Below are 72,089 nucleotides of genomic sequence, written 5' to 3'. Positions count from 1 at the left end.
TAAACTACAGGGATAAGCGTCGGGAGTATTATCTTGACATGAAAAGGGGCAAAGGTTATTGTCGGACTTCGCTCGAAGATACAAATATATTTTCCGTGTATGTAGTCTATGATATATACTCCCTGACGTTGGTTTTCTTTAAAAATTGGATTCTAAAATCCCTCCAAGAATTGCCTTTGCTTACAGTATTTCGACTAGACACTTCCATGGAGCTTTTGTTGTATTGTCCCTCTTGTACAATTCGTTCTTCCAGTGTAGATGCGCCAAATGGACACAACAAAGGAACCTTTTGGGTCCATTTATTCCACCAAACGGTGATTGGGACAAAAGCTGCCAGAAAAGACTGGAATAGCTTTAGCATGTGATTGTTACTGCCTGTGGTGGTAACGGTCTTACTGAATCTTCATGTCTCCAAAACATTCCCATTCGTTTAGCTGCATGTAAATAGAATCTCAGCTTCCCCGTACGAATAGCGACCACTGAGTGGATACACTTTCATTCCAAGTCCCATACGGATGTAGGCCGGTGCAAATGTGGAAACAATATACACAACAGAGCGGTATGGATCTAAAAATCTGTGATCTGTAAGTTGTTGTCACCTGAAATTTGTTCTTGTCATGTGTATTCACGGTGTGTACTTAACGATGAACGTAGTCATCTTCATAACACTGAGGCATGAAAATATATCGTAATCGATGCCAGTGCTTTCACTTTGATCTGAAGGAAGAATGTTTCTATGATTATTTTCTACCTATTTCACTTTTAATGACAGTGGACCATATGTTAAACGTCTCTGACGACGCTACCAGCTCATTTACATGGAAATTATTGCAACTAAAAGCGTACTTAGTTTCCTTAAAAATTTTGCGTTGTTGAGCATGTCATGGCTTAAAAGGTACCAATGTGATTCTGATGGTGATGATGGGATTTAGGGTGCTTTAACATCATGCTCCACGACATCCATACTATTTTTTTTTTAACGAGTGAGCTTAAAGGAATTAATACGTTGTGAATGTCAGGCATTAAGTAGCCGCACACTTTAACAGGAAAACTTGTGGTAGATTACTTCTAAAAAGATTTTGTAACGTAGAACCAAGATCACATAGGAGTCTGAACAGAAAAGTTGGAAATGTGACATATCACTTAGAAAAAAAATGGTTGATCCAGTCGCTCTATGAGGCACTAAAATATCAAAAGCTTAGATTTGAATCCAGAATGTGCATATAATTTTAAAAGTTTTACCACACTTTTACTTTATGGGCGGTCTGACGGCAACTGAATAAAACACAGTTTTAGTGCCATACGCGTTTCGCCTTTATTTTCTGCAAGGTATCTTCAGTGGCCTGGAATATGTACATATGTTTGCTATTTAATTTACATTTTGGTCACTGTACCTATGGGTTATAACAGTTCTGGTGGTTGGTATTTCCTATTAAGTGGTAATATTTTGAACTGTACTTACAGGTTGCGTGGACGATTTCCTACATATTACGCTCCTGTTGCATTTTTGGTGTTATTGTTCTTCTTCTAAATGTCAATCTGCGTTTTTCTCCCCACATTTCACAGCACCATTAACCTGACATTTGTTTCGATGCAATGTTTTGGTTTGTGTTGCCGACTATCAGATGTTATTGCCAAGTTCAGCAATAACATTCGATTTTGGCAATAACATCTGATAGTCGGCAACACAAACCAAAACATTGCATCGAAACAAATGTCAGGTTAATGGTGCTGTGAAATGTGGGGAGAAAAACGCAGATTGACATTTAGAAGAAGAACAATAACACCAAAAATGCAACAGGAGCGTAATATGTAGGAAATCGTCCACGCAACCTGTAAGTACAGTTCAAAATATTACCACTTAATAGGAAATACCAACCACCAGAACTGTTATAACCTATAGGAACCGTGACCAAAATGTAAATTAAACAGCAAACATATGTACATATTCCAGGCCACTGAAGATGCCTCGCAGAAAATAAAGGCGAAACGCGTATGGCACTAAAATTGTGTTTTATTCGGTTGCTGTCAGACGGTCCATAAAGTAAAAAATTATTAATATACCGTAATACTACACGCAACTGAGGAAGACAGGACTACAAAAGTTGAAGATGTTTTACCACACTCGTCACGTCGTTAGCCACAACTGAACAAAGGTCATAACTCAAATTTGTCTCCGTTGCTGAAATTTATTCATAATAAGAACCACAGATGGGACAGTAGGGCAAATATGTTCCTGTCAGAAGCCGTGCGTGGAGGTGGAATGCTTTATATGGGCCACAGCCGGATCGATGACTTCAATGTCTACAGCTTGTTTTCTTCTACTTCCAGTAGTTCTTGCCCCTACTGGTGCACGATCTTCTTGCTCAACAGCGAATTGGAGGGCCAGTGGGGAATAACACATTTATTAACAGCCTTATAGGCTATCAGCTGCTAAATCAGCTTCCTCATTTTTCATTTTTCCACGCAGGGGGGCCTACCCAAGCACCGAGAAGAATGGTACACCCTCCCTTTGCTGTTGTTGTAGCCGATGGGTGGCTGTCCAGAATCTTCTGGACCATTTCCTCTGCAGAATATATTTCTGGAGAACCTGAACAGCACTAAAGAAATTTTCACCAGTTTACTTAAACGGTAGAAGGGCCCACATTTTCATCCCAGTCACTCTTGTTCCTTGCTGTGGTTTCTTCAGTGAGTGAGCATTTTGCCAGTGTATCATAACAGCAACAAAATCAGAAGCTTCTTGGCTTTAATGAAGATGCTGTAGATATACTATCCACACATGGAACTTGGGGCGTCACCTGCGAATCCAGATTAACTGGCGGAACTGAAGCTGTGAGGACGGGCCGTAAGTCGTGCTTAGGTAGCTCAGTTGGTAGAGCACGTGCCCGCGAAAGACAAAGGTCCTTGAGTTCGAGTCTCGGTCCGGCACACAGTTTTAATCTTCGAGGGAGTTTCAGATTAACATAATTCTAACGCATTGGGTCACCTATTAGTACACAACTCAGTGAGCACGAGTGCCACATACATCTTGACAAAACACAAAAATGAGTGAGGAAGGTCGATATAATTCGAGAAACACCCGGTGCTCACTAGGCAGATATTTACTTTCAAAATAAAGGTACTAAATGACAACAAAACAGTTAAAGAAACAGTCAAGACTGAACGTTTCCTTTGTCTACGCTGTCAGCAGTAGTTGGCCTAAAGCGTGTCGAATGGAGTTCGCTTGACGCTGAGCGTGACTGTTGACCAACAGGCAGACGGGACGGCTAGCTCGCCCGCCGAAGCTCTCACGCGGTGCGGGATCTACAGAAAGTTGTGCGGTGGCAAAATGTCTGTTTCAAGTACAAATGTCTGTGTTTTTTCTCAACATGTAAGAAAGATTCTTCCCCGTGTGCATAAATTAAACCAATGGTGCTTTCTTGACTCCACAGCGGAGCCATCTGCTGTAATTAAAGGGTAATGTGAGGTTAAGTTCCAATCGAGAGCCTGTCTTCTAGCGGGGCCTCGCTTGTGTCGACATTCTCCTCCTCCCATGCTGACTGTGACGTTTGACACCTACAGTTCTGACTAACCATCGCAGATACGGTTTATCATAATTTACGAGGATAACATCACCGGAGCTCTCACCTGAAACCATGCAAAGCTCACTGCTGGAAAACAGTCCAGCAGATAACTGCTCCCGCTTGGGAGCCATCCCACAATCCATCGAAGCAATGTACGAGGGCAGTTCGGAAAGTAAGAAACGATAGGTCGCGAAATGGAAACCACAGTGAAAATCAAAACTGTTTTATTTGCAACAGTTAGCTACAACTTCCGTAGTCGCCGATCCGACTTAGACGTTTGTCGTAGCGGTGTACCAACTTTCCAATACCCTCGTTATAGAAGGCAGCCGCCAGTGCTTTCCGCCAATTCTCTATGCTGACCTACAGCTCGTTGTCTGTGCCAAAATGTTGTCTTTATAGCCAGCGGTTCATGCGAGCAGAGATGAAACTCAGAGGGAGACAATTACGGGCTGTATTGTGTGTAATCAAACATTTCCAATTGAAAACGATGCAGAAGCATCTTCATTGCCCCTGCAGAATGCGGCAGAGATTTGTCTTGAAGAAGAAAACGCACGGCAGTTATGTAATGTTGGCTACATAGCTTCAGGCGAAATTTCCCACCAGGCCCCCGTACTTGGCGGGAGACACTATTGTTCTAGGTATCTTTATGTGCTCCCTGTGTGCTCAGAAACTGCCCAACACACCTGTGCAAAACTTCATCGCATTTTCAGTGTGGTTTCCATTTCTCGACTTATCGTTCCTTACTTTCCGAATAACCCGTATACATTAGATTGTACTTCTCCAGAACGTATGGTGGTAATTGTTGGTACCGGAGATGCACAACGAACTCATTTGTCGTAACCGCAGTCGGGCATCCCGAGAGGGGGACCTCATCCTCATACTAGGTGTTCCAGAAGGAATGGTCAGTATTCAGGGATATGACAGGAACGATCACTAGAAGCAAAAATATGTAGTAAACACGGGCTCTAAAATGCATACCTTAAGAGCTATGAGCACTTCTTCATCGTCTGTGCTGTGAAAGAAATATCTTTTAATAAAAGCTCTTTGCTTTCCATATTTTGAGATGAGGTAGTAAACATGGACTCCGATATGCATAACTTAAGAGCTACCAGCACTTGCTCGTCTTCGCTATTGTGGAACACATTTCCTCTACTGAACAATTGCTCGTGGCTCTTAAGTTATCAGCCCATGTTTACTGGACAATTTTTTCTCGTTTTAACCCACACTGTTTCCTTCCAAAAAGTGGTAAGCAAAGAGCTTGCAGTAGAACAGATTTGTTTTACGGTATCGAAGATGAAGAAGTGCTCATAACTCTTAAGGTATGAATTTTAGAGGCCTTGTTTACTGCACATTTTTCCTTCCAATGATCGTTTCTGTCGTATCCCTAAATATTGACCATTCATCTTAGGACACCCTCTGTACAATACAAGTCTCAGTGGCACGAAAAACGTGACTTCCCGCCGAAACCGACACCGGCCGATCTTTTCAAATCAATCGCCAACACGTACACTGTCTCGGAGCAGCCGATCTCAACACGCGAACGTATGGACTTTGGACAGCGATCGCTGGAATTCAAATCAGTTTGTTTTCTTCGGTCGAATCGGACGGCGTTTCCACACGCAAGACATGGCTTGTGAGAAAGAAGGGTCTGTGACATTCTGAGAATGAGAAATACAATAACGGGAATACGACTCGCAGAATATGGTCTGAAATTGCTACTTTGTTGGGGACCACAAGTATCGAACAACTTAAGTATTTAATAATAATTAACTGAACGCTGGCTTATATTATATGATGCTTATTCTGTGGCTGTCTAGTCATTTCAGCCTCATGTGTACATTTATTGCACCATGTCATCTGCAACACAGGCAAAATCTGTACTGGAAATTTTAGACCTAGTTTATAACCTCAAAAAATTATTTGTTCTAGTGAGAAAGATGGCGTATATCAATTCTGAAGCTTTAAGTTACTGCAGTGGATATTTTTAGGTTGTGGTCGGTGGGCATTTGCCGATTATTATTTCCGCATACTGGTGTTTTTGTGCCTGTACGCTGGTGATTTTGTTGCATGAGGATGTTTACAAATGTTGTGTTTGTTTTCCACTTTTCATTGCTCTAGACCTTCAGAGTATCTTATTCTAGAACTCATGTTTGTGTCCATAGATATGCTGCAGATCAATAACGGAAGATGAACTGACATATTTCTGTTCTGTTGAATTTATTTGAAGTAGTACATAATGTTTGTAATCGTGCTTTTCAATGTTACCACGAATTATCTGTACTATGTAATAGAACAGTCCGCTCTTCATCTCATGTATTCGTAAAACTTGCCAGATATTCCGATAAGTGGGGAAAGAATATACGGTAGTTCTTTTCGAGACAGAAATGGCTCATTCACATGCAAGAAGAATATACCCTAACGTCCTTGATTCCCGCAAAACTAGCGAAGGAGATCGGACGCACTGCGTCTAAGCTGCCGGCCGATGTTTCTGGTGACCACTGGCGACGTTGTCTGACGACTGCAGTCAGTGTCACTGTGAAAGCAGCTTCAGAACTTTCAAGTGGAATTTGGGATTCCTGAAAACCTACACATAGTACACTAGCCTACGTTAAATCAGTAATTGGCTCGAAACAGCATACCCAGACACTCCGGGATGCTGATGGCATTGAAACAGAGGATGACACGCGTTAAGCTGAAATACTAAACACCTTTTTCCAAAGCTGTTTCACAGAGGAAGACCGCACTGCAGTTCCTTCTCTAAATCCTCGCAAAAACTAAAAAATGGCTGACATCGAAATAAGTGTCCAAGGAATAGAAAAACAACTGGAATCACTCAACAGAGGGAAATCCACTGGACCTGACGGGATACCAATTCGATTCTAAACAGAGTACGCGAAAGAACTTGCCCCCCTTCTAACAGCCGTGTACCGCAAGTCTCTAGAGGAACGGAAGGTTCCAAATGATTGGAAATGAGCACAGGTAGTCCCAGTCTTCAAGAAGGGTCGTCGAGCAGATGCGCAAAACTATAGACCTATATCTCTGACGTCGATCTGTTGTAGAATTTTAGAACATGTTTTTTGCTCGCGTATCATGTCGTTTTTGGAAACCCAGAATATACTCTGTAGGAATCAACATGGATTCCGGAAACAGCGATCGTGTGAGACCCAACTCGCTTTATTTGTTCATGAGACCCAGAAAATATTAGATACAGGCTCCCAGGTAGATGTTATTTTCCTTGACTTCCGGAAGGCGTTCGATACAGTTCCGCACTGTCGCCTGATAAACAAAGAGCCTACGGAATATCAGACCAGCTGTGTGACTGGATTGAAGAGTTTTTAGCAAACAGAACACAGCATGTTGTTATCAATGGAGAGACGTCTACAGACGTTAAAGTAACCTCTGGCGTGCCACAGGGGAGTGTTATGGGACCATTGCTTTTCACAACATATATAAATGACCTAGTAGATAGTGCCGGAAGTTCAATGCGGCTTTTCGCGGATGATGCTGTAGTATACAGAGAAGTTGCAGCATTAGAAAATTGTAGCGAAATGCAGAAAGATCTGCAGCGGATAGGCACTTGGCGCAGGGAGTGGCAACTGACCCTTAACATAGACAAATGTAATGTATTGCGAATACATAGAAAGGAGGATCTTTTATTGTATGATTATATGATAGCGGAACAAACACTGGTAGCAGTTACTTCTGTAAAATATCTGGGAGTATGCGTGCGGAACGATTTGAAGTGGAATGATCATATAAAATTAATTGTTGGTAAGGCGGGTACCAGGTTGAGATTCATTGGGAGAGTCCTTATAAAATGTAGTCCATCAACAAAGGAGGTGGCTTACAAAACACTCGTTCGACCTATACTTGAGTATTGGTCATCAGTGTGCGATCCGTACCAGATCGGATTGACGGAGGAGATAGAGAAGATCCAAAGAAGAGCGGCGCGTTTCGTCACAGGGTTATTTAGTAACCGTGATTGCGTTACGGAGATGTTTAGCAAACTCAAGTGGCAGACTCTGCAAGAGAGGTGCTCTGCATCGCGGTGTAGCTATCTCGCCAGGTTTCGAGAGGGTGCGTTTCCGGATGAGGTATCGAATATATTGCTTCCCCCTACTTATACCTCCCGAGGAGATCACGAATGTAAAATTTGAGAGATTCGAGCGCGCACGGAGGCTTTCAGACAGTCGTTCTTCCCGCGAACCATACGCAACTGGAACAGAAAAGGGAGGTAATGACAGTGGCACGTAAAGTGCCCTCCGCCACACACCGTCAGGTGGCTTGCGGAGTATAAATGTAGATGTAGATGTAGATGTAGATACCGCCCGAAGAGTTTGGTGAGACACAAGAACGCTGATAAATCTAGGCAGAGCTACGTTCCAAGCAGTCTTACATGCAACATCATACAGGGTATCTGGGTTAAACATATAATAATATAAAATGTAATAACTTAAAAAGTAATTGAGATATTTATTTCTGCAACTATGGTAACTCAAAATGTTGTTTACATCTAATACACCTCGCCAACGGCCTTGTGGCAGTGGTAACACCACTTCTCGTCAGATCACCCAAGTTAAGTGTTGTTGGACTTGGCTACTACCGCTTGGATGGGTCACCGTCAGGGTCTGCCGAGTGCCGTTGGCAGATGGGGTGCACTCACCGCTTGTGAGGCCAATTGAGAAGCTTCTTGGCTGAGCAGTAACGGCTCTGGTCACGACAACTGACAACGGCGGTGTACTGACCACATGTCCCTCTATATCCGCAACCAGTGGCACCTACCGGCAGAGGATGACATAGCGGTCAATCGGTACCGCCTTATGTGACCTGTTCACATGGAGAGGAGAGTTAATACGCATCGATACGCGCACCATTAGTGGTGCCACGGACATCTAATCTATAATCCATTTCTCTTCAAGTGTTTTGCAGCACTGTAGGCGTAACATTTGCAATAGCTGGACGAACGAGATAGCGCATATCTGGCAGATCACGAACTGGTGCCTGGTGCACTTTATTCTTGGTGAACCTCCACAGAAAAATGTCAAGTGGCATAATGTCTGGGCTCCTGGAGGGCCATGCAATCGACTGACTACCTCTCCCAGTCCAGCGATCTGGGAACTCATGATCCAAGAAATTCCGCAGAATATTCACAAAATGGCATAGTGTGCCATCTTGTTGAAAGATCATATCAGGAGGAACCTGTGGCTCTCTCCGCGAGAGAAAGTACACAGAGCGCCTTCTGCTGTGCTGTCCACATGGATACTGATGAGTGTTAACGAGAACAAAGCAGTTACACGCATGCGTACGTGGTACCAACTGTTGCAAACAAACTCAGAAAACATTTTGACTTACCATGGATGTAAAAGGAAATTACCAATAAATATCTCAAATACGTTTAAAGTTATTACATTTTACATTACGAGGGGCGTTCAAAAAGTAATGCAACACTTTTTTCTCTCTCTGAAAGCAGGTTGGTTTTTTTGGGATTCCAGTACACCATATTATTCTCCCCTCTTTTGGCTGCGTAGCTCTTTTTTTTTAATGTAATCAGTGCGACATCCTTACATCAACTTACTGGGAGGGCTTGTGTACCTTCATGGTACCATTCCATTGGTCGACGTCGGAGCCAACGTCTGCTGCATCAATACTCTTCCCATCATCCACGTACTGCTTCTCGCCGAGTGCATCCTTCATTGGGCCCAACAGATGGAACTGAGGCTGTAGGGTGGAGGAGGAATAACACTCCAATGAAGTTTTGTGAGTTCCTCTCGGGTGCGCAGACTTGTATGACGCCAGTTGTGTATCGAGGTGTTTGATTGTGATCCGTCGATCACCTCGAATGAGAGTGTCCGGATGTTCCCACCTTGATAGAGCCACAGCTGTGTGCGGCCGGCCGGCCCGTGTGAGATCGGATAGGTCTGCGAGACCTTCTCGCAATAATGACCGACGCCTCGTCCAACGACTCACCGTGCTTTTGTTCACTGCCAGGTCTCCGCAGATATTCTACAAGAGCTTATGAATATCTGTGATGCTCAGGTTTTCCGCCGAAAGAAACACAATGACGGCTCTCTGCTCCGTTACAGATGATATTTTGAAGACTACGTATAGCGCCGCCACCTATCGGAACTTCATGAAACTATGGGGGCTGAAGCGGGAATATTCCACGATGTCCCACGACAAATTCCGCATTTTTTTCAATCGAAATTGGCCAAGGAAAATGAGCGTTGCGTCACTTATTGAATGCCCGTCGTGTTATACATTATCAACCCCAACATTATAATCATCTACCTAAAAGCCGGTATGTCCACCTTTGGTACGGAAAACAAAATGATTCAAATGGCTCTGAACACTATGGGACTTAACTTCTAAGATCATCAGTCCCCTAGAACTTAGACCTACTTAAACCTAACTAACCTAAGGACACGACACACATCCATGCCCGAGGCAGGATTCGAACCTGCGACCGTAGCGGTCGCGCGGTTCCACACTGTAGCGCCTAGAACCGCTCGGTCATCCCGGCCGGCTACGGATAACAGCTGCGACGCGTCTTGGCGTGGAAGCAATGACGACTTGGTAGTTCGCTGCAGGGAGTTGGCACCACATCTGCCCATACAAGTCACGTAATTTCCGTAAATTCCGGCAAGGGGGCGCCGAGCTCTGACGCCACGTTCAATCACATCCCAGCTGTGTTCGATCGGGTTCATATCTGGGAAGTTGGGGGGGTCAGCACGTCATTTGGAACTCGTCAATGTGTTCCTCGAACTAATTCATCGCACTCCTGGCCTTATCATTATCTTGTTGAAAAATATAACTGCCATCGGTAAACATGATCTCATGAAGAGATGTATGTGCTCTACGATTCTGTAACTCTATTAGCTACTGCTCCATAATATACTGTAATGTATGAGTCACTGTACTATTTAAAAATCTGATTGAAGAATGAAGAAAACATAAAGGGCACCATTACGACAAGATACATCACATGCGATCAGGACAGAGAGCTGCTACTGCCTACTTTGTTGCCACTACGGAGCAGAGCGAATTATTTGCCGTCCTAGTGGCCATGACCTTTGGCTTTCGGGCTGAGGGTGAAACAATATCTGAATCGGCTAAGTTCGTAAACTGTTCGCGTGCTGCCGTGGTTGAAGTATACCGTGCGTGGCAAAATGGCGCTATCCAAAACCGGCGCCGATGCAGCTGTGGTGTACCACGGGTCATAGATGTCAGGGATGAACGACGGCTACAGAGATGTGTACATGTGAACAGACGTGCAGCTGTTGAGCACTGAAAGACGAATCAAGGGGCTACCAACAGTGTCTTCTCAACGACCGTTCAGTGAACGCTGCTGCATATGGGCCTCCGCAGCAGGCGCCTAGGTTGTGCACTCATACTGACTGCTATTCATCGGTGACGAAGGCTGGAATCTGAACGAAAACTCCGCAACTCGACGTACACTGTGTGGCTACAGGTGACCGGTTCAGATGAATCACATTTTATGCTCGACCAGACAGGTGGCCGTTGGCGTGCTTGGTGTGAAACACTGGAAAGCAAACACCGTACAACAATTATAGTCTGTGGAATGTTATCGTGCCGTTCCCTGGGATCTCGTCATTCTGGAAGGCACAGTGGATCAACAAAAGTATGCATCTATCCTTGGGGGCGCGGTCTACCCGTACACGGAGTTTGTTTTTCCTCTGCATGTTGGTATCTACCACCACAACACTGCAATGTGCCATGCAGCTCGCAGTGTATATGTGTGGTTCGGAGAGTACCAGGATAAGTTTACCATAGTCTCATGGCCACCAAACTTCCTGGATTTAAACCCAGTCGAAGATCTGTGGGACCACCTCAATCGGACTGTTCGAGCCATTGATGCTCAAACAAGAAATGCTGGTCATGGCATTGGAGTCGTCATGGTTCCAGAACCTCATTGACTCTCTTCCTGCACGCCTCGCAGCGGTCCGCACTGCAAGAGGTGGTATTCATGCTCTTGACAGGTGCTCACGTTAACGTGACTAGACACTGTATTTAAATTACATGAATCCTGAAAATAAATGTATTTACAGCCAACAGTGTTTTCACTGGCGCCCCCGGCATTTCACCAGATCACACTCCTGCCATTCCTGGTACTGTAGAGAGCAAAGCTTCTTGAGTCTCCACATCTTGAAACACTTATGAAATACAATGACTGTTATGACTATAAGATTCCCGGTGCATATGGACAGAGGAAGGCACATCACACGTGAGACAATCGCAAGGCATACAAAAGAATATCTCAAGAACAAATATAGATATCATACCTCTCTCCGTTTCAAATACAATTTCGATACGTTAGTCACATGCCATACGCAGTGAACCAAGTCTATACAATGTGTTTTTACTACTGAAAAATCTTAAAATTTCGCCCTTGAGTTACTATATTGTGGACGAATATGGAAATAATCCTGTTGGCTATGAAGTATCCTCGTGTTGAGGAGTGGCGAAAGACACATTGTAATAACATTATTTATAGTCGACGTAGAAAACAGAACTCAAATACAGTGTCTGTGGATGAATTTCCAGACAACTAAAGCTCAAACAGAAAGGTCTCTTGTACATATTGCCCGAGATGCACCTATATGATGAACCCACGAGTCACCTTAGGTTAGCCCGCCCGGTTGTTCAAAGTGTTCAAATGTGCGTGAAATCTCATGGGACTTAACTGCTAAGGTCATCAGTTCCTAAGCTTACATACTACTTAACCTGAATCATCCTAAGGACAAACACACACACCCATGCCCGAGAGAGGACTCGAACCTCCGCCGGGAACAGCCGCACAGTCCATGACTGCAGCGCCCTAGACCGCCGCCCGGTTGGCCGTGCGGTCTAACGCACGGCTTTCCGGGAGGGAAGGAGCGCCTGGTCCCCGGCACGAATCCTCCAGGCGGATTTGTGTCGAGGTCGGGTGAACCGACCAGTCTGTGGATGGTTTTTCGGCGGTTTTCCATCTTCCTCGGCGAATGCGGGCTGGTTCCCCTTATTCCGCCTCAGTTACACTATGTCGGCGATTGCTGCGCAAACAAGTTCTCCACGTACGCGTACACCACCATTGCTCTACCACGCAAACATAGGGGTTACACTCGTCTGGTGTGAGACGTTCGCTGAGGGGTCCACCGGGGGCCGAACCGCGCAATAACCCTGGAGAAGCAGAAGGGTGGACTGCGGTAGTCGTCGTGGGGTTGTGGGCCACTGCGGCTGCGGCGGAGATGGAGCCTCTCAGTCGTTTCTAGGTCCCTGGTTAACATACATACATACATACATACACCTTAAGTTGTCGAGCGGGAGAAGCCGAGGATCCGACCAGGGTCTCTGTTCTTGAGACGGAGGAACTTCTGGGATGTCGGGTATCGGCAGTTGTCGGAGACGATGGCTCAGATGACGATAGTTGCTGGAAAAACGACAGTACTTCGGGGTCGTTAAGTGTCGGCAGTTGTCTGAGGCAGTGGCTAGAATGATGATAACTACCAGTGGAACGATAAGCGGAGTGGCATGGCACCTGTGGCACCTGCGAGGCATCAGGGACAGGTGCTCGTGGAAGGGTGATGACTCCGTACGGTGAACTGCTCTTGCGGCAGGCATTAAGCCCTGGGACATAACTGGTCCAGCGGCGGCCTAACAGTCTCCTGCAGAAGGATATATGCGTGGAGCTGCATGTGATGTAGCATAGGGACGTAGTGTCCTGCATATAGCAGTCTCTGCCACGACAGGATCGCTACCTGTCGAAGAAGCTGGCGCCCCCAGGCGATTTGGCAGCTGCTGGCCATGGATACTTTCCCTCTCCTATTCACAGCCAACCCACGTGATGAGGCAGGGGCAGCAGCTGGCCTACAGGGAACAGCCTGCATACACCACAGGCTACATGCTCTCTGTAGATACCGTCTGCTGATGTTTTAACTACTTCATCTATTTATGTGTTTACACCAGTAGCAAACTAGATTATGTTCGTGTACTTTCTGCTTATTTTGATATTTGAATAATTACTATATTCGTCTTGAAGTCTTCCTGCTGTGAGAGATAGCTCTATTCGAGAAATGGAAGGAAATGAACAAATCTGAAATCCTTTCAGAGGTTTTTGACAATGATTATCCATATGTTCTTACGAGTGAGAATCAAGATCTGGATGACTGTGTAGGTGAACGTTTTTATGTTTCTGAGGACGCTTCCAATGACAGTGACATCATTAGACCTCTAATGAAGTGTAAGGTGTAAGTGTTCTCAAGAGATTCGATCATAACGATAAGATGATTCTGTTCTTGTGGTCGATCCGTTGTTTCCTGTTAAACATTTCGAGGTGGCGCCCGAGACTCAGTCAGGCACTGGCTGTGCCAGAACATGAGTGACAGTCGTGCGGCATCCCGAGTGTATTAATGTCGATGGAGCACAGCAATTTTGACGAATAACGAAATGAAATACAGTCCTTTATTGGGTGAGGATAGCGGCCGGCACGTCTGCTACAGCGCATCGCCGAGAATACGCGTAACAGCTGTGGTCACAGCTGACGTAATGCTCAACGTGTTCTGTGATTGGCGGCCCGGACCCTTGGGGCGGCACGCGCCAACGGCCGCGGTTCGACATGGACGAACCGCGGTGCGGAGCTCGCCCCGAGGCGCCACAGAGGGCGTTTCCATGGCAACGCTGCCGCTGCTGCAAACGCAGCAGCCTCTAGTGGAAACCGGCCTTCATCCTCTCCCTTTAGGCGTCGTACTGATGCTGTTTGGAGGAGTGTGGGATCAGCACTTCCCTCTCCCGGCCGTTGCCGAATTTCCAGACCTTGGAGTCGCTAATTCGCATTCACGTACCTCCCCAAGTGGCACTGCAAAGCTGCGCGCACCTGTTCCAGTCTTCCCATCAAGGAAAATTGCCTGGGAGTACCATGAATTAAACCCGGGCCCTCCACATCAGACAATCAAGGAACCCCTTCAGTGCGGGGTTGCAAGTTCAGTCAATGGTAAAGCTCATTTGAAAGTGATGCGTTAACAATTATGACAGGATACACATTAGCTGCTAATGACTCGCCATGTGCATCAGAGGGCGACAGAAAATGAGTGTCTAGGGGGTGCAGAGAGCATACTCTTGTGGGATGTATATATTACACTTCACAAAATGACCATTGCCGCCATTCAAGAAATGTTCAAAACAAAACCATTTACTTGCACCTTGAACACCGAATGAAAAGTGGCGTTACAGTCTGGAACCGCGAGACCGCTACGGTCGCAGGTTCGAATCCTGCCTCGGGCATGAATATGTGTGATGTCCTTAGTTTAGTTAGGTTTAAGTAGTTCTAAGTTATATGGGACTGATGATCTCAGAAGTTAAGTCCCATAGTGCTCAGAGCCATTTGGACAATTTGAAAAGTGGCGCGCCACAGTGATCACAAAGGTTCGCACTATCAACATCCAAGGCGAACTCCTTGGTAGCTACAGACCGTTCAGGGCGCCCAGCTAGGTATCCTCTCTCAGAGAATGCATTTAGAATCGTATTAGTGTAAAGGTGTGATGAGAACTGATAGAATGTGATGACTTTCAACCGAACGCGAAACAGTATGTCATGGAGATTATCGTCGAACTGGCTATCCTTTAAGGGGTAGCTGCAGATAGTGCGCTAATATTTTTATAGGCACGGAAAAAACAAAGAGCCACAGGCGGAATTTGTCCAGCGTTTCCAGGTGGTACGAACTTTTCAGGAGGTATATTTAGACTAAGCCATTAAATTTTATGCGCAGACCATGAATTCAGGCAAAAAAGTTATTTTTGCCCAGATATTGGGAAAAAGCAGTGCTCATACCAAAGGTGTAATTCTCTTACGCCTATTTTCCCACTCTTGCTTGCTGTGACAAAAATATTCCCCACTGGCCTTGCAAGACTACGCACACGGGAAAGAATCGTAGGGGCAGAGCATCTCCAGCTTCTTGAAGAGCAATAAATACTGTAACTTTTCAGGCAATTTATCTTCGAGAGTACCAGTCGGCATAGTTGTACAGGAAGGCATTAATGCATTAATGTTAGTTGATCTTGATACAATTCTCTTGGTGCCTCTAATTTCTAGGGTTCATTTCACATGAATTTCCACTTCACATCCCAATAGGTCGGAGTTGAAAACAAATTCCATATCTTATCTCAAAATTTTCATGCCGATTCCGTCGTTTGCTGTGCATCATCAAGTAGCTTTGTTTGAAGTTTCGTTAGAGCTATCACTGACAAAACTCTACCATCTGGTGAGCAAGATGTGTGAGACAGGCGAAATACTCTCAGACTTCAAGAAGAATATAATAATTCCAATCCCAAAGAAAGCAGGTGTAGACAGATGTGAAAATCACCGAACTATCGGTTAAATAAGTCACGGCTGCAAAATACTAACGCGAATTCTTTACAGACGAATGGAAAAACTCGTAGAAGCCGACCTCGGGGAAGATCAGTTTAGATTCCGTAGAAATGTTGGAACACATGAGGCAATACTCACCCTACGACTTATCTTAGAAGATAGATTAAGGAAAGGCAAACCTACTTTTCTAGCATTTGTAGATTTAGAGAAAGCTTTTGACAATGTTGACTGGAATACTCTCTTTCAAATTCTGAAGATGGCAGGGGTAAAATAGAGGGAGCGAAAGGCTATTTACAATTTGTACACAAACCAGATTGCAGTTATAAGAGTCAAAGGACATGAAAGGGAAGCAGTAGTTGGGAAGGGAGTGAGACAGGGTTGTAGCCTATCCCCGATGTTATTCCATCTGTATATTGAGCAAGCAGTAAAGGAAACAAAAGAAAAAATCGGAGTAGGAATTAAAAGCCATGAAGAAGAAATAAAATCTTTGAGGTTCGACGATGACATTGTTATACAGAGATACCAGAGGACCTGGAAGAGCAGCTGAACGGATGTTATTCCATCTGTATATTGAGCAAGCAGTAAAGGAAACAAAAGAAAAAATCGGAGTAGGAATTAAAAGCCATGAAGAAGAAATAAAATCTTTGAGGTTCGACGATGACATTGTTATACAGAGATACCAGAGGACCTGGAAGAGCAGCTGAACGGAATGGACAGTTTCTAGAAAGGAGGACATAAGATGAGCATCAAGAAAATCAAAACGAGGATAATGGAATGTAGTCGCATTAAATCAAGTGGTGCTAAGGGAATTATATTAGGAAATGAGACACTTAAAGTAGTAAATGAGTTCTACATCTACATCCATACACCGCAAGCCACCTGACGGCGTGTGGCGGAGGGTACCCTGAGTAGCTCTATCGGTTTTGCTATTTGGGGAGCAAAATAACTGATGATGATCGAAGTAGAGAGGATATAAAATGTAGACTGGCAATGGCAAGGAAAGCGTTTCTGAAGAAGAGAAATATGTTAACATCGAGTATAGATTCAAGTGTCAGGAAGTCGTTTCTGAAAGTATTTCTATGGAGTGTAGCCATGTATGAAAGTGAAACATGGACAATAAACAGTTTGGACAAGAAGAGAGTAGAAGCTTTCTAACTGTGGTGCTACAGAAGAATGCTGATGATTAGATGGGTAGATCACGTATCTAATGAGGAGTTATTGAATAGAATTGGGGAGAAGTGGAATATGTGGCACAACTTGACTAGAAGAAGGGATCGGTTGGTAGGACATGTTCTGAGGCATCAAATGATCACCAATTTAGTATTGGAGGGCAGCGGGGAGGGTAAAATCGTAGAGGGAGACCAAGAGATGAATTCACTAAACAGATTCAGAAGGATGTAGGTTGCAGTAGGTACTAGGAGATGAAGAAGCTTGCACAGGATAGAGTAGCATGGAGAGCTGCATCAAACCAGTCTCTGGACTGAAGACCACAACAACAACAACAACAACAACGTCTTCCATTTCTGTAGCACTGTTTAAAGGTATATAGCCACCCACTGCTCCCCTTGCAATCACTGTACTGTATGTCACACGGAGTTTGATGTGCATAACGTAGCAGGTCGCTATCACGCAAATCCTCTATATATTGCATCGAACACCCTAAAACTTTTTGTAAAAAGTGCGCCTTGTCCTCCCTAGAATATCCGTAGTTTCTCTTATGCACTACACGATAATATTGCTGCGGACTTAATCGAAATCTGTTCATAATTGTTTCTTTACTATGCTGTGGAAGATCTTCCACGTACGTAATTGTGTTTAGCACTCGCTCCTTGGACTACGTTTCGCTGGAAACCCGATTTGTTATTCCCTGTCCGGCGAGGATGATGAACTACATGGCTCGACACTTGCTCCACTATCACTTTCACTTGTTAAGCACGTATTGTCATTGTCCGCACAGTCGAACGTATACGACACCACACGTTACACTGACTCATCTTGCAGAAAAGCTAATGTTTCGTCTGCCACTTCTTCCTCACTCTGTGAAATTCCTTCGGTTCTTTTCTGATGACACGTTAACTTCGGCAACTGTTGTTGTAGATATAATGCAACGTTTGCTTTTTTATCGTTAGCTTTGTTCTGCTCTGCATCAACACCTATAGTACTGCAGCATTGTTGTGAGTTACTCGTCGACTAAGCAGTTCAATTACGCTCCGTAGCTCAAATGGTTCAAATGGTTCTAAGCACTATGGGACTAAACTTCTGAGGTCATCAGTCCCCTAGAACTTAGAACTACGTAAACCTAACTAACCAAAGGGCATCACAGACGTCCATGCCCGAGGCAGGATTCGAACCTGCGACCGTAGCGGTCGCGCGGTTCCAGACTGTAGCGCCTAGAACCGCTCGGCCACACCTGCCGGCCGCTCCGTAGCCTCATGCTATGCTCATCACTGAATGCCTCCAGTCCAGCCCCCTGTTGCCAACAGCAGCCAATATTGTGGTTGCATGGTAGACAATATGAGGGGCGTCGAATCCCGTAAACATCATCGCCCTTTTGCGGCCTCGTACTCAAGGAGCAGACGTACTCACCACTCAGCTACAGAGGCGGACGGAAAGGGATGTAGGACGGAAGTTACCGTTTGATGTCCCGTCGATGTCTAGGCCATTGTAGCTACAGCATAAGCTCAGATATGTCAGTTACGAGGAGGGAAACTGACTACGACGTTTTCATCACTGAGTTAATCTTAGTGGATATTGTAAAACTAAGGGACCATCCACATTCAGGAAGACCTTCGGCGTTTGATGAAGATTGTTTAAACGCATGAATCCACGATGATTCACGTCAGTGTGCTTGAGAACTGGCAAATGTGATGAATTGTAATCATTCCAACATCGTGCGACATTTGCAAAGCCGGCCGGAGTGGCCGTGCGGTTCTAGGCGCTACAGTCTGGAGCCGAGCGACCGCTACGGTCGCAGGTTCGAATCCTGCCTCGGGCATGGATGTGTGTGATGTCCTTAGGTTAGTTAGGTTTAATTAGTTCTAAGTTCTAGGCGACTGATGACCTCAGAATTAAGTCGCATAGTGCTCAGAGCCATTTGAACCATTTGACATTTGCAAGCAGTGGGGAAGGTTCAAAAATAGGGTGTACTGATACCGCATGCTCTAAGCCAAAATCAAAAAAATCTGTGGATGGGCGTAGTGCATCTCTGCTTGCTCGTCATTAAATGGCTCGTGAACAAAACCGACCATCTGTATTCCGTGTCGTGGCTGGTGACGAGAAATGGCGAATATGTGCTAATATAAGGAAAACAAAAGGAATGGTTGAACGCAAACAAAGCAGCAACTCCCTTTAAAAAGTACTGCGCGCATCTGGTGGAACAGCGACGGTGAGATGTACTGCGAATTGCTCCCCCGAGGTGTAAACATTTATTATCAACAACTGCGACGTCTTGCACACACAGTTCAAGAACAACGACCAGGAAGACTTCGTGAAGCGATGCTATTCCACTGTAATGCCCGCCTTCATTCTAATATAGTAAAAAAAATACGCTATAAAGGAAGTAGTTGATTTGGCGAGTCATTCCGCACACACCTTATTCACCTGATCCTGTGTCCAGAGATTTTCACCGTTTCCGCTCACTATCGAACAACCTTCAAGAAACTTCCTTTCGAGATGAAAATGCGCTCCGAACATGGATCGACGAGTTCTTCGCTCAGGCTCTAAGCACTATGGGACTTAACATCTGTGGTCATCAGTCCCCTAGAACTACTTAAACCTAACTAACCTAAGGACATCACACACATCCATGCCCGAGGCAGGATTCGAACCTGCGACCGTAGCAGTCGCGCGGTTCCGGACTGCGCGCCTAGAACCGCTAGACCACCGCGGCCGGCCTCTTCGCTCAGGAAGGACGGTAGGAGAGAAGATTGGGTTCTACGTCCCGTCGACATCGAGGTCATTAAAACGGACCTTTGCTCAGAACCACGTGATTTCTATAGTCGTTGAATCAAACATTTACTCCAAACTGTTGTAAATTGTAAAGGAAAATATGTTATTGATGACTAAATTGTCTGTTCTGTGTATCTTTTTTTTTTCTTCAAACGTACGTAAAACGCTACGAACTTAAACACTACTTTTGTAACGATAAAAAATGCTGTGGCAAGATTTTATTGTTTCGCTGATGAATAGCGGAAAAAATATAAATGTTACGTATAAATGTTACGTATAAAACTACAGAGAAACCTATTAAAACGTGAATCTATTAGAATTATTAGGTCAAATAAGCAGATATTGTAATGAGAATTTCTTACGTGTTTTTTTCATCTAAATAAATGTTTTTAGAAATAGTTGAAAAGCTGTTGTTGTAATTCTGCAGTGGTAGCCTCTGGCTTACTGGCAGAAAAATTGCCACGCTTGGCGACGACCTTGACTGTTTCCGTCACGTCGGTACTGTACTGCCGCGGGCAAGGTATGCCACGGAGAAAGTGAGAGATCGCGGCGGCGGCCGCTGCGTGCGGCACGTTGGCGGCCCTGTTCCCTTCATGTCACTGCGGCGTGCGCATGCGCTCCCTGCGCCGCTTCCCCCCCTCCCGCGCGCGCCGGCGCTTCCAGCTCCAGCAGGCCCTGCGACGCTCAGTTCAAATTTGGCAGCCGGTACGAGTGGTAGTGATAGTAGCGTCACGCCGTTTGCAGTCTGGACAAGACTCACACGGTGGATAGGAGCGGCGTGCCTGGTGCACGCCTCTGACGTTTCTGACCGCCGAGCGGCTGTGTGTCCTCAGGCCGCTGTAACATCCAAAGGTAAACAACGAAGTCACATGGTCCAGGGCCATGCCGGCCATCAGTCGGTTTTGTGTTGCAAAGGCAGCAACGCCAGTGTGTTTTTATGATATAGTCGGCGTTCTTTTAAATCACTTGTCTTAAATGAAGCATTGTCGTTTTGCGTCTCTTGGAATCTTTGCTCCGTCTTTAACACATTCGAGTCAACTAGGTCACTACTTTGACTTACTGTCATGTTTTCACACAATTCGATATTTAGTGCTCAAGGCAGAGAATATTGATTTCTTCAAATTCTCGTGCTTTTCACAACACATTAGTAACAGCGCTGTTTTGAGGGTAGTAATACTTATGTCTTAATTGTGTTGTTTTCGTTTATCTCCTTTTCATTATCCCTCATTCACGTGTATGAGTTTGTTTCATAGCAAAGATCATTGCAGATTTTGTCCAGTTATTAGTGACAAGACAGTTTTTTCCACGATAATTTTCCGTCTGCTTCCTCCTCCAATTCCTATCTCTTTCGCTGCCCACTGAAGTTGACATACATAGCGCCATACCGTCTGCTTCCAATGCACTTTCAGTAGTATTTCTGTTGTTCACCAAGGGAACAGGCGCAGTTGCTAGACGCTGGGCTCATGTTAGCATTAGCGAAGTTCAAATCCCAACGCATCTGCTCTGCTTCGGATGGAGTTTTCATTACTAGCTCATATACCGTAGCATGTTTGTTTGTAAACAAATTACCCAAGCCAGGACATAGCATTTCGCAGCATTCATAAGGCAGCCCATTTTGTGCAACGGGTATCAGGAGTAGTAATATCATCTACGGAATTCTCTCAAAAACTTGCAGTAGACTTAGCGCCGATGTGGCTGTGTTTCATGAGCAATTATTCGGGGTTGCTTTGAGTTTTGACCTTTGCAGACAACTAGCGTAAATTTCATCCCACTTAAAATATTTATGTAAATTCATTGACTTCTTGGTCCGTGTTGCGTTCTTCATGCATTTGGTTGAGATAGTGTGGGAAGGAGATATAACATTGATCCAGCGTCCTCTGGTGGGCGTGTCGATGGGGCTTTGTAAAGTTCGGTTAATTGTATTGCGCATTTGTTTAAAGACTAAGAGCTGCTGTATAGCTTTTATCAACGGACTGGAGCTCAAATTGAGTACTCTGAAATCAACTTTCTAAAGTGAATATTATATCCTTGCGTGAATTACATCGGCTTCATTTACTTCACAATCGATTTGAGCCAAGTATTTGCGGATTAAAACACACAAAACCGTAATCCAACGTGGTTATGCACTCTTCAGGTTTATTTTAGGTTTTCAGTACTGTCTCGAGATTTCTTCCAAGTATTTCCCGTCAATAATAGCCGATAACCCTGTTAGTTCCTTGAGGTGTCGTACATTACAGTAATGAGTGGGTCCAAACATTTGTTCGTACTAGTAAAAGCGGTTTTAGTGAGGAATTTATATAATTACGTTGTTGAATGAGCTGCCTACTACAGCATCCACGTAAAGACGCGTAAAGTTAGGTTGCAGGCAGTATCTGGTGTAGCTCGAAGCAGCCGGCTTAGCAAAACTGATTAGTTTTCGCAGACAGCCTTCGTGCTTCACGGGAGATACGGCATTAGCGATGCCTCTGAACTGCCGTTCAGGCACTCCCGTTTCCTCCATCGTTCAGAAGTAACACCAGCATTGTTGCTTTATTTGCTACGGCCATGTTATGCCAAATTTAGAATTGCTGGACATCAAGGGTGTTAAACCGAAAAACATCCAGCAGAATTACTCTAAAATAATTCCACAGGTGACTAATACACAAATAAACTATTAAAAAGTTCGGACTGCTGCATGAGAGCGCCAAGTTGCAGGAGAGAAAGAAAATGAATGAAGCTAATGGTGGCACAATTTGGATTCCTTTTCGTCAATGTATTTGATGTGTCGGGGTGTTACCAACTACACTACTTCGAAGTTCCAAGCGTCACATATTTCTGCAGATCATTTTCCGACTGATCCTACTTCACGGATTTCTATCTGCCAACACAACCAATGTACAAGATAGGAAATAACTTAAGGTTCCTGTACTGCGGCCTACATTATGGCCGAAAATGACGGACCATACTCATGATGAGCTACAATCTTAACCACACTTCAGTTTACAATTTCCTAATCGTAGCAACTGCTGTTTTTAAAATGCTAAATTCATAGGAATAGAAATTACTTTGAAGTAGCATCGCGTCAACACATCTACAGCGATTTTATGAACATCCGTTTATAATCACGGGGGTTCTGGAGGAAGATACTTTCTGCTGTACGCATATTAGAGGTATCTTTCTACTCACAGCATTGACACGTTGGTTACACCGGTTCTCGTCCGATCACCAAAGCAAGCAACGCCAGGCCTGGCTGTTCGCCAGAGAAAACCGAGTGCCGTTTGTTCAGGGCCACACAAGTCGCCGAACTGGCGGCCAACTGAAAGGCTTACGCCAAGCTGTCGAGCCATACGACCTTTTTCCTTAGCGTGTGGTCTAGTGGTTAACGTCGCAATCGCTAGATCGCGGAGTCCAGGGTTCGAGTTCTGACACGGTCGTATATTTTCTTCCCTCGAAGACTGGCTTCTTGGGTTTTCCTCGTCATCTCATTTCATATTCATTGATGCGCACGTCCCAGAAGTGGCGTCAACTAGAAAGACCTGCAGCAGGCGGCCGAACAACCTCTGTCGGTGTGGAGTCTCCCTGCCACAGATGCCATACCATCATTTCATTTTACGGCTTTATTTTCATTCTCTTGAAGGTAGAATGAGCAAATGAACTGTAGAGTCTTGTACTTTCCAGCCGAGTACCTGGCGAGTTGTTAGTGGGCAGTAGGGGTTCCAGGTGGGTACATTTCTGAGAGGACTTCCAGTCTCAGAACCGAGAGAAACCCCCGTCGGAACCGGAAGATTCAAGTCAGTCTATTTCTGAACCACCAGATTAACACTGAAGTCTTGCTCGATGTAAGAAGTTTTGTTCTTGGTGTTTTCTCCAATATTTAATTCTCTACCGAGACTTGAGCAGGCTGTTGTAGAACAAAGTTTTTCAGTCATATACCGCAGTAGGCTGGGAGCGGAAAGAGAGTCTATCTGGTGGGGATATTTGAGAGGGAGCTTACAAATCCAGCAGTTGCCTAACCATGGGAAAGCTCCGGGAACCTTGGGCGGAACCAGGATTTCAGAATTATTGTAATTTATTTTTCGGTCAGTGTGGGCCATCATGGGGCTGTTCGGATGAAGGTTTAGCGGATAAATGATCTGGGTGGGGAGTGTACACAGAGTCAAGCATTCTGTCACATACTAGAAATATTTAAGTACCTATGATTTCGACAGATTTTTCACCATTTGAGAGAATCGTCCTGTAGCTCAAACGTACTCCTGAATGCCCGAAAGAATAGATACCACTCATATTGATGCACTGAAGCGCCAAAGACAGTGGTATAGGCATGTGTATTCAAACAGAGAGATATTTAAACAGGCAGATTACGGTGCTGCGATCGGCATCGAGTGTCTGGCGCAGTTCTTAGATCGGTTACTGCTGCTAAAATGGCAGGTCATTCGAGATTTAAGTGAGTTTGAACGTGGTGTAATAGTCGGCGCACGAGCGATGGGACACAGCATCTCCGAGGTACCGATGAAGTGGGGATTTTCTCGTACGATCATTTCACGAGTATTCCGTGAATATCAGTAATCCGGTAAAACATCAAATCTCCGACATCGACCGGCCCAAAAAAAGATCCTGTAAGAATGGGACCATTGACGACAGCAGAGAATCATTCAACGTGACAGAAGTGCAACCCTTCCGCAGATTTCAATGCTGGGTGATCAACAAGTGTCAGCGTGCGAACCATTCAATGAAACATAATTGATATGGGTTTTCGGAGCCGAAGGCCCACTCGTGTAACCTTGATAACTGCACGACACAAAGCTTTAGGCCTCTTCTGGACCTATCGGCACCGACATTGAACTGTTGATGACTGGAAACATGTTGCCTGGTCGAACGAGTTTCCTTTCAAATTATATCGAGGGGATGAACGTGTACTGGTATGGAGAGGAACTCATGAATCCATGGACCACACATGTCAGCAAGGGACTGTTCAAGCTGGTGGAGGCTCTGTAATGGTGTCAGGCTTGTGCAGTTGGAGTGACATGGGACACCTGATACGTCTAGATACGACTCTGGCAGGTGAGACATATGTAAGCATCCTGCCTGATCACCAGCATCGATTCATGTCCATTGTGCATTTCGACGGACTTGGGCAATTCCAGCACGACAATGCGACACCTCACACCTCCAGAATTGCTACACAGTGTCTCCACGAACACTCTTCTGAGTTTAAACACTTCCGCCGACCACCAAACTCCCCAGACATATTATTGAGCATATCTGGGATGTCTTGCAACGTGCTGTTCAGAAGAGATCTGCGCTCTCCTCGTACTCTTAGGGATTTATGGACAGCCTTGCAGGATTCTTGGTGTCAGTTACCTCCAGCACTACTTCAGTCGGGTCCATGCCACGTCTTGTTGCGGCATTTCTGCGTGCTCGCTGGCGCCCTACACGATATTAGGCAGGTGTACCAGTTTCTTCGGCTGTTCACTGTATATGCGCCGTGAAGACTAATGTGATCATTCAGTGCAGAGCACTCTTCGCCCGACCTCGTACAAGACTTCGCGTGGTGCGACGAGCGGAAAGAGAAAAAGGGCTAGGAGACGCTACTTTGGTAGTGTGCGCCACCTGGGAATTTGGATTGAGTTGGGAGGCGTTCTTGTGTAGTCAGTGCAGTGAGTCTGACCACTGTGCCGACGTGGCGTAGATGGCTAACGCATCAGTCTAGTAAGCAGGAGGCCCCGGCTTCGACCCCCGGTCTTGGTGCAACTTTTCATTTGTCGCCAATGGATTCTTACAAGGAACAAATGCGGGAGAGATCGGAATTTCTCCTTCTGAACATACATGTAAATGTTTTTATTAACTTTGTTTTATACCTTCGGTGTTCTCTGTTGGTGCAGCCTGATACTAACCTTAGGTAGTGCTGGCTAGTGTTGCACTGTATTGCATACAGGAGTAATGCAGGCCATTTCAGTTTGTCTGAATCCTACCAAGCAATCGCGCAGCCCGATACTGGCTTCATGTAGTCCAAGCCTCTGTGATCCCAACGTCTTGTATGTCGTTTCAGAGCCGAAGCAGAGATATGTCAGGGTATGCGAACGACACAATAACCAAAAACAAGTGGAAAGGGCTGGAAAACGCGACTTATTGCCTTGAAGTACATCACTGTTTACAATTGCACCTGCCCTAGCATGAGACGGGAACTGTTCAAGGTCACGATTTCCAGCGTGTGCTATGAAGCATTAAAAGAATGAAACACGTAATCGATTATTGCCGAGAGTCATGTTCAATACAAATTGCAAATAGTCGCAGCAGCTTCAGAGAAGTTTTAAAAAGCCAGTTTTTCCTTCAGTTAGTGCCATAGACGCAATGTACCAACAAAACAGTAGTTGAAGCGTTAGAATATTCACACTTTGGCAGTACAGTAGGAAATTCCAGAATGCTGTGATAGCTACATTGCCAAGGTGAAGGGCTTTAGCATTACTCGTACGTCAAGCAGGTACAACAGCCTGTTTATCGAAAAAGGTCAAGCCTATTTCTGTATTGGCACAGAGGATTTTCAAGTGGTTCTTTCTTACTTGATGTGTTTGTTAATATGAAACATAATTGTATTGCTACTTTACTGTATCTTCGTTGCGGCACAATTCCTCACAGAAAGAGCGTTAAACACAGAGAAACGTGATCATCAAATAAAGACACATAGTGCATTGTAAAGTTATCTGAGTGGTACGTAGCCGCCGCTGAGAGGAATGGATGCTTGTGAGCTTGCGTCATTGCGTTATCAGGACTGGTGGACGCTGTCTAGATAGTTTAGTTTCCAGACTTGGCGTTGCTCAGTTGCCTGCGGCACGGAAGCTTCTTTATACTATTCTCTAAATTGAACTTAACACGCCTAATATCTACCACACACAGACACACACACACACACACCACACGGAAGTAACTCCAATTTGCTCCCCAGAGAAGTTTTTTCGAATATAACTGCCAATGTACTTTTGCCAACGTACTTTTCGGGTAAGGACACACGAAGGTAAGAAAAATAAGGCCTCGTACGGAAGCATATAGACAGTCGTTTTTCCATCGCTCTGCTTGCGAGTGTCGCAGGAAAGGAAATTACTAATTTTATTTCAAGTTACCCCTCCCACATGTATGATACGGTAGCTTGCGGGGTATGTATGTAGATGTGGAATGTTTCTGCGGCTGACCATGACCCTGAAAACTGCCGGGGTCACTCGCGAATGTAGTTGGCTTTATGTCACCCGTAAAGAACATTTCCGTGAGTAATTAGCCTCGCCATGCTCACACTAACGTGCAGCAAAACACTGCATGCGCAGGGCGCACCCCGAATCCGGCTCTAAAAGCAGATGCTGTAGAATTACCCAGTCGGTTGGTGCGTCGTGTGATACGCCAGCTTTGTGCACGTCACTGTGAACAGAGTACATCGAGCAACAGTGCGAATGGGGCTGCATTGATTCAGTCCATACCGGTGTACACGCTAAGGAAGCGACCTACTAGCAAAAACGTCACTGAAAATGTGCAAAGTTACACGATGGAATTTTAAGAATACTGTTCTCGTAGGAGCAAAGAAAGTAATATCGATAACAGTACTCACACTGGGTTAAACACTACTTAATCCTTAGGTCTGTTGGTATACAAGTTGACATGACGATAACCTCGGTGAAGTGTACCGGATCACGAAATCTTATCATCTTAATGTCTGGGAATTGTTGTTTCAGAACCATGCCATGGATAACTCATACTCACTCTCAGATCGAGCCGGGCAGTGCAATAATCATAGCCTTTCTCAAACAGCGTTAGATTTATATATGTGTGTGTGAGTGCGTGCGTGCGAAGGAAATAGGGATTTTTCTTGACATTGTACTATGAATAACAAATTCATATACAGGGTGTTACAAAAAGGTACGGCCAAACTTTCAGGAAACATTCCTCACACACAAATAAAGAAAAGATGTTATGTGGACATGTGTCCGTAAACGCTTAATTTCCATGTTAGAACTCATTTTAGTTTCGTCAGTATGTACTGTACTTCCTCGATTCACCGCCAGTTGGCCCAATTGAAGGAAGGTAATGTTGACTTTGGTGCTTGTGTTGACATGCGACTCATTGCTCTACAGTACTAGCATCAAGCACATCAGTACGTAACATCAACAGGTTAGTGTTCATCACGAACGTGGTTTTGCAGTCAGTGCAATGTTTACAAATGCGGAGTTGGCAGAGCGAAGGTGTCCCGAAGCAATTGATCGGCGTCTTAGGGAGCACGGAACATTCCAGCCTATGACTCGCGACTGGGGAAGACCTAGAACGACGAGGACACCTGCAATGGACGAGGCAATTCTTCGTGCAGTTGACGATAACCCTAATGTCAGCATCAGAGAAGTTGCTGCTGAACAAGGTAATGTTGACCACGTCGATGTATGGAGAATGCTACGGGAAAACCAGTTGTTTCCGTACCATGTACAGCGTGTGCAGGCACTATCAGCAGCTGATTGGCCTCCACGGGTACACTTCAGCGAATCGTTCATCCAACAATGTGTCAATCCTCATGTCAGTGCAAATGTTCTCTTTACGGATGAGGCTTCATTCCAACGTGATCAAATAGTAAATTTTCACAATCAACATGTGTGGGCTGACGAGAATCCGCACGCAATTGTGCAATGACGTCATCAACACAGATTTTCTGTGAACGTTTGGGCAGGCATTGTTGGTGATGTCCTGATTGGGCCCCATGTTCTTCCACCTACGCTCAATGGGGCACGTTATCATGATTTCATACGGGATACTCTACCTGTGCTGCTAGAACATGTGCCTTTACAAGTACGACGCAACATGTGGTTCATGCACGATGGAGCTCCTGCACATTTCAGTCGAAGTGTTCGTACCCTTCTCAACAACAGATTCGGTGACCGATGGATTGGTAGAGGCGGACCAATTCTATGGCCTCCACGCTCTCCTTACCTCAATCCTCTTGACTTTAATTTATGGGGGCATTTGAAAGCTCTTGTCTACGCAACCCCGGTACCAAATGTAGAGACTCTTCGTGCTCGTACTGTGGACGGCTGTGATACAATACGCCATTTTCTAGGGCTGCATCAGCGCATCAGGGATTCCATGCGACGGAGGGTGGATGCATATATCCTCGCTAACGGAGTGCATTTTGAACATTTCCTGTAACAAACTGTTTGAAGTCGCGCTGGTACGTTCTGTTGCTGTGTGTTTCCATTCCATGATTAATGTGATTTGAAGAGAAGTATTAAAATGAGCTCTAACATGGAAAGGAGGGAGGAGGAGATTACTGTTTAACGTCCCGTCGACAACGAGGTCATTAGAGACGGAGCGCAAGCTCGGGTGAGGGAAGGGTGGGGAAGGAAATCGGCCGTGCCCTTGCAAAGGAACATCTCGATATTTGCCTGAAGCGATTTAGGTAAATCACGGAAAACCTAGATCAGGATGGCCGGAGACGGGATCTAACATGGAAAGTAAGCGTTTCCGGACACGTGTCCACATAACATATTTTCTTTCTTTGCGTGTGAGGAATGTTTCCTGAAAGTTTGGCCGTACCTTTTTGTAACACCCTGTATGTAGGACAGAGAGAAGGCAAGTATTGGAGCCCGTTAGGCAGGTACCTACACTGGCGTTCAAAATTAAAGCAAGGAAGTTCTATTTCCCCGTGCCTAATTCACATCATACAACTGTCAACAGATGTCCGTACAATCGTCTTCTGATGGCAGTCCGATCTACGGACAACAACGTCAACGATGACGTCAGGGCACCTGCCAAACCGGGAGGTGATTGCTGGGAAGTCCCACATGCACAAGCGCTGTGTATACAGACAGTCACCGACGGTGCAGTATGACACAAAGAAGACGTCTACCAGACTCCGTGCGGCCGTAAGAAGCACGGAAGCAGGACAGTCGCAAACTGATGAGGCCCCATGGCTTAATGTGAATAGCTCTGTTTCTCGGATGTGGTAACAATTCATAAGGACCGAAACAGTACCCCAAAGACCAGGTCAGTCCCGATCACGTGTGATATCAGAAATAGAGGACCGTTATTTGGATGTAAGGGCACGACGATACAGCCTTAGCACTGCACGGCAACTGGCATCTGACCTCGCAAACTCCATCAGACGTATTGCATCGAGACAAACGTTGTCCAGAAGGCTTCGGCAGAGTCGCCTTTATCGTTGATCTGCTGTATGTGTACCTCTGATGCGTCTTCACAGAAGGGATCGTCTGGAGTCGTCAACATGCCACTTGGGCGTTCGAACAGTGGGCCAATGTTCTTTTCACAGATGACTCCCCATTTCAGTGATTATGCATTCGCGTCTGGAGGGAACGTGGGACACGATTTCGAGACCAATATCGAGGAGGATCCCAATGTCGTGGACAGGGATTATGTTGACCACATGAACACCTCTTCATGAATCGGCAAGGTGTAACAGCTGTCAGGTATCGAGATTAGGTCTTGGGACCTGATGTGCAGTTGTTGTGAGGTGGTGCGGGCCCACACTTCGTATTGATGGACGATACTGATCGACCTTATAGAGCAAGGGCGATTGATGTTTTTTTGGAAACGGAAGATATTGCACGCGCGATTTGAAGCCAATAGAGGATGTCTGGGGCGCACTAGGAAGACGGATTGCATCACGTCAGTGTCCACCAACCACAAAGACTTGCGGACAGCTCTCCAGGATGAATGGTTCAAATGGCTCTGAGCACTGTGGGACGTAACTTCTGAGGTCATCAGTCCCCTAGAACTACTTCAACCTAACTAACCTAAGGGCATCACACACATCCATGGCCGAGGCAGGATTCGAACCTGCGACCGTAGCGGTCACGCGGTTCCAGACTCTAGCGCCTAGAACCGCTCAGCCACCCCGGCCGGCCCAGGAAGAATGGGCGTTACTGTCTCAACGTGAGATTGATGATATGAAGCACAGCATGCCCCGTCGTTGTCAGGCCTGTATTGCTGTCAGAGGTGGTCACACCCCATGCTGAGCACATAACCAGTTGTGTGTGCAAATCTGTGACGTTGGAAAAAAGAACACTTTTGTCTATCGTTATGCATATTGCAGTTGTTTCCGTTGTGTATTCCTTACATTGTTTCCACTTTAATATCACCTGTTTATACTGTTTTGTGGCAAAATAAACACATCCTTGCGAAATTTACGTTTGTTGCTTTAATTTTGGACACGAGTGTATATTAATAAACGGGCATCTCGGTTCATGGTTGTTGGTCCCAGTTGCAGGATGCTTCACTAACGGCTTTCAGGGGCAATAAAAATTTTATGTTCAGTATTTCGCATAATTATCCACTGGATTTAAGAATTTTACTCATTGAGAAGTACATTCTTATCGTTAAAGGTTTAACACAAGACTGAGGCAGTGTCTCTCATGATGCGCTACTACCCGTAGTGTATTCATCCGTTAGGAATGAGAGTACTTGTGACCTGCAACAAACTTCACACATAATTGTAAAGCTAGACGAAACTATTTCTCTCGTCCACCCTACTCCCCACATGCATACACACAAAATAATGAAAGGGAAAAAAGTTTATAGCACTCATTAGATTTTCGCTGTTCATATAGTAGAACAAGCGTGGTCTTTTAATTTATTACTTCTTTACTACTAACTTCGCAATCAGTTTTTCAAACAGTATCCACATATACCACCGAACATACTTGCAAAATCATATATTTGTACAGCACGTAATTCAGCGGATATGACGCCATAAACACTGACATGCGTGAAAAGCCGGCTTTTGCTTAAAATGGAGCGCAAATTGCACTGACAGTGGTCATCCAGTGTTTGATAATGCGAGCATTTATAATATCTTCCAAAAACCTTTTTACATAGTTTCGAAACTTTCCAAAATTTTTCTCCGTTACATGGTTAACATCTAACAATTAACATACCAATTCATTAGTAAAGTAATCAGAAGTTTGTAGCTGTTTGTATAAGGGAGTTATTGGGGGCTATTGGTTTATTTCCAACAGCTGTACGAGACAAATTGGCTAAAGATAAGGAAAGTTCGCTAGGCTCTCTCAGATAGCGATGCCGTTCGTCGTTTATAAATACATTTACTGTGTATAATTCAGCCGATACCAAATTAAATGTGTCGCTAAGTGGGTTCTAGACTAAAAATCCGAAGGTCCGGGCTTCGTTATTCTGCCGTTCTTAGAATTTCTTCTGTCTCGTATCGCTTCTTTCGTCTCTTTCATTGAGTTGTAAGTGAAAACCGCCGACTCACATGGTCCCTAAACTGCCAAAGTCACGTGGAGTATCGGAAGAATACAAAAGCATATTTGCCACTGCAATAGGAAGACACCTAGTTAACCACTGTGGCTTCATTTACTTAACTTGTCGAATTAATAAATCTCACAAGAATTATTGGCAAGAGTGAAATACCCGCTTAACCGTTAGTTCAATAGTTTTGCAGCAATAAACAAGATGACGGGTGAAATAAAATGAAAATGCAAGGCATCAGAGAGTAATGGGACAATTGAGTTACAATTCTGAAAAATCTGTTCTTTTCTCCAGGCGAGAAAGATTTGACCGGTTTTCTGAGCATCCATGTCAGCATTACTTGCGACTGTTTAGAAAACTTCTCACTTCTTTCAGAAGAGTATTCCAGTACGTCAGCAATGCATCCTATATAGATTCCACGTGTGACTGCAGATCTTGTGTGTGATAAAGACAGTTTGGTCATTTTCAGTTTGCTCTTGCGCTAACAGGGTGATCGTTAAATATTCATGCATTGCGAATCGAAGATTGCTAGATGACAAGTGTTGTCGGGTAACATCACAGTACTCAGGTGGACTTAAGTAAGCGACAGTGAAGGGACATATTGAGTTGCAGTAGCCTGTAAGTTGACATCATATTACTGTATTAACATGCCTTTTGGTGCACTTCATTATCAGTACTTCCACTATAAACCCGGCCATGGTTGAGGAGGAACAGCCATGACAGATTCAAAGTACCCGCGATTGCGGGAAGTCAACCTTGCTTAAGGCAACAATGGACGAAGCAGCTGTTTTCGCAACTGAGAATCATGAAATTTATTTAGTACATTTTAACGCATTACGTACAGTATCTATTGAACTGGGCTTTTATTAGAGGATTTAAATTTCACAACTTAATCGGATACACGAAGGAAATTTTTGAAAGATGAATTACTTAGTCGCATTAAACTCAACAAATATCATCACAGCTATATTTTTCACTTTTTAGGGTAGTTATAATGCCCCCCATTAGTGTATTTACTTTTGTATCTGTGGGCATGTAACGACCGACTAGAAGATATCTAATAAACTGCTTAGCATTCTCATTCACGCGGTGTGAGTGCAGTGCGCTGGAAGTTATAAACATACAACGTTCCGCCAGAAACGTTTGCCCTCCCAGTACGATGCTACAGATTGTGAATGCACCTAGATCATCTGAAACGCGTGATATAAAAAAAGGGTGTTTAACAGTTGCGGGGAATCGGAGAGAGGTTGGTTTGAGCACCATAATACTTTCCACATATAATTAGGAAAATATGAGAGGTGTGAGTAAATACTGTAGTTATCCTTTCATTTGTACATGCAAGTATAATCGAGTAAAGAGTTCAAGTATCCCTACATCATAAATAAATAATAGCAGCAGTAATAACGTTCGCATTACCTGAATGAAACGTTGATCCTATGCTAGTGCTCTATGAACTAATTTGAATTTGTAAGTGAGCAGACGTCCGATATTGATTGGCTGCACGTGTTTGGCGTATTGGACCAGCTCTTCGCGCCAAAATTCTCGCTCCTGTTCAGCGGTACGGTGCGTCAAATGGCCGTGGGGGGGGGGGGGGGGGGGGGGTTGGGACCACCCGGTCAGTGGTGTGATGGAAGATATGTTGGTCGCGAGGGAGGGAGGGGGGGGGCTGGGAGGGATGCTTTCCTTACCTGCAGTCAGGGTTGCCACTTGCTTCTTCAGATCAAACGAAGTCCCTAACTTCAACCGCACCCAGTTACTGGGTCGGTGGAACGCGGCCACATGTCTCAAACAGTCATTTTTTAGACTGTGCATATCTCTTATTAGAAGAGGGGTGCTGATAACGAATCTTGAATGCTGTATGTGTGATGGAGTTACACGGAGGACATACGCCGTTGCTTCCTTCGTAGAGTTTTAACCAATGTTGGACAGTTACATAACTCTTCGATTTCTCCAAAATACGGCCGGGTATTTTTCTCGCGAAACGAGAAGCCGTGACGCGACTTCATTTCTGTTGTGCCTATGTACTAACAAACGGTGTCACTGTCGGGGATAGCCGAACGCATTTGAGTTCACTAGGCCAGTAGGGTAAAGCACAATATTGCCTACCGAGTAGATATTCATGATTTTACTATTTACTGGCGAGTGGTGAATTAGTGGAAGACAAGGAAAGAACGTGCGCGTACGGCGATGCTCTACGGACACAGTGCTTGTATACTGCGACGAAATGTACAGTTCCGTCTTTTCAGTGAAGATGGTATACAGTTTAGATTTGTAATGTATTGCAAAGATTATAAGATTCGGATTTCACAAAACGAAGTGCTTGAAGTGCTATGAACAGTTAAGACTCAGAAATCACTTGGTGTAGGCGGTGTCAATATAGTTTGTCTGAAACATGGCGCTGATATACTTGTTTAACTGGTGTCAATATAGTTGGTCTGAAACATGGTGCTGATACACTTGTTAACTAACAACACGACTATTCAAAAAAAGAAGACATGGAGATGAAATACCTAACAAAATTTACCTAGGTTATATTACTGCATATTTAAAAAAGAAAATCTCAAACTTTGCTCAAATTATCAAGGAATTTACGTTAGAATAGCATGAACGAAAATCTTGGGGCGAGTTATAAACAGAATAGAAGCTAATCCTGGAACACAAATACAACAATATTGCGTCACAACTGGTAGATCATAATTTCACATCACGACAAATTTTGGAATATCACAGATAAAAATAAAAAAATTATTAGTTTTTATAATTGTAGATAAAGTACGTGATGCTGTTCCAAGAAATCTGCTTTAAGGCATTAGATTTGGCAAATGTCGATGACAAGGGTCTGTTGCAAAGATGTCCCATGTCACCGACATTATTTAAAATTATTTAGATATTAGACCAGGACGAGGTCTAGTAAATCTAGGAGACTAGGGTAGAAATTATAGATGTAACATATCTACTTCATTTACTGTTTGCTGACGAGAGAGGATGCAAATTACATATGTAGTCAGTCAGCAATAGAATAAAAAATCTGGGGCCAGAAAATTAATTATCGAGAAACAAAATAAGTTACCAGTGGTGTATTGTATTGTATTGTATGTTAACCGGGGGCCTACAAACGACGGAGAGGCTCCGTCCCCGCCGCAGTCGCAGTGGTCCACAACCCCACGACGACTACCGCAGTCCACTTCACCCCTCCGCCGCCCCACACCGAATACTAGTGGTGTAGATCAACAGAAATACAAACGCACTAAAACAAAAAAATCTATATTTTTTCTACCTGGGATCCATTTTAGAAAAATAATTAAAATCGCATGTTGAAATTATACGCCGAGTCAAAAAAAGCGAAGCACCACGATGCAATTATCCGAATAGGACGGAAATCGGTAGATGTGATGTACATGCACAGACTAACAAGTGGTTACAATTTCAGACAAATTGGTTAATTTATTCAAGAGAAAGAGATTCACAATTTGAACAAGTCAATAACGCCTTGGGCAACCTCTGGCCCTTGCGCAAGCGGTTATTCGGCTTGTCACTGATCGACAGAGTTGTTGGATGCCCTCATGAGGAACATCGTGTACACTTGGTGCGTTACATGGTCTAGTGCTCCAAACGTTCTCAACTGGGGAGAGATCGGGCGACAATGTTGCTCAAGGTATGGTTTGGCAAGCACGAAGATAGGCAGTAGAAACTCTTGCGGTGTGGTGGTGGTGGTGGGGGAGGGGGGCAATTATCTACGTGAAATAAAAGCCCTGGATGGCTTGCCATGAAGAGAACAACACAACGGGGCGTAGAATATCGTAAGGGTGCCACGGATGACAACCAAAGAGGTTCTGCTATGAAAAGAAAAGGCACCACAGACCATCACTCCTGGCTGTCTAGCCGCATAGCGGAGCTACATCTACACGGTTACTCTGCAACTCACACGTAAGTGCCTGCCAGAGGGTTCATCGAACCATTTTCATACTACTCTACCGTTTCACTCCCGAACGGCGCGCGAGAAAAAGGAACACCTAAATCTTTCTGTTCGAGCTCTGATTTCTCTTATTTTATTATGATGATCATTTCTCCCTACGTAGGTGGGTGTCAACAAAATATTTTCGCATTCGGAAGAGAAAGTTGGTGATTGAAATTTCGTAAATAGATCTCGCCGCAAAGAAAACCGCCTTTGTTTCAATCACTGCCACCCCAACTCGCGTATCATATCAGTGACACTCTCGCCCCTATTGCGCAATAACACGAAACGAGCTGCCCTTCTTTGCACTTTTTCAATGTCCTCCGTCAATCCTACCTGGTAAGGATCCCACACCGCGCAGCAATATTCCAGCAGAGGACGGACAAGTGTAATGTAGGCTGTCTCTTTAGTGGGTTTGTCGCACCTTCTAAGTGTTCTGCCAACAAAGTGCAGTCTTTGTTTCGCCCTCCCCACAATATTATCAATGTGGTCTTTCCAATTTAAGTTGCTCGTAATTGTAATTCCTAGGTATTTAGTCGAATTGACAACCCCTAGATTTGTGCGATTTATCGTATACCCAAAATCTGTCGGATTTCTTTAAGTACCCATGTGGATGTCCTCGTACTGTCCTTTGTTTAGTGCTAATCGCCACTTTTCGCACCATACAGAAATTCTCTCTAAGTCATTTTCTAATTGGAATTGATCGTCTGTTGATTTTACTAGACGGTAAATTTCAGCGGCATCTGCAAACAATCTAAGGGGGCTTCTCAGATTATCACCTAGATCATTTATGTAAATCACAGTCGGTTTGGTATCCTGTCCGAGGCGTCTTCCAGACACATCTTTGCTGGCCATCGGGACTCAGTTCAAAGCGGCACTCATCTTTCGTGAGGATCTAACGCGCTAAGTGGAAATAATTTGGTACGATATTCCTCGGGGGCTCATCCAACAACTCTGTCCATCAATGCCAAGGCGAATAGCTAATTGCTTGCATAAGGACCAGAGGTGGGCCACGCGTTACTGACTTGCTCAATTTCTGAATCTGTTTCTCTTGAATAAATCATTCCATTTTTCTGAAACTGTAATCACATATTGAATTTAAATCAATATTGGTACCAAAATCATGTGATGGAACAACATTCATCTTTATTTCAATTTTCATTATTCTGTACATGTACATCACATCTACCGATTTGCGTCCTGTTCGGCTATTTCCTTCGTCTTGTGTGATTTTTTTTTTCTTTTTCTCTTAGTGTAATAACAGATTTGGCAATAGCCAGCAGCCCAGTGGGATGCTCAACCTCAGTTGTACGGAGCAGAAGTGTGATGGGTAGATCTAAAAGAACCATATTGAAATTGATGTGAGAGAGTATAGTCATGCGTGGATAAGAGAACTGGATAATTAACCAGAAACATACCAATAATCTGAAATTATTGAAGATGGAGAAGAAGTGCAAGAATTTCAGTAAAGGAAAAAGTTAGGAATTAAGAAGTGTTAAAAGAGAATGGAAGTGACAGAAGGAATGCGTGATGTGTTGGACAGGAGGAAGTTGCATTGGTATGGACGTGTATGAAGAATGGAGGTAATAAGAATTACAAAACTTGTACCTCGATGGGGAGCTGAAGGATGAAGGAGAACAGAACGAGTCATTACTATCTGTTTCCAAAATGTACTGCGGTTATGAGAAGACTTGTTGCAGAAGAAGAGGATCTAAAAAATCGAAATGGAGAGACATCTTGAAGAGACAATGCTGAATACTGTAGTTGTGTGCTAATATGTTAATATTTGTGAGCTCTACTGGAAAAAAACTCTATGTTGAGGAAATCTCAACAATAATAAATTTTTCTATGGAAACATGATGTGTTCAGCAAATTTAGTAAAACCATCGTATGACTTACGACTGCTCGGTTCTTACTGCTATTGACGTATCATTTACAATTTGTTTGTACCTTGGTGGCAGAACTAATTGCATAAAAAGTGCAAAGCATTCGCTACGAGGTTAATTAATAGGTGATGTGAGGAGCGCTTTATACTTAACGCTTTTAAATCGTTATGTTCATTCAGCAGCTGTGATGTTCAGAGAGTGGAGTAGCGAGTGAAAGTTGTAGCAGTGTACACAGTGTTACGTGGGGAACATTTTGTAGAACATTTGATGTAACAAGTAAATGTGGGATGAAGAGTTCTACATAGTGATACAGGACAGTAAGAAATGTAAAGCAGCATTGGGTGATCTGATGGTTCACAAAACATAAAAAAAAACGATCCACAGTCAAACAGCTGTTGGTTTTTCAGATGACCGCGCGCGCGCGTTGGTACGTGTGTGTGTGTGTGTGTGTGTGTGTGTGTGTGTGTGTGTGTGTGCGCGCGCGCAGTGTTCAGTATTCGGGAGAAGTGGGGCAAACACCGACCAGTGGGGTTCGATAATAAGAAAACCCACTGACGGTGTCATAGCAGGGGTGAAACATGTCAAAGCCACGGCTTTGTAGCAAGATAAACGTTCAGTAGTTGCACAGTGTCATGCGAACACGAGCAGCGTAGCGACTGGCTTATTTGTTTTCTGTCTAACTCCATTACGCAAGGGTCGCATTTTGTGAACGAACAGAGAAGAGTTTCGCACGTATGCTACTTGATGGAATTTATATTTTCTTACCACTTAACTGAATAGAATTGGGAAGAAGAGGGATTTGTGGCTCAACTTGACTAGAAGTGGGTATCGGTTGGTAGGACATGTGCTGAGGAATCAAGGGATCACCAATTTAGTATTGGAGGGCAGCGTGGAGGGTAAAAATCGTAGAGGGAGACCAAGAGATGAATACACTAAGCAGATTCAGAAGGATATAGGCTGCAATAGGTACTTGAAGAATGGAAAGCAGCATCAACCCAGTCTCTGGACTGAAGACAACAACAACAAAAACAACAGCACATCGCTTTCCATATTTAATCGTTGCCCTTATTGACTATATGAATATATGACTATATGAACATCTTTGACCGCAGACAAATGTGTCAAATTGTCAGTTAGTACTGGAGCTGAGTAAAAGAGAGGCGCTGTGGGCAGAATGGTGTGTGCTGGCGGCTCAGAGGTCTTGCTGCTTCCCGGGAAGGAGGGACAAGTGTTAGGGGCAGGGTCCGCCTACCTGAGAACAAAGGTGCGGCCCAACAGGTTAGGAGGGCTCGTGCTACCTGCACAGCTCAGGGCATCGCTGAGCGAACTTGGGGGTATTTGCTCGTGTCAGAGAATACAAGCACCACTTGAGTGAAAACTTCGACACTGCACAACATACAAGAAGCACAGAACAAAAACGTGTATCGACGGAGAAGGGTGGGTACTCTCATCACTCAGTGCTGACACGGATTATATACAAAAGAATGAAATGAAAGAGTGCTAGAAGCCGACCTCATTGTAGCAGTTTAGAGGCCATCATAAGTTCAATACCATTGTCAAACTGCCAATATATTGACTGTATGAGAGCACATATTGACTTATTGTTCTATACTAGAAACAGTGATGAGCAGTATTGATGGACCTCAAAATGTTCTCAGTATTGTCAATACATACTGGACGTGTGAGGTAAAAAATTGACGGTTTGACGATATTCTCCATTCAGATGGTGACAGAGCTTCAGGAACCAGCCACACGGCATTATTGTGCACTGTTTATTTTTTTCAATTCGCCGTTGTGTATATCATATCTCAGACTCAGTTTTTTAGGACTCTTTTGACACAGGAGAAGTTTAATAGGCCTATGCAAGGATAATCATTATATGTGCCACTACAGAATGGTTAACGTAGGATTCTCTATGACATGGCTTACTTCATTAATTTGAAAATATACTATAGACTGTTGTGTCACATAGCAGTTCTGACGTAGCAGATACATAGCACCTTTGAACAATGCCCCCATTTCGAAAATATATCTACAATGAGTCCTTCCCTCATGAACCATAGACCTTGCCGCTGGTGGGGAGGCTTGCGTGCCTCAACGATACAGATAACCGTATCGTAGGTGCAACCACAACGGAGGGGTATCCGTTGAGAACCCAGACAAACGTGTGGTTCCTGAAGAGGGGCAGCAGCCTTTTCAGTAGTCGCAGGAGCAACAGTCTGGATGATAGACTGATCTGGCCTTGTAACATTAACCAAAACGGCCTTGCTGTGCTGGTACTGCGAACGGCTGAAAGCAAGGGGAAACTACAGCCGTAATTTTTCCCGAGGGCATGCAGCTTTACTGTATGGTTAAATGGTAAGACAGAGATTTAGTAACCAAGTTTTAAATTGTAAGACATTTCCAGGGGCAGATGTGGACTCTGACCACAATCTATTGGTTATGAACTGTAGATTAAAACTGAAGAAATTGAAAAAAAGGTGGGAATTTAAGGATATGGGACCTGGATAAACTGAGTAAACCAGAGGTTGTACAGAGTTTCAGGGACAGCATAAGGGAACAATTGACAGGAATGGGGGAAAGAAGTACAGTAGAAGAAGAATGGGTAGCTCTGAGGGATGAAGTAGTGACGGCAGCAGAGGATCAAGTAGGTAAAAAGACGAGGGGTAGTAGAAATCCTTGGGTAACAGAAGAAATATTGAATTTAATTGATGAAAGGAGAAAATATAAAAATGCAGTAAATGAAGCAGGCAAAAAGGAATACAAACGTCTCAAAAATGAGATCGACAGGAAATGCAAAATGGCTAAGCAGGCATGGCTAGAGGACAAATGTAAGGATGTAGAGGCTTATCTCACTAGGGGTAAGATAGATACAGTCTACAGGAAAATTAAAGAGACCTTTGGAGAAAAGAGAGCCACTTGTATGAATATCAAGAGCTCAGATGGAAACCCAGTTCTAAGCAAAGAAGGGAAAGCAGAAGGTGGAAGGAGTATATAGAGGGTCTATACAAGGGCGATGTACTTGAGGACAATATTATGGAAATGGAAGAGGATGTAGATGAAGATGAAATGGGAGATACGATACTGCGCGAAGAGTTTGACGGAGCACTGAAAGACTTGAGTCGAAACAAGGCCCCGGGAGTAGACAACATTCCATTAGAGCTACTGACGGCCTTGGGAGAGCCAGTCCTGACAAAACTCTACCATCTGGTGAGCAAGATGTACGAGACAGGCGAAATACCCACAGACTTCAAGAAGAATATAATAATTCCAATCCCAAAGAAAGCAGGTGTTGACAGATGTGAAAATTACCGAACTATCAGTTTAATAAGTCACAGCTGCAAATTACTAACGCGAATTCTTTACAGACGAATGGAAAAACTGGTAGAAGCGGACCTCGGGGAAGATCAGTTTGGATTCCGTAGAAATGTTGGAACACGTGAGGCAATACTGACCCTTCGACTTATCTTAGAAGAAAGATTAAGGAAAGGCAAACCTACGTTTCTAGCATTTGTAGACTTAGAGAAAGCTTTTGACAATGTTGACTGGAATACTCTCTTTCAAATTCTGAAGGTGGCAGAGGTAAAATACAGGGAGCGAAAGGCTATTTACAATTTGTACAGAAACCAGATGGCAGTTATAAGAGTCGAGGGGCATGAAAGGGAAGCAATGGTTGGGAAGGGAGTGAGGCAGGGTTGTAGCCTGTCCCCGATGTTATTCAATCTGTATATTGAGCAAGCAGTAAAGGAAACAAAAGAAAAGTCCGGAGCATGTATTAAAATCCATGGAGAAGAAATAAAAACCATAAGGTTCGCCGATGACATTGTAATTCTGTCAGAGACAGCAAAGGACTTGGAAGAGAAGTTGAACGGAATGGATAGTGTCTTGAAAGGAGGATATAAGATGAACATCAACAAAAGCAAAACGAGGGTAATGGAATGTAGTCGAATTAAGTCGGGTGATGCTGGGGGAATGAGATTAGGAAATGAGACACTTAAGGTAGTAAGAGTTTTGCTATTTGGGGAGCAAAATAACTGATGATCGTGGAAGTAGAGAGGATACAAAATGTACACTGGCAATGGCAAGGAAAGCGTTTCTGAAGAAGAGAAATTAGTTAACATCGAGTATAGATTTAAGTGTCAGGAAGATGTTTCTGAAAGTGTTTGTATGGAGTGTAGCCATGTATGGAAGTGAAACATGGACAATAAATAGTTTGGACAAGAAGAGAATAGAAGCTTTCGAAATGTGGTGCTACAGAAGAATGTTGAAGATTAGGTGGGTAGATCACATAACTAATGAGGAGGTATTGAATAGGATTGGGGAGAAGAGAAGTTTGTGGCACAACTTGACTAGAAGAAGGGATCGGTTGGTAGGACATGTTCTGAGGCATCAAAGGATCACAAATTTAGCTTTGGAGGGCAGCGTGGAGGGTAAAAATCGTAGAGGGAGACCAAGAGATGAATACACTGAGCAGATTCAGAAGGATGTAGGTTGCAATAGGTACTGGGAGATGAAGAAGCTTGCACAGGATAGATTAGCATGGATAGCTGCATCAAACCAGAGTCAGGACTGAAGACCACAACAAACAAACAAACAAACAACATCTACAATGAGTAGTACGAGATCCGCAAAATGCATGTCAGTTTTACCAAATTATTACAAAACGTAAAAAAAATGTTTGACGTTAGTTGCCTGGACTGGCCTGTGCCAGGCAATATAATTGCTTCACATGTTTCCATAGAATTTTACTCATTGTACTTGCTGATATAAAAAACTAAACTTCGAGCATTTGAGTGACTTACCGGGCGCCTAATCTCTTATCAAATGCGATTGCTTCTCTTATTAACGTATGTTGCTTCTCTACTTTATCCCGTACCAACACTAATAACTTGTTGCACGATGTAGAATTCGTCGGAAAATAATTTATGAAAACTTTCGGCTCCGTAATTCTGGTTTAAGTCAGTAAATTAACATGTGATCAGTCGCTCCTATTTTCAACCAATCTCTTTTTCGTTGTTTTCTGTTGCTTGAGAGCTATAGCTAATATATGTGCAACACACGCGTTCTTCTGGCTGTTCGACATCTTAACCTTGTAAAATTGCGTTGTCGACTGACAATTGTCGTCAATGTTATTGATAGTGTGAGGTCGCTTCAATATATTGATGGTTTGACAAATTAGTATTGTCAATAAATATTGAACGTGTGCAGGCCGCTTTTGGTTTCCGGAGAACTATAAGAACTAGAGAGCAGAGAAGCAGTACTTACCCCACAACTTATCATTAAAGGTAGACTGAAATAGGGCAAAACTGCGTTTATTGTACTTGTAGATTTATGGGTAGTTTTTGACAGTATTGATTAGCATGAAATTCTGAAAGTAACAGGAAAAAATATAGGAACCGGAAAGTGATCTATAACTTGTACAGAAACGGGCTGCAGTTATAAGAATCTAAGAAAATGAAAGGGACGCAATAACTGCGAAGAGAGAGGGCTCTAGTCTATATCTCATGTTTTTCAACATGCTTTGAGCAAGCAGTAAAGGACACCAAGGAGAAATTTCGAATGGTAATTGAACTTCAGAGGTAAAAAATAAGAAAGCTCCGAGACTTGGCGATGACATTGTAATTCTGTCAAGAGACGGAAAAGGGCTTGGAAGTTTAGTTGAACGGAATGTGCAGTGTCGTGAAAAGAGGTTGTAAGATTAATATCCACAAAAGTAAAGGAAGGGTAAAGTGGAATCGAGTCGAGGATTAGGATCTGTAACACTAAAACTTGCTGATAACTTTTACTAATTGACCAGCAGACGTAGACAGCAATAATATACAGAATGGCAATTGTAAGAAAAGCAGTTATGTAAAATAGAAATTTGTTAAGTTCGAATATAAATTAAAATATTAGGAAATCTTTTCTGTAAGTATTATTTATCTGGAGTGTAGCGTTGCACAGAAGTGAAACGTCGACAATAAGCAATTCAGACAAGAAGAGAATAGAAGCTCCAGAAATAAAGTGATACAGGAAAATTCTGAAGATTACATGGGTAGGTTGTATGACTAATGAGGAGATATTCAGTCGAATTTGCGAGAGGAGAATTTTCGTTATGCATAACGTGACTAAAATGGGGGATCGGTTGATATGAATACGTCCTGAGGCATCAAGAAATCTTGAGTTTGGTAGTAGAGACAAGTGTGGCATACTACACTACTGGCCATTAAAATTGCTACACCACGAATATGACTTGCTACAGACGCGAAGTTTAACCGACAGGAAGAGGATGCTGTGATATGCAAATGATTAGCTTTTCAGAACATTCACACAAGGTTGGCGCTGGTGGCGACACCTACAACGTGCTGACATGAGGCATGTTTCCATCCGATTTCTCATACACAAACAGCAGTTGACCGGCGTTGCCTGGTGAAACGTTGTGATGCCTCGTGTAAGGAGGAGAAATGCGTACCATCACGTTTCCGACTTTGATAAAGGTCGGATTGTAGCCTATCGCGATTGCGGTTTATCGTATCGCGACATTGCTGCTCGCGTTGGTCGAGATCCAATGATTGTTAGCAGAATATGGAATCGATGGGTTCAGGAGGGTATTACGGAACGCCATGCTGGATCCCAACGGCCTCTTGTCACTAGCAGTTGAGATGACAGGCATCTTATCCGCATGGCTGTAACGGATCGTGCAGCCACGTCTCGATCCCTGAGTCAACAGATGCGGACGTTTGCAAGACAACAACCATCTGTACGAACAGTTCGACGACGTTAGCAGCATCGTGGACTATCAGCTCAGAGACAATGGCTGCGGTTACCCTTGACGCTGCATCACAGACAGGAACGCCTGCGAGGGAGTACTCAACGCCGAACCTGTGTGCACGAATGCCAAAACGTCATTTTTTCTGATGAATCCAGGTTCTGTTTACATGATCGTGATGGTCGCATCCGTGTTTGGCGACATCGCGGTGAACGCACATTGGAAGCGTGTATTCGTCATCGCCATACTGGCGTATCACCCGGCGTGATGGTATGGCGTGCCACTGGTTACACGTCTGTCACCTCTTGTTCGCACTGACGGCACTTTGAACAGTGGACGCTACATTTCAGATGTGTTACGACCCGTGGCTCTACCCTTCATTCGATCCCTGCGAAACCCTACATTTCAGCAGTATAATGCACGACCGCATGTTGCAGGTCCTGTACGGGTCTGTTCGACTGCTGCCCTGGCCAGCATATTTTCCAGATCTCTCACCAATTGAAAACGTCTGATCAATGATGGCCGAGCAACTGGCTCGTCACAATACGCCAGTCACTACTCTTGATGGACTGTGGTATCGTGTTGAAGCTGCATGGGCAGCTGTACCTGTACACTCCATCCAAGCTCTGTCTCAATGCCCAGGCGTATCAAGGCCGTTATTACGTCCAGAGGTGGTTGTTCTGGGTACTGATTTCTCAGAATTTATGCACCCAAATTGCGTGAAAATGTAATCACATGTCAGTTCTAGTATAATATATTTGTTCAATGAATATCCGTTTATCATGTGCATTTCTTCTTGGTGTAGCAATTTTAATGGCCAGTAGTGTACTTTGCATTCATAGATATAAGATCGTTTCCTGTGTAAAAAGATACCAAAAGAAAACTTGCAAAACAAACATCAGGCGTCTGCATCTAACAGGGCAACGATCAACGATAAAGTGGTTCGTGTCGGTAACCTGACCAGCGGCTCTACAGTCTCCTTATTGCAGTCCCTTGTCGAGCATGTATAATGTGGACGCGACAGCTGTTTCTGGAAGCGTCGCGTAAAGGAGACCGCATATAGGAGGGTGGTGCGACCTATTATTGAGTACTGCTCGAATGTTTGGGATCCGTACCAGGTCGGATTGAAGGAAGACATCGAAACAATTCAGAGGCAGCCTGCAAGATTTTTTACCGTATCACGTGTTACAGAGATGCTTAGGGAACTGAAATGGGAATCCCTGGATGGAAGGCGACATTATTTTTGAGAAACACTATTGAGAAAATTTAGAGAACCGACATTTGAAGCTGACTGCCGAATGATTCTACTGCCGCCAGTATATAATGCGCTTAAGGTCCACGAAGATAAATATGAGAAATTAGGGTTCATATGGAGGCATATAGACAGTCGTCGTTCCCTCGCTCTGTTTGCGAGAGGAACAGGAAAGGGAATGATTAGTAGTGGTCGAGGATACCCTACGTCGGACACCATACGGTGACTTGCTAAGTATCTATGGAGATGTAGATGTAGAGAAATCCTGATGTCACGACGTAGACTTTCCTTTTGGAAGAGCACAGAGAGTGTTGCCCAGGGTAAAAATTTACCCCCTCTGTCTGCACGGACCCACGTCGGCGGTGACCGCTCTCCGCCGTCCTACCATTATGTATCTGTATTTCTGTTCGGTGTGCGGACATTTGCCACAATTTTACCTGCTCCGAAGGGTTGGGTCCCTTTTTTTCTCCTCCTCCTCCTCCTCCTCATCGCTGTCGCGCAGTAGAGGTACTTACTGAGCCTTTCCGCTGGTTTAATTAACATAGGACCAGAATCTCTTTGGATTTTCCGCCACATTTCTAGTGAGACTTTCGTTGTGGAAGCAATCTCGCATTTCGAGCCTCAGTAAAATTTAATCTTGGAGATTTGGCGTTCGTGTCTTTTTCGGTGCTCCTGCAGTTATTAATTTATTCCGGTTGTCGAAATTAACCCTTGCCTATACTAAGTCACAGGAACTATCTGCTTCAATGTCGCTTGTGAGCTGAAACACACATTACATTATTTTTCCTTAAGTTGTGCTTCTTGTTTCTGTTGTAGTGCAGATCATTAAAACTACGGCTTTTCCCTCCAAAATCTAGGATGCTTTCTCTGTGACCCTGTAAATACCAGAGCTAAACAGTGTAGAACAACAACATACGTTACAAGCATAGCATTCTGTATTACTTCATTTTCTTATTTCTAACATTTTAAAATTGTACGTCGACTTTAGATGACATGTCAATCATACATATTCTTGTCTCTATTTAGTGAACGTATTTTTAGCCATGTTTTGAACATTATCCCGCTACACTTTATTAACTAATGTTTCACCGCAAGGGATATCGGATTTTAGAGATTAAATCAATATGGAGTATGTCGTTCTTCTTTTCAAACATTCACATTCCCATTTCTTCTTTCCTTGTTGTCTTTTGGGCATGCAGTTATAGTAATTAAAGTAGGCACAAATGCAGTGATCAAAAAGAAATGATTAGCGTACATTCGCATTCTTTTTACATGCCGATGGACTGTTTCTATCGCAATCATTAACGTGAAAGGAAGCTACCGTACAGACAGAGGGATCTATATTTGGCAGAACTAATTACATACTGACATCGTCGGTATTGCTTTCGTTTCCCAAAAGGTATAAATATTTTGATTTCGGAGAAGAAGTTCTGTATTTCGCCAAGATGTCGAAGAAGAAGGTCCCTTACGCACTGGTTGTATTGAGTAAGATGTGGAGACGGGCGTTTGAAAGCGGACAGTAGTACGAGGAAGAGCGTGCCTTACCTGAGGGATCGCTACTCGAGCTACCTGGCGAAGGGGCAAGTACAGCAAATGTCCGGCATTCTTTCGGTTCAGGGTAGTGGAGTACAGTCAGCCTTTTTTTCCACAACTTTTGTTTATATTTTAGTGACGACAACTTTCTTATCCACCGGGATTCGGACCTGCGGCTGCCGAGTGTCAGACAAAGTGACCTTGCAGCCAGGAGAGAGACGTGAGTGCAAGTGCACTGCAGTATCGTATTTATCCGCCTACACCGGGCAAGCGGCTTTCAATTAAATTGCCTCCCCTGTACCGGGATATACATAATGAGTGTACAAGTAGACGCATGATTGACGAAATATGGGAATTTGGGTCTGGCGATGGCATCCTCGGATAACCTTATGATTACATGACCGTGTTCCAGCGGTCTCGATCCAGCACAGATTTTCATTGTCGCCATTCCATTGTAAAACTGATGGTTGTTCATATTCGCTACTGCGAATTCATGTCGTAGGAATACATCCATGTCGAGCGGACAGGTAGACATTAAGAGATGCTGATGTAAAGTCTCTCAAGACTTTCACATCGAATGGTAAATGGGGCCCCTTGAACTGACGGCGTCCCTCGGCAGTGTTGTGTTATGCACCTCACAGCACACTCCATGGACTGTGTGCTTGGTTGGAGAGGGCGCTAGTGCACTGGGAGACACGTCAGCCGTGCTAACAGCGTTCAGGTCTACCAATATGAGACGCCAGACATATTTATTCAGCACGAGCTCAGTATCTAAATGAAGTAGAACTGGTAACTGAAAAAGTAGTAGTTCTGCGTGCATTCCTTCACTGCTGATTGTTACGATAATGGGTTATTTCACTGGAGGAAAACGACGCGGTATTAACGGAAGCCTTCTAGCAGGAAAAAAAGGTTTTCAGGACGATAAGGTGTAATCAGTAGCTCATTATGTCTTGTCTGCAGTAATTTTTACAGTTTTAGTTATAGCTGCAACGTACAGAAAGAAGTTGTTTTTCAGTTTTTACTTCAAAAGCACGTACAATAAACCCAAATTCTATAATACAAATATTTGAGATAAAAAGTAGGACACATGCCTCATTTTTTTTTGCACGTCTTATTTCTTAAAATAATTCTCCCGGATCTGATGTATCTGATGTAGTTCTTTAAAATTAGGAAATTTCAAAAGAAGAAAACAAAATTTTCTTAAATACGTTTAAATGAAACATCTTGGGGAAAAAAATTAAGAGAGAAGATGATGTCATCTGACCGTAACCAGAAGTCAAAATAATAAGGAAATGTAAGTAGCACCATAAGAGAGACATGGTATGACCTCTTTAGAGGACAAAGAAGGTGGAGGCTATAGAAAAAAGCGAGTTGGCATCTATATCCAATAGATACAAGGAAGTCTTGCTTCGTGTTTCGTGACTAGAAATATCAGCATACTTCACTGGCTTTGTAACACGCGAGAAAAGATCACACGGTTTGAAACACGAAGACGTACGTCGAAAGTGAAACCAGGTAACGTAAACTGATATTTAAAATGCTGCCACTCGAGACCGCGATACAGCTATATAAAAAGTTCTGTCGCTGATATTGGATAGAAAAAAATATATATTAGTTTCACGCAGATTGAGTTCGAATACACATGTAATTTGCCCCTTAAAAGAGTCATACAAAGTCAAAAGATTGTAGTGCCTTCATCTCAAGATAGGCGATGGGCGATAAATAATTAAAATTTTCATTTCGTTGACTTATCAATTAAAACGGCTTTCCACACTGAAACAATTGTTATTCGTTGACCGGCTACATTAGGTGACTGATTGACAGAGACATGGATATCGACATCTAGTGTACTCCTAGCACTAATACAAAGTTGTAATTTCGTCTTGCTTATCTACCAAAGATAAAGAATTCAGCCGGCTTTGGCAATTTCTGTATTTTGCCGATAGCGATATGTTAACACCTTTATCACAGTCGATAGCGATCAGTTAAAACCTTTAGCGAGAAAGCCGACTCCTCGTTAGATTAGGCTGGAGGCTATTGGAAAGAATCTACATTTACATATACGTCTGTGAACGAAATATTTTCGGACTGTTAGGTGCTTCGTGGTCCACTTCGGACATCTCCACCAACAATCAACGTTTCGATCCCTCTTCTGGAATCTTCGGCAGGAGTCACCGTGTGTCCGCCGTTTGCTGAGCAGAGCGGTCGTAGCCATAGATGTTGACAGATGAGTTGAAAGAGGAACATGAAGCGATCTAATCTTACAGAATGTTTCACCTCCTGTGACCACGGACACGAAAACTTATCAGCCTTCATCCTTTTCTCTGCATTGCTCTGCTGGAAACTTGGTTTCCGGCAATGCGAACCCCCGCCCTCCGTGGCTATCGGGGTTATTATAAGAACCGAGCAGCTTATGCAAGGGTGTCTGGTGGCGTCTGTATCTATGTCCTTAACTCTCTTCACAGCGAGTCTGTCCCTCTACAAATGGCTTTAGAGGCCGTCGCTGTTAGGGTGTGGACGCCACAGGCTATTACCGTCTGCAGTCTTTACCTTCCACCGGATGGTGATGTCGCGCAGCATGAGCTGGCTGCGCTGCTGGCCCAATTGCCGCCACCTTTCTTGTTACTGGGCGATTTCAATGCCCACAACCCTTTATGGGGTGGGACTGTCTCCGATGACCGCGGTCGTGCCGTGGAGCATTTGTTGGCTCAGCTCGACCTTAGCCTCTTGAACACCGGTGCTCCCACGCATTTCAGTGTGGCCCATGGCTCGTTCTCGGCCATCGATCTCTCTCTTTGCAGCCCTGGACTTGTCCCATCCTTCCACTGGAGAGTGCATCCTGACCTGTGTGGTAGTGACCATTTTCCCATCTATTTGTCGCTGCCCCAGTGTCATTCTTCTGGGCGCGTGCCCCGCTGGGCTCTCTACAGGGCTGACTGGCTGGCTTTTACTTCCGCTGCAACCATCGAGTCTCCCCCACAGGGTGACATTGACGAGGTGGTCCGTGTCTTAACCACGTCAATCATTTCGGCGGCAGAGGCTGCCATCCCCCGCTCTTCTGGACTCCCTCGGAGGAAGGCTGTACCCTGGTGGTCGCCGGAGATTGCTGAGGCCCTCCAGCGTCATAGGCGGCACCCGTCTCTAGAGACCTTCATCGCCTTTAAGAGGCTCCGTGCCTTGGCCCGTCGTCTTATTGCACGGCGTAAGCAGGAGTGCTGGGAGAGGTATGTCTCATCCTTGGGCTCCCGTGTCTCCCCCTCGCTCGTGTGGTCCCGGATGCGGCGGATTTATGGATACCAGACCCCTATGGGTGTCCCTGGGATCTCCTTGGACGGCGCTGTCTGCACGGACGCTGCCGCCATTGCTGAACGCCTTGCTGCGCACTTTGCTAAGAGCTCTGCGATTGCAACTTATCCCCCCGCCTTTCGCTCTCTAAAGGAGCGAGCCGAGCAGACGCCGTTATCATTCCACACGCGTCGTTCTGAAAAATACAATGCTCCTTTCAGCGAGAGGGAATTCCTCGCTGCCCTCGCCGATTGCCCTGATACGGCACCAGGACCAGACTGCATCCACGCACAGATGCTGAAGCATCTCTCCAGGGACTGCCAGAGACACATCCTCACCATCTTTAACCGCATTTGGAGCGAGGGCGTGTTCCCGTCGCAATGGCGAGAGGGTGTTATTGTCCCCTTCTTGAAGCCCGGTGTGGACCCACTGGCGGTGGACAGCTATCGTCCCATTACCCTCACCAACGTTTTGTGCAAATTGCTCGAACGTATGGTGGGGCGGCGTTTGTGTTGGGCCTTGAGTCGCGTGGTCTCTTCGCTCCATCCCGGGGTTGCTTCCGTCGGAGCCGGTCTGCAGCGGACAATTTGGTGCGGCTGGAATCTGCTATCCGTACGGCCTTTGCCCGACGTCAGCATCTCGTTGCTGTCTTTTTTGATCTGCGGAAGGCGTATGACACCACATGGAGGCATCACATCCTTGCTACGTTGCATGAGTGGGGTCTTAGTGGTCGGCTCCCGGCTTTTCTGCAAACCTTTTTATTGCGCCGCTCTTTCCGGGTGCAAGTCGGTGCCACCTATAGTTCCTCTTATATACAGGAAAATGGGGTCCCGCAGGGCTCGGTGTTGAGTGTCTCCTTATTTCTAGTGGCCATTAATGGTCTGGCTGCAGCCGTGGGGTCGTCGGTCTCCTTCTTTGTATGACGACGACTTCTGCCTCTCCTTTAGCTCCACGACTGCGGGAGTTGCCGAACGCAGGCTGCAAGTAGCCGTTCGCAAGGCAGCGTCATGGGCTCTGACTCATGGTTTTCAGTTCTCTGCAGCCAAGACTCGAGTTATGCACTTCTGCAGGCGTCGGACGGTCCACCCTCATCCTGAACTTTACCTCAACGGCCACCTGCTTGAAGTGGTGGACACATGCCGCTTCTTAGGACTCGTCTTTGATGCCCGGCTCACATGGGTTCCTCATATTACTCAGCTGAAGCAAAAGTGCTGGCGGCACCTCAACGCCCTCCGCTGCCTGAGCCACACATCTTGGGGTGCGGATCGCTGCACGCTGTTGTAATTGTACCGGGCCCTTGTGCAGTCCAGGCCTGATTATGGAAGCCTGGCCTATGGGTCTGCATCACCCTCCGTGTTGACGTTGTTAGACCCCATACACCACTGTGGGGTTCGGCTTGCAACTGGCGCTTTTCGTACGAGCCCCATGGATAGTCTACTGGTGGAGGCCGGGGTTCCCCTGCTGCGGATTCGCCGCCATCGACTGCTCGCCGACTATGCTGTCCACGTGCATTGCTCGCCGGGCCATCCCAATCGTCGCCTGCTTTTCCCTGCTATGGTCCTCCATCTGCCCGAACGGCGACCTAGGTCTGGGCTTTCCATAGCTGTCCGTGTCCAGTCCCTGCTGTCGGAACTGGGGTCATTCCCTCTTCTGCCTCCCTTCCGGGTCCGTGCACCTACGCCTCCCTGGTGTTTGCCCCGGCCGTCCGTCCGTCTGGACTTGGCACAGGGACCCAAGGACTCGGTTCCGGCTGTGGCCCTCCGTCGCCGTTTTCTTGCGCTCCTCGCCTCATGTTCGGGCTGTGAGACTGTCTACACTGATGGTTCCCTGGTTGATGGTCGCACTGCCTACGCTTTTGCTCACGCTGCCCATGTTGAACAGCGCTCCTTGCCGGCTGGCTGCAGTATTTTTACTGCAGAGCTGGTGGCCATATTGCGCGCTCTTGAGCATATGCGTTCCTGCTCAGGTACGTCCATCGTCATCTGCAGTGACTTCCTGAGCGGCCTCCAGGCCATCGACCGCTGCTACACCTCTTCTCCTCTGGTGTCCTCTATTCAGGAGTCTGTTTCCGCCATTACCCGTTCTGGTCGTTCGGTGGTCTTCGTTTGGACGGCAGGTCACGTTGGCATACCGGGGAACGAACGTGTTGACAGGCTGGCCAAAGGGGCGATGGACGCCCCAACTTTGGAGATCGGCCTCACGGCTCGCGATCAGCAGCTGGTGTTGCGCCGTAAGGTGCTTGAGATGTGGACTGCTGAGTGGCGTGGGCTGACATCCCCGAATAAACTGCGGGCTGTCAAGGAGACGACCGATGTGTGGCGCTCCTCCCTGCGGGCTTCTCGCAGGGACTCTGTCATCCTGTGTCGGCTGCGCATCGGCCATACCTACCTGACGCATGGTCATCTTTTGCGTCAGGAGGATCCCCCCCTGTGTCAGTGTGGGTCCCGGCTGACGGTCACCCACATTTTGTTGGAGTGTCCCCGACTGCGCACCCTCCGGCAGTCTTTTAATCTCCCGGGCACTTTGCCTTTGGTTTTATGCGACGATGCCTCCATGGCTAATGACGTTTTAAATTTTATCCGTGGTCGTCCTTTTTATGGTTCCATTTAGGGAGGTCCTGCACCTCTCCCTTTCTGTGTCTTTTGTCCTCGCGTCTCTCAATATTTGTTGCTGTTTTGGTGTGTCGTCGGATGGTTGACTCTTTCCCTTTTTTTTTTGTTCTCGTGGTCAGTCAACCAGTCTCCGGCCATCTTCTTTTCTTCTGTTTCTTTCTGTCTGGTGTTCATCTGTACTCTTTGTTGTGACGTAACAAGACTGTTACGCCACACGGTAGTAGCCTAAAGAAAGGCAGGCACGCGTACACACACACGCCGACGGGCGTGAAGTCTGGAACATGAGAACTTATAAATGAATAAGAAGAAAAGTAGGTAGATGCTTTTTACTTATCTTTTCTTTATTCCTTGGAATACATCGCTCTTGAATACTAGTAAGCTATAGTCCTGATACAAATGGCTCCTTGCTAGTTCATAGCCATTAACTTAGCTGATGGCTATTCTGTCTCTCGGCTAATGAGAGAGAAAGGCTTCGTACAACTGGGCGATAGCTAGGTTTGCGTACAACTGGGCGGTAGCTTGGTTCTCGTACAACTGGGGTCGAGTCCACTCTCGTATCACGAGACCTGCCTAGGTGGTGGCGCTAGGTCTGCGATCACAGTGGCGACACGCGGGTCCGACATGTACTACATGGACCGCGGCCGATTTAAACTACCACCTAGCAAGTGTGGTGTCTGGCGGTGACACCACACTCTTCTTGTCTGTAGTGTTTGTTGCTGCATTTGTGTTCTTTTAGTGCTTGGGGGGGGGGGGGGAGTCTCCTCCCCCCTTTGGTTTTTACCTGCACCGCAAATTTTCGGCTCGCCTATTTTTGGAATGGGTGACTGATGACCTTCGCTGTTTAGTCCCACTTAAGCATCCCAACAACCACCACCATTTACGTGTGTACTCTACGAATTATTGAGAAATGCATTGTAGAGGTTATTTGTTATCCCATCACATACAAAGATTCATGTTTTGAACTCATTATAGGTGCGTAGGAAGAATGAGTGGCTGTAATCCATTGTGGTAACTGTAGTTTTCAATTATTTCATCTGGATAATCTGTACAGGATTAACAGCCGCAAAATTATATTCGTATTTTCTATCACAAAATACGGTTCCTGAGGTTCTCACGAGATGTGCAATGTGTTCCTTCGAGTGTAGTCGGGTTAAAAGCTTTCGGTCAGGTATGCCAGTGACCCTACTCGATACATCAAGTTAGTCTGCTATGATCGGGGTTCCATACACTTGAACACTGTTCAAGTATGAACTGTGTAACATCCTCGGTCTTGGGCTTGAATTTTATAAATGGAAGATTTATATTTTTGGTCAATACATTGTTCTGGGCCAAAATAAGATTAAAACATTAAATTTTCGAAATTGGCGTGATTCATCAAAATTGTAGAAAATGTCCAAAGGGAATATTATTTGTATTACAAAATAATAGAAATATGTTCAGTTCTCACAAGCCTCAATATTAAACACCTAAAAATTATGAAAACTGTGTCAGTGGAGTGTGAAAGTATAAATCGTTGCCGAATGTCGTCCCAGTATTACATGGAAAAAATATATAGCTATATTGTCGTGATAAAATAAAGTCACTTACCCTGTAGTGCATCATGTTCTACACATGCTATTCCAAAATTACTAAAACCAAGGTTACCTTTATTTTTCGAATACATGCTGACACTGCGACAAAAAGCTGTTTTTATACAGTTGCTGCTTATAGGAACGAAAGCAAGTGATTTACTGAAATCACAGGGTGTAAAGTATGTTCTACAATCAGGCACAGTAAATTTAGTTTATTCCCTGAGCTTTTTAATGGATTTAGCATTTATGCTACACAAGTAGTGAAGAAAATAAACGTGTCGTATGCAATATTGTTTGTAACTGCAGCTTCGCTTATCTTACCTGTGAGTCATCTTAGCCTCCCATCTGTTGTACCTACAACTGAATCGCTCCGGAATCCCCACTTCATATGCCTATACATTGTTACTCCCAAATATTTGTTATAAATGACTGTTACTGCACTGCATTACAATATTAATGGGTCACCTTTTCGAAATCCCATAATTATCCTTCATTCCGCAGAAGTTTTAAATTTGGCCCAAAGGTGCCTACAGCCTTCATCAATAGTGGTACAAAGACTGGCGCCTCGCGACGTCACCTTTCGGGCTCGTCACCTCTTCAAGCAGCAAGGTGTCGACATGTACGGACGAACGGCCGGAGCTTAGAAGTTCATGTGAGGTGTAAGGTAGGTTAATCATGTCACAAGTGCATCAAATTTCACCACAATTCTGACCAACGCCACCGTGGAAGTGTCACACAACGGGAAGGTCGTCACACTCCTCCTTACCCACATTTCACCACTTCATCTGGTGATTCAACACTTCTATAAGGACATCGTGGGCCTGCATCCTCGCTAAATGTGATTGAACCTCTTTAGAGTACAGGATAACCGCAATTTTGCTCTGATGTACATCTTGGAACCACTAACGCCAAAACCATTCGACAAAATTTCATCGTGATGGTTTTTCAGCCCTGCTATTTGGCGCCCGTCTATGTCGTGATCATGGGGGTGGGGCGAGACATTGACACATGCGTGAATAAAATAGCAAAGAGACAACTGAAAAACCATTCGAAGAAATTTGAATGTGATCCGAAGCAGCTAAAGATCCTCAAGCTCTTTCCGCCCTTGTGGTGTGATCATGGGTGTGGCAGCGGGGATGGGTGGAGGGGCGGGGGGGGGGGGGGGGTGAGAGGGATGTGGCATTGACGCATGCGTGAAGCGTGAGTAAAACGGCGAAGAGGCCCTCTACGATCTGTCCCGCCCCCTCCCTCCCCAGGTTTTCGCAACAGTCACCCGTCAACCTTATTGAGCGCTTTAAAAATGAACTTGAGCAGAGGCAACACTTCATGGAGTTCTAGGCCCCTGCAGGTAGACTACGCTGCGGTCCCTGCGCCTGCTAGCGAGCATGCGGAATCAGAGGGGTCTCAAGAGGATGCGTGCCTGCAGGTGTCTAGGAGTCCATCAAGAGTTGTCTCTGTGCAGGTACATTTTTTAAAGCACTCAATACAGGTGTGCAGGTGTTGCTGAACTGCTGGGGGGGGGGGGGGGGGGAAGGCTCTAGAGGGCCTCTTTGGCGTTTTACGCTTCACGCGTGTGTCAATGTCTCCCTCCCTCCCCCCACTCCCTCCCAATGATCACGCCACGAGGCAGAAAATGCTTAAGGATCTTGTGCTGCTTCGGATCATATTCAGATTTCTTCGAATGGTTTTTCAACCGACCACAATGGTTTCAGCATCCACACCAGAGCACAAATTGCGGGCATCCTAACTCTAAAAGAGTGCAATCACATTCAGTGGGACTAAGGCCCCACGATATCTCCAGAGAAGGGCAGGACCGTCCGAGGGTGTTAGCAGCGTCAAAGGTTCTCAAAAACAACGTCCTGTTACTCATCGTACTACGAATTGTCGTTTTCAACCGCGAAATGTGTGGGAACCAACGGCCCAAGGAAAGCGGTGGCTTCATTGACGCCCTGTACGCCATCCCCTGAGGCCTTTTCCTGTCGATTCTGAGCCGCATGTTGTCTGATACGTTTTCATTGGTCACCCATAAGAAAACCGAGCAATTTCAACGCGGTTCTGGCCTCTGTCGCACAGACGTCAAAAGAAGGAATAAAATGTTGATAAGAGAGGGTGTGACGGTCTTCCCATCGTGTGACACGTCCACGGTGACGTTGGCAGAATTGTGGTGGAACATGGTGGCAATGTGTCATCATTAACTCACATTACGCCGCACATGAACTTCTAAGCTCTGGTCTTTCCTCAGCGTGTGTCGATACCGTGCTTGTCGAAGCACCGCCGAGCCCAAGGGTGACGCCGCAGGGGGCCACGTTTTGTACCGTTACGGAGGAAGCTTACAGGCACCTTTAAACCAAATTTCAAATTTCTGTGCTGCAGTGGGAGAGAATTATGGGATTCCGAAAAAGTGACCCTTTGTGTAGGGCAGTGTAGTTGCGTCTCATTAGCCGTGTACTAAACTGAAGTGCACAGCTTCTGATTTCCGAACATTAATAACTTAGTTTCCAGTCTTTGCAGCAGGCTGTTCTTTTGTCTCGACAAAGTGATTACTGCTGGTATCTTTACCAGCAAGCATTTACTCACTCGTAATTGCGTCATCTTCAAAAAGCCTGCGATTTGCAGCTAATTCTATCTGCTAAGTCAGTACTGTATAACAGAAGCAACAATCTTTTCGGTGCAACATCTTTTCGGTGCCTTGACCACGTCAAGTAGGAGTTAATACAAGAGCTTTCAAAGATTATCATTATCTCCTTCGTCAGGAGGTGAGGGCCTACCAGGAGCTAAGTCTCCTCCTTTATAGTGGCGTTCAAGTTTTTCACTGGTCGCGTGACGTCGCTCGGAATTCTTACTTCTGTTGGTGGGCAGGATTTACATGCGCAAATGCAGTATACTCCCCTCCCCCACCGGGCCGCGATTGAGGGACAGAAGAGGAACGGAGACCACCTCGAGTATCACCTCTTCCCTTAAGAGTTACGATTTTTTTGTTGACGTTCCGTCTCAAGAAATCGTCTTCAGGCACCACTAAGATTATATATAACCTCCGCCTCAGTTAAATTGCTAGTGAAAATGTGAATTTATGGTTCTAGGAGCTTCAGTCCGGAACCGCGCTGCTGCTACGATCGCAGGTTCGAATCCTGCCTCGGGCATGGATGTATGTGATGTCCTTAGGTTAGTTAGGTTTAAGTAGTTCCAAGTCTAGGGGACTGATGACCTCATATGTTAAGTCCCATAGTGCTTAGAGCCATTTGAACCATTTTATGCGAATTTTTGCCGTTTCTTGTACTGCGGATTCCCAGTAAGACCTTAGTTTTCTACAAGTTGATCTTGTACCGTTCCGTAAGGCTGTGATGATGATGATGACGATGATGATGTTTGGTTTGTGAGACACTCAACTGCGCGGTTATCAGCGCCCGTACAGATTCCCAACCTTTGTTCAGTCCAATCTCGCCACTTTCATGAATGATGATAAAATGGCAAGGACAACACAAACACCCAGTCATCTCGAGGCAGGTGAAAATCCCTGACCCCGCTGGGAATCGAACCCGGGATCCCGCTCTCGGGAAGCGAGAACGCGACCACGAGCTGCGGACCCGTAAGGCTGTGTTCCGATATCGCTCTTTCCCCCAAATTTCTGTACTTGATGCGTCTTCAATGTCCAGTACAGCGCACGGCTACGGTGCGCATTGTGTGCTCTACGTAACTTTCCCCAAATTCACATGGCGCACTAAAGACACCACGTAGATGTTGTGTAAGTATGCCTTCGCGATGTCATGAGCAAAAATGGCCCTATTACACTCCCTTGAGGTACACAGGACACACCAGGCTTTGCTTCTGTATCTATAGATTCCTCCCCATGTATAATAACGTGCTGCATCCTCCCTGTTGGGGAAATTTTAGATGCAGTCGCTTAACGTGTTTAGATATTCAATAGGCTGTGCCACGGAATTAAAAATTTTCGGGAGTCTAGGAATACTGACCCATCGCGCTTATCACTTCCGTAGCGCTAAGGATATTTGGGTGAAGAGCGCGAATTGGATTTTGCAGCGTTGATATTTTCGGTAATGGCTCTGAGCACTATGGGACTTAACATCTATGGTCATCAGTTGATATTTTCGGTAAGCCTCCTGATTTGCACGGGGAAGGTAATTTTGTTTGAGGTAGATTATAAAGCTTGAACTCGGAATATATTCTAGGGCCCTATTAGAAATATATGTGATAGAGGGCTGTAGTTTTATGGATCTGTTCTACTTCCTTTTCTATAGATGGGTGGTGTCACCTATAATCTTTTCTAGTCGCACATTTCTGCTCATTGTGTCTGCAGTAAAATGTGACCAAGACGGAAATAAATTCACTTGCAAAATCCGTACAGAATTAGAATCCTTGGGCCTTACTGAGTTTTAACGATTACAGCTGCTTCTCAGTTCCGAAGGAACTGACTTCTGTTTCACCCATCTTAGTAACCGTATATTCGGATCTTTATCTGCCTGTAAAAATGTAGCTTTCATAGTTAACTTAACCATTCATGCAATTCTTTGCACCTTGCGTATTATATTGGACTTTCATTTTTGGTTTCTTACAGTATTCAGAATGGAGTTTCATTCTACTGCTTTCTTTTAAGCATCTCAACCTCACTTCGAGAAGTTTCGTCCAGTGTTCCGTAATGAGAACTGAATCGATTATTTTTGCAGTTCAGTTAAATATTTCCACTACCACTCCGCATTGTGAGAAACATTTTCTCCTCTCATAAAAGTTTCAGTTCGACTGTCTCCATTCTCATGAAGTCATGCAACCCTCCGAAATTCTGTCCCTTCTCATTTCTCTCTCAGAGTAAAGATTATTGTAGGCGTATTCTTAATGTTGGAGAGAGTATGAACGCGTTTTCTCGCAAGAGCTACTCTCAAAGCTGCGTTGTCAGTTGCTCAAAGAATTTAGTTATGTTTACTAACCCCAAGGGATGATGTCGGTGAACCTTCACATCACTGGCTTCAGTATGATAACGGGCAGTAACGACGCGAGTGTAGAACAGAAAAGAGAGGAAACTCGACGAATTGTGAAACGGCGCTGTCGAACGATTGCAACCTGCATGTTATGAAAGTTTTCGTTAACTTTTCCGACCTATGAACGAAGTTTCAGTTGTGTATCTATAGCGGGGACGGCTTGTCCACTGCACTGTTGTTTGTATTGTTATGGAAATGAACAGTATGGAAAAAAGCTGAAACTGGTTACAAGTGCACTGTCTACTCGTCTCAATTACCCCTAATATGGACGTGAAGTTCAAATTTCCCACTGTGACCAATTTATTATGTACTAAGACGTTGAGAACATGCTACGAATTGAACCGAGGCTTAGGTCATTGTCTGCTGGAATGGTAACCAATGACTTGTGTACAGCCAAATGATGGGTGTGGAAATTTATTCCGACACCAGGATTGAATTCTGCTACATAATGCGCGTGAACGATACAGACGACGGAAGCAAGTGTTTGCGAAATACATCAGGCAACGCGAAACCGCTTCCGTTGCTGCGTGCAACAGCAGAAATTGCGGGTTTTTTCGTTGATATGAGGGAAGTGTGGAAGGAGAAACTCCTACCCCAAGACTGCTGTCGCTTATCAGTTGCCTTATCTTAGCTCTAAAAGTCGTCTATGTTTAGTTTACAGATATTTCAATACTTTAGCCCGCGTATGTAATAAAAATAGTGCCTATAATTCGAAGAGAAAAAAATTAATTTATTTCTGTATGTTACTTTAAAAAGGAAGTAATGAAAATTCTGAGTTCCTTTTCAAAGATCGTTATCTAGTAATTTTCTAATTTTAGTGTAGTTATACGTGTAGCCGCAATTGACACGGAGGTTATCAGTTCTCGTCTCACGCAACTTTCTTTAGCTTCTATTTCTTTTGTTTTTGTATTTTATTTAATTAAAAACATCAGTCAAAAAATCGCAAATTATATGACTGGAAGGGAAGATAAGTCCATACCACATGTAAAAGAAAAAATATTGTGTCATCAAAAACGTAATGGTTGGATTGCCCCAATACGGCTTTGAGAGCAAGACTAAATTCAGATGCTATCTGATCGTAACGAAATGCGTTTTTAGAAGTTTCGTGTGATCAAGTACTTCATCTTAGCCGTGACGGGAGCGATTACTACCATCCCTAAAATGCAGTGCTAAATAATGCCACCTTCAGTCACAAAACGCAAATCATTTCGAACCCTTTAGCTTCAGCCCCAATACACTGAAACAATCATACCCATGCGTTACTTTCAGTTCGCGACTGACATGCGCAACACATGTCAAAGATATGCGACACAGTAAGCCGCGTACAAGAATTTCTGTCACTGTCGAGTTCTTAGAGTAGGAATACCTATGGGGAGATCATTCAGATGCATAGAGCAGAAATTTTGCCTCACAGACGTATTGTTCAAAAGTACTATGGACTTTTATAGCGTTCCCTAAGTATCTTCTCTACTTGCATTTGTTATTTGTAATGAACTTCGTTTCCAGCTTTAAGCAGAGAAATGCAAGGGCGTTGTTAGCGACAAGTGTCACAGCTCATATTTCACTTCTTTTTGCTACAGGAACGGAAGGGATATTCACAGCTGTTTTTAGCTGTTGTACGGCAATTATTTTACTGTCGAGTCTCTTGTATGCTGCGGCAGCATTGCGAAATGGTATCCTGTGTAGGTCAAAATGAAAATGTCCCGGAAAAACGTCTAATTTGGAGCTATTACATGCAGCAACTTCGCGATTTATCACAAACTGAAATATTTTTAGAGACGAAATTCTTCCGTTTCTCTTTCCTGGTGCCATATCTTTAGTCTTCGTTCACATTTTCTGGAATTAAATTCTTGATCGTACATATTAATTTCCTATTATATTAATACAGTGCAGACTTTGTCGGCCGGTATTAACTTCACTTGAAACTTCTGTGCTCATAAGCCGTGGTCGTTATATAAAACTTTCCCCTGACGTTTCGTCTCCGGCTGGAGGAGAAATCCTCGAAGGCTACACCGGGTGTACATAAAATTCCTTGTTGTGGACTATTGTATTTTGGCACCACGAAAAGAAATGTTAAGACCCGTTTAATGGAACATACGAGGAAATGCCGTTCACAAATATCGGCCGTAGCAGAACATGTGTACGAAGATGGTAATCATGAAATAAAATTCAGTGAGACGAGCCTTATATCGAAAACATCGCATTATCATGCGCGCATGTATAGAGGGGCTATTGAGATTTATAAACACCAAAATAATTTTAATAGAAAAGATGGTGTCAAGTAAATAAAATGTGGATGTCATTATTTTCAATCGAGAATGTTGGCACTACAAGTCGCTTTGCCGCAGTCACGTGATGGACTGTGCGCCCTCTATATTGCCTATATATCCGGCGCTCTCTCGAGTTCTAATTGCAGATCGCCGTTTCGCATCCGAGGACGTCTCCCGTAGGCGGAGAACAAACGCCAGGTGAAAGTCTTACATATCGACCATGGGCTGTCAGACCGGAAGCTTTAAGTAAATTCCCTATGATATTGATATTAGCTACTAATATACAGTATCATACTGCTACTACTATTTTAAACACAGTGGTTTATAGATTTGTTTTATCTGGAGGTCATAGTGGTGTGCGGACGGCAACTGGAGCCTTCGGTACGAGCCGCGTAGATGGCCTCCTGGTAGAAGCTGGTTTACCATCACTGATGGTGAGACACCAGCAACTCTCAGCGAACCAAGCAGGCACAGTGTGACGCATGCCTACCCCTTCATGTTACCTGACTCTTTTCACAGCCAGCAGTTAAGACTACGGATCGCCCAAAAATGTTTGAATCAGCTGGGATACGATTGGAGGGACTGTGCAAGGATTGCAAACTGTCTCTCTTGTTTGTTTACACAGTTTCCTCACGATACCCCCGTGTGACGGACCTCTCCTGTGGCCATAAGGAAAATGTTGACTGCACCATTCTTAGTCGTCCATTCCGTTCCGTTTTCATTAACTACACCACTTCGACATGCATCTATACAGACGGAGCCAAAGTCCACGACAGTGGTAGATACGTGCTTGTACACACAAAGGGACACGAGAAGTATTCTCATCTGAGAGCATGCCGTGTACACACTACAGAGTTGGTCACCATGTAACGGGCTTTGCAAAACATTGAAAAACTCCCAGAAAAGGACTTCGTAGTTTTTAGCTCCCATCAACTGCTTGCAATTCACATTTCAGTGCCACCCCAACAACTTTTTGCTCACTGACACTCAACACCCAACAGCGCCAGAACCACAGTAACATTCATCTGAACACCAAGCCACATTTCGGGAAACGAACTCGCTGACAAATTAGCTAAAGAAGCGACCACGTAAGACAAACTTGAACTTGGAGAACCGGGCACAAACATACGATTGCAAGTGCAATATCAAATTTTTAAAACCTAGGATGTGGAATGGCAGGCTATCACGACCCTCGACAAGCTGAGAGCAATGAAGGGGCCTCCCAAGGCGCGGTATGGACCTTCCCAGGCGTCTGTGTATTGACCACACCAGACTTAGCAACGAGCTCCTTTTACGCAGAGAAGTCTCCCCTCGATGCAGCTGTAGTGGTCAACTCACGACAGCCCATATTCTCACAGTGTGTACCCTGCGGCCTAATCTGAGACGAGCCATCGACTTGTCTGCCTTCCTACCACAGATGCGGACGGTGGGATAGCAGCTAAAAAGTCATACATTTTCTGAGTGGACTTTATAACAAAATTTAATACTTCAGCCTTCAATGTCAGGGGTAGATATATAGGGGGAGGGGCGGATTTCGCTGCGGCGTGTGTCCAGAGTGTCCTCAGTCTACTTTCTGCCCCTGCACTGTCGTGCAATCCTAAACTTACATGTACGTATTCGGCCAAAGCTTTATTAGCTATCTGGATTTCATCTGTCTTTTAACCATCTGACTTAAATCACTGTCACGCATATTTTCGACTACGGTGACGACAAGGCCACAGACCCAGGAGCTCACGATTCTCCATTTCTCGTTCCGCATCATTGAACACGAATTTCCAGTGAAAGAAGGACTGATGAAAAATATGTTTAATCCTTTCCGACCTGATTTTTTTTTTTCTGGAGGAAAGAAAATATTTATGTGGTAATGCTTTTAGGTGATTCTTGAATGATTTTACATGCAAGATTTATACAGAAATAAGTACCCTTTCTAGAAAATATACTTTGCACACTTCGCTTCATTTTACAGTCTTTAATAACTAACTGAGAACTATAATAGTAATAAATAGTAAAATGATCATTCAGTAATTACCATGCAAAATAACAATATTCAATTATACAGAGGAATACTGCGAACCAACCATATCCGTGTATTCTGGCGGCCACGAGCTGCTGCACACTGCTACGTTGATTTGCTGAAACTTACATAGTGATGTCCGATAGGTGGTAGTATTTACGCATGATGAAAATATTAAACATTCACAAATGTGTACCTCAGGTTTCCATTGGGGAAAAAATACTTCTGTTGCAGCGAAGACACAATTAAAGTTAATGTACACAATTGTAGCCAAAGCGTTTGAAGGATTAACAGCTTTAAACTCGTAATCATCGTCAGAATGTGAAGGTAATGTCTCAGACTGTTATATAGAAATCTTACCTGCGGGCGAAAACTGCTCGAAATGCGTAAAGATTTATTGAGGTGGCTGGCAGCATACTCCCTTACCATAGAATTTATCTAGCACTCATCTCATAAATACGTTGTCACACCGTCACTTATATTAGGCCCCAACATTATCTGTGTTTATTACACGGCGCCTCGTAATTTTCAACACACAAAGCGGCTCTTTTAGCTAAGGTAGCTGGAATTAGACCTGTTGTGGTACGTCGCAATGACGTAGTCTATTTCGATGCATCTTTACCAGAATCGAGTATTGACCATTCCAGTTCCTAAGCAATAAATGTACACTACTGGCCATTAAAATTGCTACACCAAGAAGAAATGCAGATGATAAACGGGTATTCATTGGACAAATATGTTATACTAGAACCAATCAATACCCAGAACAACGACCTCTTGCCATAATAACGGCCTTGATACGCCTAGGCATTGAGTCAAACAGACTTGGATGGCGTGTACAGGTACAGCTGTCCATGCAGCTTCAACACGATACCACAGTTCATCAAGAGTATTGTGACGAGCCAGTTGCTCGGCCACCATTGACCAGACTTTTCAATTGGTAAGAGATCTGGAGAATGTGCTGGGCAGGGTAGCAGTCGAACATTTTCTGTATCCAGAAAGGGCTGTACAGGACCTGCAACATGCGGTCGTGCATTATCCTGCTGAAATGTAGGGTTTCACATGGATCGAATGAAGGGTCGAGCTACGGGTCGTAACACATCTGAAATGCAACATCCACTGTTCAAAGTGCCGTCAATGCGAACAAGGGGTGACCGAGACGTGTAACCAATGGCACCCCATACCATCACCCCGGGTGATACGCCAGTATGGCGATGACGAATACACGCTTCCAATGTGCGTTCACCGCGATGTCGCCAAACACGGATGCGACCATCATGGTGCCGTAAACAGAACCTGGATTCATCCTAAAAAATGACGTTTTGCCATTCGTGCACCCAGGTTCGTCGTTGAGTACACCATCGCAGGCGCTCCTGTCTGTGATGCAGTGTCAAGGGTTACCGCAGCCATAGTCTCCGACCTGATACTCCATGCTGCTGCAAACGTCGTCGAACTGTTCGTGCAGATGGTTGTTGTCTTGCAAACGTCCCCATCTGTTGACTCAGGAATCGAGACGTGGCTGCACGATCCGTTACAGCCATGCGGATAAGATGCCTGTCATCTCGACTGCTAGTGATACGAGGCCGTTTTTATCTAGCACGGCGTTCCGTATTACCCTCCTGAACCCACCGATTCCATATTTTACTAACAGTCATTGGATCTCGACCAACGCGAGCAGCAATGTCGCGATACGATGAACCGCAATCACGATAGGCTACAATCCGACCTTTATCAAAGTCGGAAACGTGATGGTACGCATTTCTCCTCCTTACACGAGGCATCACAACAACGTTTCACCAGGCAACGCCGGTCAACTGCTGTTTGTGTATGAGAAATCGGTTGGAAACTTTCCTCATGTCAGCACGTTGTAGGTGTCGCCACCGGCGCCAACCTTGTGTGAATGCTCTGAAAAGCTAATCATTTGCATATCACAGCATCTTCTTCCTGTCGGTTAAATTTCGCGTCTGTAGCACGTCATCTTCGTGGTGTAGCAATTTTAATGGGCAGTAGTGTATAAGACTAGGGCAAATCAATGTAAAATTACAAAGTTCCAGTGTTAGATCAAAGTTTACGCGATCTACGTTATATACACGGAAGAAAAGAAGTCGCTACACCAAAAAATAATTAATGAATAGTAATGAAGTTTGGAGAATAAATTTGTCAAAGTAGCATATTTAAGTGAGTAACATTACGCCACAGGTATATGTACGCGAGAGAAATGCGAAATGCTGACAAATTAATAACAGGTGTAAACGCCAGAATGTTGAATGCAAGCATGCAAACGTGCATGTATTGTGTTGTACAGGTGCCGGATGTTAGTTTGTGGGATGGAGTTCCATGCCTGTTGCGCTTGGTCGGCCAGTACAGGGACTGTTAGTGCTTTTTGTGGATGATGCTGCAATTGTCGTCCAGTAATATCCTGTATGAGCTTGATTGGAGGCAGATCTAGTGATCGAGCAGGCCAAGTCAACATGTCGACGCTTTGTAGAGCATATTGTGTTACAACGGAGGTATGTGGGCGAGCCTTATTCTGTTGAAAAACATCCCCTGTTATGTTTTTCATGAATGCGGTCGAATTACCATCTTGAAGTAGAAATTCGCAGCCAGAGCGCGTGGGATAAGCACAAGAGTGCTCTTGCTGTGATATGAAATCGCATTCGAGACCACAAATCCAGGTGTACGTGCAGTGTGTCTAGCATGCAGAATGATCGGTTACAGGCCATCAACTCACTTCCTCCTAATCAACTAAGAGAGAGATCACTGTCACCGAGGCAGCACCAGGTTTTATCAGAAAACACGGCATATACACTCCTGGAAATGGAAAAAAGAACACATTGACACCGGTGTGTCAGACCCACCATACTTGCTCCAGACACTGCGAGAGGGCTGTACAAGCAATGATCACACGCACGGCACAGCGGACACACCAGGAACCGCGGTGTTGGCCGTCGAATGGCGCTAGCTGCGCAGCATTTGTGCACCGCCGCCGTCAGTGTCAGCCAGTTTGCCGTGGCATACGGAGCTCCATCGCAGTCTTTAACATTGGTAGCATGCCGCGACAGCGTGGACGTGAACCGTATGTGCAGTTGACGGACTTTGAGCGAGGGCGTATAGTGGGCATGCGGGAGGCCGGGTGGACGTACCGCCGAATTGCTCAACACGTGGGGCGTGAGGTCTCCACAGTACATCGATGTTGTCGCCAGTGGTCGGCGGAAGGTGCACGTCGACCTGGGACCGGACCGCAGCGACGCACGGATGCACGCCAAGACCGTAGGATCCTACGCAGTGCCGTAGGGGACCGCACCGCCACTTCCCAGCAAATTAGGGACACTGTTGCTCCTGGAGTATCGGCGAGGACCATTCGCAACCGTCTCCATGAAGCTGGGCTACGGTCCCGCACACGGTTAGGCCGTCTTCCGCTCACGCCCTAACATCGTGCAGCCCACCTCCAGTGGTGTCGCAACAGGCGTGAATGGAGGGACGAATGGAGACGTGTCGTCTTCAGCGATGAGAGTCGCTTCTGCCTTGGTGCCAATGATTGTCGTATGCGTGTTTGGCGCCGTGCAGGTGAGCGCCACAATAAGGACTGCATACGACCGAGGCACACAGGGCCAACACCCGGCATCATGGTGTGGGGAGCGATCTCCTACACTGGCCGTACACCACTGATGATCGTCGAGGGGATACTGAATAGTGCGCGGTACATCCAAACCGTCATCGAACCCATCGTTCTACCATTCCTAGACCGGCAAGGGAACTTGCTGTTCCAATAGGACAATGCACGTCCGCATGTATCCCGTGCCCCACCCAACGTGCTCTAGAAGGTGTAAGTCAACTACCCTGGCCAGCAAGATCTCCGGATCTGTCCCCCATTGAGCATGTTTGGGACTGGATGAAGCGTCGTCTCACGCGGTCTGCACGTCCAGCACGAACGCTGGTCCAACTGAGGCGCCAGGTGGAAATGGCATGGCAAGCCGTTCCACAGGACTACATCCAGCATCTCTACGATCGTCTCCGTGGGAGAATAGCAGCCTGCATTGCTGCGAAAGGTGGATATACACTGTACTAGTGCCGACATTGTGCATGCTCTGTTGCCTGTGTCTATGTGCCTGTGGTTCTGTCAGTGTGATCATGTGATGTATCTGACCCCAGGAATGTGTCAATAAAGTTTCCCCTTCCTGGGACAATGAATTCACGGTGTTCTTATTTCAATTTCCAGGAGTGTAGCCACCGTGCCATCCAATGAGCGAGCGGTCGCTTCACACCACTGAAGTCGCAAACAGCGGTGGTTTGAGGTCCGTGGAATGCACAATACAGGGCGTCTTGCTTGGAGATCTACTGGCAGTAAACGATTTATAACAGTTCGTTGTGGTGCCGCCTGCTGCTCTTACTGCTGCTGTAGGTACGGTACGATGGGCCAAATCTTCCTGCAATATCGCAGAAGGTATATCCAGCTTCTCGTAGACCTATTACACGACCTCGTTCAAACTCAGCGAGGAGTTGATAATGACGCCTTTGTCGCCTTGAAGGCATTCTTGATTAACATCAAGTCACCGCGTCCAATCTCAAAGGTAACCAAACGCTCAGGAGTGTTACAGTCTGCATTTAAAGCAAACCTATTTGTATGCTCATAGTGGCGCCACTCTTACGTGACTGGCGTGAAATCTGAATATACACTATCTTTCAGATGTAGACATCCGCCTGCCAACTTTAGTTTGTGTCGCACAGCTCCTCCTTGGTGTTGCGATTCTTTTTGCCTCCAGTGTATATTAGTCACGTGACGATTTCGGATTGATATTGGCAACATGTGCTGTACGCTACGCTCACTCCATAGTTCAATGGTAGATTTAAGAGGTAATACATTTGTCAGTTGGTTAGTAGTACAAAGATGTAATTTGTAGACTGCCTTTAGATCAATTTAATATTTTTCCAAAACGTTTGTACAAAGTTCTTAAAGTTGTGAATATAAACCACTAAATAAGGGGGGACGTTGATGAAATTGACCAAAAGTGTCATTTTCGATTTATTTTTTATTTGTTAGTACATCTCATGGACAATAAGTTTCCAAAGTTTCAATGTTGAAATCTCATCCGAAGTGCCTGAAAATTAATTAAAAGTGTGACACGGCCTCCCTGCCACGCCCACGTTTTGAAGCAGCACTTCAATACCCGCTGAGTGAACAACGATTCTTTGTATTACTTTCAACAAAACATGTGCGGGATGCATCTAGAAGGCCGTGATACATAATCCTTGGTTTTATAGATCATCTTTGGCCGATTCTGCCCTTCTCAAAAAGTGTGTTCAATGCAAAACCGAAAATCCTAATGAGTCTCTAAACTCACTCATATGGAAACGATGCCCTAAAAACACATTTGCATCTGTTACAGTTGCCACAATTGCAACTTATGATGCAGTTATTGTATTTAATGATTGGAACGTCGGGAGGATGAAGGTATTAGAAAGAATGGGCTTCAAGATAGGAAATTTTACTCAAGACATCCTGAGAAAAATAGAGTTACAGCGCGTCTCTGCAGCTGAAAAGTCAGTTGAAGATCTGGTAAAGGAAAGAAGACAGACAACAAGAAACCAGAAGAGATGCCTTGAAGGGATAGACGAACCAGAGTACAGATGGGGTGCCTTCTGAAGAAGTGACATAAAGAAAAAAGTTAGGATGAACTTTAAATTGCGTTTCCTGAGATTTTTTTTTTTTTAAGTTTATGTACCTTTTCCCCAGATTCTATGAATGCTAGAATTATCAAATTTTGTACACATATTTCTATAAACCTAATAATCATTGTCGCAAGAGCAAATTTTGAAATTCTCATTGCAAGCTGAAGTATGGGGCAAAGTGCTTGGAATTTTGCATGAATTTAAAATTGTACTTATGGAATTATAATTAAAAAATTATGAAAATTCTCCTTTTTGACCTATTACAAAAACTTCGTGAGAGAAACTTACAACATATAAAGAGATGAAACAGAGAAATTTTTGTAGGAATCTCTTGAATACTTTCTGAGAACAAGGAACATACATTATTTTTTTGAAAATAAAACTTCAAATTTCATTCAAAAAAAGTTGAATATATATAATCAAAGGATTTTATATGTAAATGTGTTACTTTCTGTAAAGTGTGGTACCAAATTTCATTGCCATATCTCCAAAACTGTGGATTTGGTGCATTTTTGAAGTAGTGTGTGTTTTTCGTCAACGTCCCCCCTTAAGGGAGTTTCCCATTGTGAACTCCTTGTTTTCAACGGGTTAAGCTGCGTGCTTGTCGCCCTATGGTGTTTCTGGCTCTCTTGTTTTAGACTCGTTAGTCGCCCATGGAATCGAGTAATTTCGTAACTCCATCACGCGATCGAAGAATTCCGTACGCCACTGCCCATTTTTGAGCGCTCGTCGTCCACAGTGAGAATCGCAGCATAGTTTCCGGGTGGTTTGTTTCGACAATCGCGTGAATTAAGAGGATGAGTCGGGAAACGCGGAAGGCACCCGGCTCTCCAGCAGTTAGCGGCTTTCGTTGCGCCCACGTCCCTTTCGCTGCCGTGAAAACGAGAGAAAGGGCTGCGGCGAAATCCCGAAATCACGCTCTTATAGCTCATTTCAGCTCACCACAAACTCTGTGATTATGGTCGAAGTTGACTTCGCAGGAAATATGAATCAACTGAGCAGGAAATGTCGATCTGTCTGTCATCCTCCTACCACACTTACCTTTGTTCTCACACATGCGAAGACTTTTTGAAGAAACGACCCTGGCGTTCATTTTGATCTAAAGATGGTGTGTGAAATACGTATCTCCACCAACTGAACAACTGTGTCAGAATTTCTGCCAGTGTGATCATAAAATGACGCGTTACTCCAAGAAAATCTGTGGGAGCCTTAGATTTTAACTAAGTACATTGGCATTCATTCTGGTGATTAGGACCAACGCACCCCGAAATATCTTCGTTTTGCCAGCCAGTATCGGAAATGAAAATTTTTCCCACCATCATGAATCAATCGTGGACTGTGAATGCCAGCCACTGATGATGGTGAAACATTATATTATCCGTCGAATTCTGGGTCACGTATAACAGCTCTATGCTTTACTAGGGAATTTCGTTACGAAAGCAGATGACTGAGTTGTTATAATCTAAACGTTATCCGTTTCTTCCATGATCGTTGTATGACTTTTTTCGAACATGCATCAAAAATTTTTTCACTTGCGGCGATATTTTCTGTAGACGAAAATGCCAAATTGAGGCGTAGTTCGGGGCCTAGTTAAATTGCACGTTTTTGCTATAACAGCGACGTGGGCCATTTTTGTTCTCGGAAGGAGATAAACATGTATCACTCTTGTGAGCATCTATGGCGAAACACCACCGTGTAGAAATGAACTTCGTGGTCGATGGGATGTCACAATGACCGAACATTACACGTTACTGCTCGCTGATGTTGCAGTTCGTTGTGTAGTTAGAATGATACCCAAAAGACTTCTGTTTGATGCAGTGACTGGCCCGTCAGCCTAAATACCAATAAATCTGAGATAACGCCTACTGTCAGGATCGAAAATCTGATGATTATTTCACTACTACATCTACTAAATGAATGCTGAAAGTAGGTTTCGTGGATAAAACAATGGCTAAACATCTATGGACACACTAAGTGTAATGGAAATACAAAAACTATTCTCGAGAAAGCGAACTACTCTTTACAGGTAAAACTGTGACGGTTGGACAAAGTCTTGTGTATGTGTTCAGAATTCGAAAGAAGTTGGGGCTGTCGAGGAGTATTTCATCAGAAACGTTACAGCCCTTAAGTTTGGTGCTACCCGTGACCTTATACTTCAAACATTGAAAAATAAAATAACTACTAGTTAAATATAGAGAATCGA

Source organism: Schistocerca piceifrons, chromosome 1 (assembly GCF_021461385.2).
Source record: "Schistocerca piceifrons isolate TAMUIC-IGC-003096 chromosome 1, iqSchPice1.1, whole genome shotgun sequence".
In the NCBI taxonomy this organism is placed as follows: domain Eukaryota; kingdom Metazoa; phylum Arthropoda; class Insecta; order Orthoptera; family Acrididae; genus Schistocerca; species Schistocerca piceifrons.
The sequence above is the reverse complement of the archived record's forward strand: the minus strand, read 5'-3'. Positions refer to the sequence as shown.